Genomic DNA, 72,089 nt, shown 5'->3' with positions numbered 1-72,089 from the left:
AAGTATTCCAGATCCTAAAGCAAAATGATTTCCAACCTAGACTGATGTACCCTGCAAAACTATCATTCAAAATCAGTGGTGAAATACGATACTTGCATGACAAAGAACAGCTGAAGAACTTCATGAACACCAAGCCAACCCTGCAAAAATATTGAAAGACCGTTTAGATACACAAAGGGAAAAACCACTAAGCAAAGCAGATAATTAAACAGAACAGAAAGATAAAGATGCAACAGCAGAGAGATAACATGTCAACAATAAACCAGCATATAACATTTATAACTATTAATGTAAATTATCTCAATGCACCAATCAAAAGAAACAGACTGGCAGAATGGATCAAGAAACAAAATCCAACCATATGCTGTTTACAGGAAACCCATCTAACCCAGAAGGATACTCACGGACTGAAAGTCAAAGGATGGAAAACAATACTTCATGCAGCAGGAATCCAAAAAAAAAAAAAAAGCAGGAGTAGCCATTCTGTTTGCAGGCAACGTGAACTTTAAACCAACAATGACTATAAAGGACAAAGAAGGTCACTACATACTCGTTAGGGGAAAACTCCAAGAGGAAGAGATAACTATCTTGAATATATATGCACCAAACTCTAGAGCACCCAGCTATATAAGACAACTATTAGCATAAATGAAAACTCAAATTATCAGTAACACAATTGTAACAGGAGTCCTTAATATGCCACTGACACTGAGGGACAGATCAACGAGAAAGAAAATGAGCAAAGAAATAACAGAACTGAATCACACCTGCGAACAAATGGATTTGATAGACATAAACAGAATGTTCCACCCAACAACATCAGAATACACATTCTTTTCAGCAGTACATGGGTCGTTCTCTAAAATAGACCATATATTAGCTCACAGAACATATTTAAACAAATACAAAAGAGTTGAAACCATCCCTTGCATGTTATCAGATCATAGTGCTCTGAAATTAGAAATTAATGATAAAAGGTACTGCAAAAATCCCACAAACACATGGAAACTGAATAACACATTCTTGAGTAAACAGTGGGTCACAGAAGAAATTGAAGAAGAAATTAAACAATACCTACAAGTAAATGAAAATGCAGATGCAACTTACCAGAATCTGTGGGATGCAGTGAAAGCTGTCTTCAGAGGAAAATTTATTGCACTGAGTTCCCACATCAGGAAAACAGAACGAATACAAATAAATAACCTGATGCTACACCTCAAACAGCTAGAAAAAGAACAAGTCAAGCCCAAAGCCAAAAGAAGGGAGGAAATTATAAAAATCAGAGCAGAAATCAATGCAATAGAGACTAAGAAAACAATCCAAAGAATCAATGAATCAAAGAGTTGGTTCTTTGAAAGAATAAATAAAATCAATAAGCCCCTAGCCAACCTTATTAAAAAAAGGGAAGAAAAAGCTCAAATTCATGCAATAAGAAATGAAAAAGGAGAAATCACTACAGACTGTACAGAAATACAGAAGATCATCAGCACCTATTTTGAAAACCTCTACTCTGAAAGGTTTGATAACACAGAAGAAATGGACAGATTCTTAGAAATATATGAAGTGCCAAAGCTAGATCAAGAGGATGTAAAACTGCTGAATAACCCAATCTCTGTTAATGAAATTGAAAATGTAATTAAGTCCTTACCCACCAAGAAGAGCCCAGGCCCAGATGGATTCACTGCAGAATTCTACAAGAAATACAAAGAAGACCTAATGCCGACACTCCTCAAACTATTCAATGAAACTGAAAGGGAAGCAATCCTTCCTAAGTCATTCCTAGAAGCAAATATTACTCTAGTACCAAAACCTGAGAAAGACCCAACTATAAAAGAGAACTGTAGACCGATCTCCCTAATGAACACAGATGCAAAAATTCTCAATAAAATATTGGCAAATAGGATGCAGCAAATTATCAAGAAGATTATACACCATGATCAAGTGGGATTCATCCCAGGAATGCAAGGATGGTTCAACACATGTAAATCAATAAATGTAATCCACCATATCAATAAAGCCAAAAGTAAGAATCACATGATCATTTTTATAGATGCGGAAAAAGCCTTCAATAAGGTCCAACATTCATTCATGATAAGAACTTTACAGAAAATTGTAATAGATGGTCTTTACCTCAATATAATAAAGGCCATTTATGATAAACCAACAGCCAGCATCATACTAAATGGCCAAAAATTGAAAGCCTTTACTTTAAAATGAGGCACAAGACAAGGATGTCCTTTATCACCACTCCTATTTAATATAGTACTGGAAGTACTAGCCAAAGCAATTAGACAAGAGAGAGAAATAAAAGGGGTAAAGATAGGAAAAGACGAAGTTAAATTATCATTGTTTGCAGATGACATGATACTCTACATAGAAGACCCCCTAAACTCCATTGAAAGACTCTTAGATATAATAAATAAATTCAGTAATGTATCTGGATACAAAATCAATACTCAGAAATCAATAGCATTCCTATAGAGAGGGTAATAAGAGAAACCACACTCTTCACATTAGCAAGCAAAAATATGAAATATTTAGGAATTACTCTTCAAAAAGAAGTGAAAGACCTATCAGGGAAAATTATAATACACTGAAAAAAGAAACTGAAGATGATCTCAGAAAATGGAAAGACATCCCTTGCTCATGGATAGGAAGAACAAACATTGTGAAAATGGCCATTCTCCCAAAACTGTTATACAGATTCAATGCAATCCCAATAAAAATAACTTCAGTATACATTATAAATCTAGAGAAATCACTCCTAAAGTTCATCTGGGACCAGAAGAGACCTAGAATAGCAAAGGAAACTCGAAGCAGCAAAGGCAAGGCAGGAGGCATCACAATCTCTGACTTGAAGTTATACTACAAAGCAACAGTAGTAAAATCAACATGGTACTGGAATCAAAACAGAGCCAAAGATCAATGGAATAGATTAGAAGATACAACCACAACTATAGACACACTGAACCACCTTATCTTTGATAAAGGAGCCAAGCAGGTTCACTGGAAGAACAACAGTCTCTTTAATAAATGGTGTTGGAAAAACTGGCTCTCCCCTTGCTGAAAACTAAAGCTAGACCCATGCCTATTACCATGTACTAAATTAAAATCTAAATGGGTCAAAGATCTGAATATTAAAACAGAAACACTAAATCTGTTGGAAGACAAATTGGGTAGAAACCTTGAAGACATAGGAGTAGGTAGAAAATTCATGAATAGGACTCAAACCGCATGGGACATACTTCCCGGAATCAATAATTGGGACCACTTCTTATTAAAAAGTTTCTGCATGTCAAAAGAAATCTGCAGCATAGTGAAAAGAAAACCCACAAACTGGGAAAAGATTTTAGTGAACTCTCTCTCAGACAAGGGACTCTTGTCTAAAATATATAAAGAATTAAAGAAACTCAGACCCCCAAAATTCAAAGATCTAATCCAAAAATGGGCATCTGAGATGAATACGCACTTCTCAGATCAAGAAATACAAATGGCAAATAAATACATGAAAAAATGTTCATCATCATTGGTCATTAGAGAAATGAAAATTAAAACCACACTGAGATTCCATCTCACTCCTGAATGAATGGCCAGGATCAAGAAAACCAACAACCAAAATGCTGGAGAGGCTGTGGGGAAAAGGAACTCTCCTACACTGTTGGTGGGAGTGTAGACTGGTACAACCTTTGTGGAGTTCAGTCTGGAGATTTCTCAAAAAGCTGGGATTGGAAGTCCTATTTGTTCCAGCTATTCCACTTCTAGGCATATTCCCAGAAGAACTGAAAGCATCGTACCACAATGATATATGTGCACCTATGTTTATAGCAGCACAATTTGTAATCGCCAGATCTTGGAAACAACCCGTGTCCGTCAACTGAAGAATGGATATTCTTGTGGTATTTCTATATAATGGATTATTACTCAGCTATAAAGAATGATCACATTGAGATATTTATCAATAAATGGGCACAGCTTGAGACCATACTCATAAGTGAAATAAATCAATCTCGCATGTGTGAATACCGAATAGTTTCCCTAATGTAAGTAATGATTCAAATACATAAAAGTATGTGGTAATCATGATTCCTCATTATGTGGCCTTACAGCCTTATAATGTTTTCACTTATTAATTGGAATGGCTTCATTCTGGGTTTCTTGATATGGAAATATTTGAAGCTATAGTATATGAAGTTATATTCAAATATTTCAAGGAAAAAGACAGACACTATGGTAACTACTATTAAGTCGGGTTATTTGGTGGTGAAGCACTAGGTTGCTGAAACAGTCATGCTTTGACCTGTATTGTTTTGTTGTTATGTCCTCTTTTATCTCAATCTCTCCCTTATTCATTAAAAAATTATTTATTTTTTATGGTTTTTTTAATTAAAGGGAAAAATTTTAAAAAATTAGCAGGATATATTATAGTAACTTTTTTTGATTTCCTATTAACTTGATTTGAAGTCCTGTAATACTCCCACTATCTTGTTTTGACTGACTAGACTCTGTTCCGTTCTGTATGATAGTATCAAGTTTGAGCTTATAGGCAACTACTTTGAAGGCAATAAGATTCACTAAGATGCCCGTTCTGGTTTTACTACTATCTCCTTTGGAAGTCCTGTAATGTTTACAATGTTTAAGTTTTATTAGTCTTGTTCTCAACTGTTTTGTTCAACTTTATAATATCTAATGAGATAGACAATTCTTTTTAAGGAAGCAAGAGGCATTATGGTAACCATTGTTGATAACCTTGTACTTTGTTTTTACATCATGTACTATGTCTATCCTTGGTTTTGACTTACAGCTTTGTTTTGCCATATTTGACTTTATTCTCTTCAAAAAAAAAGTAATAAGAACTAAGGAGTAATAAAACCCAAAATGTGTAAATTTTGTTGTAAAAAAGAGAGGGAAAAAAGTGCTCTAAAAGATTCAACTGCAAGTGTGTTTAGGGGTGTTAAATAGCTTACCATATTAATGTTTTTCAGTGGATCATTGAACACAATTCTGCAGTCTCTCTGTTTGAATGTCCACTTTGTATGCGTTGATACTGTGACTTGAGCAACTATCTCTAAGATGATAATGTGTAATCTATTAACTGGTGATTTCTTACTGTTTTTTTTTTTTGTAGTTCTGTATTACTTGTACCCTTACACCACTTTGTTTTGTTTTTTCTCTTTTTCCTTTTAAATAAAATTAAAAAAAGAAATTAGAATGGAAATACCATCTCAAGTAAAAGAAGAAATGAAAAATATAATAAAAGAATTGCTTACCATATCTAAAGAAGACATAGATAAAAAATGGAGAAGGACTGGAGGGGGTCGGTCAGAGAGAAGGGGTAGGGGAAGAATGGAGGAGCTTAGGAAAATGAGGGAAACCTTAAATGAACAGTATAAAAAGAGATTCGAAATACATGAAATTGATTCACAGAGATATCCAGAAAACTAAAAACTCCATTGAAAGCTGGCAAAACCACTTGAAAGACACTGAAGATAGACTTTCAGACATTGAAGACACATTTACACCTTGTGATTGGGAAAGGAAAGATCCCTTAAAAATAATAAGGAACCAGTTTTCAACCTGGAGAGCTGAGACTGTGAGTGGTGTGTTCCAGTGCACTGGCACTGGCTCAGGGAGAGTTAAAGACCATCACTCACAGCAGGTAAGTGCCCGCCCAGCTTCCTGAAACACTGGACTAGGCTTGAGAGGTTTTGCTGGCCTGACTAGGCTGTGCCCAGCTACCTTTGTTCAATCTGGGGAGCTGAGGCCAGGTGAGGTGAGTTCCAGAAAATTGGTGCTAGCCTGGGGAGAGCTTTGGACCATCAGCCCCAGTGGTTGGGACCATGTTCAGCTTTGTGGAACCCTGGAGTTGGCACAGGAGATCCTGCGGGCCTGCCTGGGCCATGCTCAGCAACCTTCATTCAATCCTAGGAGCTGAGGGCATAGGAGGTGCTTTGCAGTACACCTGGGGGAAGCTTTGGAACATTGCCTGAAACATGGAAATACAGGAAAATGACAAGACAAAAGATCAAAATGCAATCTCAAATTTCCAGCCCATCCCAAGAAAGCCTAGGTGTCATGTAGATTGAAGAAAATATAAGCTATACATCTGAAATGCCTGAAATGATAGCGACTGAAATAAAGAAGCAACTCCGGGAAGCTATAAAGAAGCTCAAATTAGAAATAATCTCCCTGATAAAAGAAGAAATGATAAAAGTAATGAAAGAAATGCTGAACATATCTAAAGAAGACATAGTTAAAAAAAATTAGAGGAACAATGTAAAAAGATAGAATCCCTGGATTGAACAATATAAGAAACAAACAATATATGCAGCAGATTGAAAGAGATATACAGGAAATCAAAAATTCCATTGAAAGTTGTCAAAACCAGCTCAACAAAAGTGAAGATGGAATTTCAGACTCAGAGACAAGATTGCACCTAGTGAATAGGAAAGGAAAGATCTTTTAAAAATAACAAGGAATTAGGAAATAATAATTGAACAACTGAAAGATAATGCAAAGAAAAACAACATAAGATTGATCGGGATAAATGAAAAAGAAGGGGACAATACAAATGACATCAAAAGCCTATTTACAGAAGTAATAGCTCACAATTTCCTAAACATGACGTTGGAAACTGATATATGGATTAGTGAAGCATATAGAACTCCAAATAGCCATAACCAGTATAAAACTACACCTGGACATATCATAATCACCATCCCAATAATCCAACATAAGAAGAGAATATTAAAAGCTGTTAGAGAGAAAAGACAGATAACCTATAAAAGAAAGCTTATCAGAATTACAGCAGACTTCTCAACACAAACAGTGAAGTCAAGAAGAGCATGGAGTGAAGTATTTCAGATAATAAAGGAAAACCTAGACTGATGTACCCTGCAAAACTGTCCTTCAAAATGGATGGAGAAATAAGATACTTCCATGACAAAGAACAGCTGAAGAACTTCATGATCACCAAACCAACCCTACAAAGAATACTGAAAGACAACGTAGGTAGGTAGAGGAAAAAAAAAAACAGTAAGCAAGGCAGACAATTACACAGAGTGGAAAGGTAAAAAAGCAAAAGCATAATAAGATGTCATCAATAAACTGATATATAACAGTTATAACCATTAATGTAAATGGTCTCAATTCATCAATTAAAAGAAACAGACTGGACAATGGATCAAGAAACAACATCTAACCATATGCTGTCTAAAGAAGCCCATATAACCCAAAAGGAAACTCAGACTGAAAGTCAAAGAATGGAAAACAATACTTCATGCAACAGGAACCCCACAAAAAGTGGGAGTAGCTATTCTGTGTGCTGACTATGTGAATTTCAAACCAAGAATGTTCTAAGAGATAAAGAAGGTCACTACATGCTAGTTAGTGGAAAATTTCCAGAGGAAGAGATAACAGTCTTAAAATATATATGCACCAAATTCCAGAGCACCAAGCTATACAAAGCCAGTATTAACAGAAATGAAAAATCAAATAAGCAATAACACAATTATAATAGGAGACCTTAACACACGATTGACACAGAGGAACAGATCAAACAGTCAGAAAATCAGCAAAGAAATAACAGAACTGAATCACACCCATGAACAAATGGACTTGATAGACGTGTACAGTGTTAATCTAACAATGTCAGAATATACATTATTCTCAACAGTGCATGGGACATTCTCTAAAATATTAGCCCACAGAACGTATTTCGGTACATGCAGAAGAATTGAAATTATCCCATGCATGTTATTAGATCATAGCACCATGAAACTAGAAACTAATGATAAAAGAAACTGCAAAAACTCCACAAACACATGGAAATTGAATAAAACACTCGAGCAATCAGTGGGTCACAGAGGAAATTAAAGAAGAAATTAATATCTACATGTAAATGAAAATACAAATACAACTTATCAGAATCTGTGGGATGCAATGAAAGTGGTTCTCAGAGGAAAATTTAATGCACTGAGTTCCCACATCAGGAAAACAGAACGAATACAAATAAACAACCTGAAGCTACACCTTAAATATCTAGAAAAAGAAGAGAAAGTCAAGCCCAAAGCCAAAAGAAGGGAAGAAATTACAAAAATCAGAGCAGAAATTAATGCAATAGAGACTAAGAAAACAATCCAGAGAATCAATGAATCAAAGAGTTGGTTCTTTGAAAGAATAAATAAAATTGATAAGACCCTAGCTAACATTATTAAAAAAAGGAAAGAAAAAACTTAAATTCACGCAATAAGGAATGAAAAAGGTGAAATCACTACAGACTCTGTGGAAACACAGAGGATCATCAACACCTATTTCAAAAACTTCTACTCATAGGTTCAATAACACAGAAAAAATGGATAGATTTCTAGAAACATATGAATTACCAAAGCTGGGTCAAGAAGATGTAGAACTGCTGAATAACCCAATCTCTGTTAATGAAATTGAAAATGTAATTAAGTCCTTACCAACACAGAAGATCCCATACCCAGATGGATTCACTGTGGAATTCTACAAGAAATACAAAGAAGACTTAATGCCCACCCTCCTCAAACTCTTCAATGAAACTGAAAGGGAAGCAATACTTCCTAAGTCATTCCTAGAAGCAAATATTATTCTAGTACTAAAACATGAGAAAGACCCAACTAAAAAAGAGAACTACAGGCCAATCTCCATAATGAACACAGATGCAAAAATCCTCAATAAACTATTGGCAATTAGGATGTAGCAAATCATCAAGAAGATTATACACCATGATCAAGTAGGATTCATCCCAGGCATGCAGGGATGGTTCAAAATACATAAGTCAATAAATGTAATCCACCATATCAATAGAGCCAAAAGTAAGAATCACATGATCATTTCTATAGATGCAGAAAATGCTTTTGATAAGGTCCAATACTCATTCATGATAAAACCTCAGAGAAAATTGGCATAGATGGTCTTTACCTCAATATGATAAAGGCCATCTATGGGAAACCAACAACCAGCATCATATTAAATGGCCAAAAACTGAAAGCCTTTACCTTAAAGTCAGTCACAAGACAAGGATGTCCTTTATCACTGCTCCTTTTCAACATAGTACTGGAAACACTAGCCAGAGCAATTAGATAATAGAAAGAAATTAATGGGTTAAAGTAGGAAATGAGGAAGTTAAACTATCATTAAACTATCATTACTCTACATAGAAGACCCCCCCCCAAAGCTCCATTGAAAGACTCCTAGATATAATATATAAATTCAGCAGTGTAGCTGGATACAAAGTCAGTACTCAAAAATTAATACCATTCATATACAATAACAACAGAATCACTGAGACAGAAATGAGAAGCCACACCCTTCACAGTAATGTCTAAAAAAAGAGAAATACTTAAGAATTAATCTAAAGAAAGAAGTAAAAGACTTATACAGCAGAAATTATAATACCCTGAAAAAGAAATCAAAGGGGACCTCAGAAAATGGAAAGACATCCCTTTTTCATGAATAGGAAAATAAATATTGTGAAAATGGTCTTTCTCCCAAAACTGTTAAACAGATTCAAAGTAATCCCATTTGAAATACCACTAACATACCTCATAGATCTAGAGAAATCCCTTTTTAAAAAAAATTTTTATTTAAAGAAAGACTAAACAAAACAGAAAATAGGTAGAAATAATACATATGTTCAGAGGAAAAAAAACAGTAAGAAATCATTAGTTGGTTTTTATATATTGTCATTTTACAAATAGTTGTTCAAGATACAAAAATGGAACATGTAAAGTGGGAATTTAAACAGTAAGACTGCAAGCAGTTCTGTTCAACTGTCCAACAAAAACTTAGTAACATGATTGTCTATCTTATACACTTAAACATACATGCAGTTATCCATGTCTTCATTTATGTTTAGATTAAACAAACTAAATCAGATTAAAATCATTCTGAACATAACATAATAGTGTTGTTGGCTTTCACATCATGACACTCTGTGATCAGCACTGGGTGCTGTAGAGCCTTTTAAAAAAATTTAACGAAAGACTAAACAAAACAGAAAACGGGTAGAAATAATACATAATTTTAAAGAAAAAATAAACAGTAAGGAATCATTAGTTGATGATTACAGATTGTCTTCTTACAAATAGTTATTTAAGATACTAAACTGGGACTTCCGGGAGAACATGGCGGACAGATAACAGCAGCTACGGAGGCTCTCTGAGAGACTCAGCTCAGAAGTCAGGAATGGTGCGGAGTAAGGAGACATAAGCCGGTGGAGGTATGCTCTGCTGACCCAGGAATGAACTGGGCTGAGAGAAACCAACTTGGAATGCAGTCCTGGTGCTAGAAGAGGAACAGAAGGACCTCAGTGTGGAGGCTGGAGCCCGCACCATTGGAAGCCGTGATTTGGGTTTCCCGCCGCACGGCGGCTGCGTCGACATCGGCTCGGCAAGGAGAGAGATGCGCGGAAGCTCTGCAGGACGGGCTGGGAGCCGTGCACTGACTTGTGAAGTGAGTGAGAGAAACTGACACTCTACCACAGTTTGTCTCCAACAGAGGACATTCTGGGACTGGGCAGACTTGTGGGAGCAGGGCGCTGTGGCGACTTCAGCCACATATCTCCCTCTCAAGTGGGATTGGTGAGAAGTGCCTTGCCTATGTGACGCTGCTGGCGGACCCAGTAGGCTAGCCCAATCCAGATCCCAGAGTCTGAGGGTGACCTGGAGGGGCAGGCCCCATGTAGGCTGCCTGGTCTGGAACTTCCTGGTGTGCTGCGGTGGGCGGGAACACCTAGCCGGCGCAATTCGATCAGGCTGGGGCTGACAGGGAGGGAAGCTGGGCCTCCTATATAAGCTTGCATATATAAGGAACAAAGAATATGGGAAGAGGCAGCAACAAGAAAGGCTCCTCGGCCCCTAATCCTGAGAAACAGGTAATAGCGGATACTGCACCAATAGACATAAAACGCCATCTAGAGAGCCTCATAGATTAGTTCAGGAATGAAGTTATTAATGACCTGAAGCTAGAAGTAAGCAGAATAGTTAGAGAAATGCTAAGCACCACCCAAGAAAAAATGGATGGTGGAATGGAAGAACAGAAAAAGAGGGGAGAATTGTTTGATGGAGAAAATAGAGAAAGCATAGAATACGTGAAGCAGGTTCAAAGGGACTGACTACCAGGAAACTAAAAACTCTATCAAAAACTGGCATAACAGCTTGAAAGAAACTAAGGACAGACTATCTGAACTGGAGGGCAGATTTGTAATATGGGAGAATGAAATGAAAAACTTCTTAAAAATAACAAAGAAACAAACAGCAATAATACAAAGACAAGAAGATGATAAGAGGATCCATAACTTAAGAATTAAGAACATAAAAGAAGAAGTAGGGATACAAACAAATGAACTACAAAAGCTACTCACAGAAATAATCCAGGAGAATTTTCCTAATTTAGCAAAAGGTAAAGATACACAGATGTATGAGGCATACAGGACCCCAGCCACCTACAACCCAAACAGAGCAACATCCAGGCATATAATAATAAAAATTCCAGAAATTCAATACAAGAACAGAATATTAAAAGCTTTCAGAGACAAGAAACAGACCACTTACAAGGGAACACCCATCAGAATTATAGCAGATTTCTCTGCACAAACCATCAAATCATGAAGAGCGTGGGGGGGGGAATAATTCAAGCATGAAAAATAATAATCTCCAGCCAAGATTGAGATATCCTGCACAACTGTCCCTGGAAATTGATGGAAAAACAAGGTGCTTCCAGGATAAGGAGGAACTGGGGGAATTTGCAACCACCAATTCAACTCTATAGAGAGTATTGCAGGATATTCTAAAAAAAGAAAAATACAAAGAATCCAGAAATAGCGGCAGGGAGGCCACAATGAATGGAGCAGAGAACAAAATGAAGAAGACAAATTGACAACTAATGACAGAAAAAAGAGCTCAACAGAAATGAGGCAGAGAAGATTGGATGATAGGAACAGCTATTTTGGAGAAAATGTCGTCTGAATAGGTAATACTGATTTAGTATCATCTTGTTTTGAAGTCTCATCAAGCTTTTGTTCTTCTGTCTCCATTGGTCTAAACAGGTTGTATCTTATTGGATTTTATTATGTATGATAGTATAAGCAAAAACTTTTAAAGACAAGGAGATTATACAGAAACCATTGTTCATTTTCTGTTAGTTGATTCTAAATACCTTGTAATGCTATCATTCTCTTAAATGGTTTTACATTGTTTTGATATATTTAATGCTACAGTATACGAAGTTGTAGTCAAGGATTTCAAGGAAAGAGACCATATGGTAACTACTTTTATGTCAGGATTATCTTGTGGTAAAACACTGTTCTGCTTAAATGGTTATGTTTTGATCTGTGCTGTTTTGCTGTTATGCCCTCTTTTATCTCAATTTCCACTCCATTATGTACTTTTTATTTTTATCTTTTTTAACTAAGGGAAAAATAAATAAAAATAGCAGGATATATTATAGTAACCCACTTTGACTTTCTATTATCTTGATTTAAAGCCCTGTATTACTCTCACCATCTTGTTTTTGACTGATGTCCCCCTATTTTGTTTTGCTGGATAGTACCAGGTTCAAAAGTTTAGGCAACAGCTGTGAAGATAGTGAGATTCATTATGATGCCCATTCTCGATGACTTTTATCTACTTTTGAAGACCTACAATGTCTCCAATGTTTTGGTTTTGTCAGTTTTGTTCTTTACTGTTTTGTTCAATTTTATTATAACTGATGATATAGGCAATTCTATTAGAGATAGCGGAAGGCATTATGGTAACCATTGTTGATCACCTTGTATTATGTTTTTACATTATCTATTATGTACACCCTTTTGATTTGACCGACTCTGTTCTGTTGTGTCACATTTGGTTTTACTCTCTTCCAAAAAAATAATAAGAAGCGTGGGAGCAATAAAACCCAAAATGTGTAATAGTCATTGTACAAAAGAGAGGAAAAGAAAGTGCTCTAAATGATATAACTGCATGTATATTTAAGTGTATAAGATAGAAAATGATATCACTGTGTTTTATTGGATCATTGTACAGAGTTGTTTGCAGCATCATTGTTGGAATGTCCACTTTACAGGCTTTAATTTTGTGACTTGAACAATTATTTCTAAGATGACAATATGTAATCCATTAACTAGTGATTTCCTACTGTTCATTTTTTTCTGTAAATCTGTATAACTTGTACCCTTTCTCTGCTTTTTTTCTCCTTAAATAAAATTTAAAAAAAGATACTAAACTGGAGCATATAAAGTGGAGATTCAAACAGTGAGATTGCAACCAGTTGTGTTCAACTATCCAACAAAACTTAGAAATATGGTTATTGTATGCACTGAAACATATATGCAGTTATCCATATCTTCAATTATGTTGAGATTGAATAAACCCAAGCAGACTAGTATCACTCTGAACAAAGAATATTACTATTGCTGGGTTTCACATTATGACACTTTAGGATCAGCACTGCATATTTTAGTGTCTCCTTTTCTTCAGATTATCTGTTTATTTCATCATGTGTCATATAATCAGTTCTCATAAACTGTTTATAGATTCTACATATGCATGAGTCTTAACGTGTATTTCTATCTTTTCTATATTCGAGGGAGATACAAAACAAAGCAAGGCAAAACCAAACATATAAACACATGAAACAAAATAAACATGTAAGGCCATTGTACATGGTTCCTGTGTTGTCTGTTGTTATCTCCAATAGGATGGGCTATATCATCAGACATAGTATAATTGAATATATCAGTGCATAACAGTATTAATAAAAATACAACTTTGTATATAGAATTCAACTTCCAAAACTGGCAGTTATCAAACCAGAATGTGTATCATAGAGTCTTGTCATCTTCAGTGTAGTTGCCTGTACTCTCTCATCAATCATATCAGTTTTGAATAAAATCTTCTCTGCTTCATTTCTCTTATGATCTTTTTTTGCCATCAGTTGTCTGCTTATCTTCTTCATTCTGCTTTCTACTCCATGCATTGAGGCCTCTCTGCCATTGTTCCTGGAATCCTAGTACTTTTCTCTCTCTCTCTAGAATGCCCTGCAGTATTCTCTGTAGAGTTGCATTCGTGGTTGCAAATTTCCTCTTTGTCTTGGAAGCATATTGTTTCTCCATTAATTTCTAGAAACAGTTTAGCAGGGTATATCAATCTGGGATGGAGTTTATTTTCTTTCAGGGCTTGGAATATTTCACTCCAGGGTCTTCTTGACTTGATAGTTTGTATCAATAAGTCTGCCATTATTCTGATGGGCCTTTTTCTATAGGTTATCTGTTTCTTTTCTCTAACAGCTTTTAATATTCTGTTCTTATATTGAAGTTCTTGGATCTTGATTATTATATGCCTGGGTGTAGCTCTGTTTTGGTTGTAGGTGGCTAGAGTTCCGTATGCCTCATATATCAGAATATCATTTCCTTTTCCTATGTTTGGGAAGTTTTCCTTAATTATTTCTGTGAATATCCTTTGTAGTTCCATTGTTTGTACCCCAGCTTCTTTATTTACATTCTTTATTCTCAAGTTATAGATCCTTTTGTCATATTCTAGCCTTTTTATTGTTACTGCTTGTTTCCTTGTTATTTTTAAAAAGTTTTCCCTTTCATACTCCCACATTGCAAAATTGTCATCCAGTTTGGATAATCTATCCTGAGTTTCTTTCAATCTGATTTCCATAGAGTTTTTAAATTTCTGGTGATCTCTTTGAATCTCCTTCATACATTTTATTTGTTTTAATATCCTTCATCAAATGTTTTCTCCTTTGAGTTCCTCCCTTCTTCTGTCTGTGTCTGCTTGAGCGGTGTTTAGTATCTTTTATTCATCTTCTTTATATCTTGCTTTGTTTGGCTAAATATTTAGTTTTGAACTCATCTATGAGGTCCTGAAGATATCTCTTTATGTCCACTGGCACTGTGTCTGATATTGCATGTTTGCTGTTCACACATTCCTTTGTGTTTACTTGTTTTGAGTCCATGTTCTCAGGGTTGGGACCTGGAGACTTTTTGTTGTTGCTTCCTCTTTCTTTCTTTTTTGCTTCTTCCAGGAGGCCCCAGTTCTTTCTTCGTTGTTTATAATTTTTCTGAAGTGCACTGGCTAGATTATCCTTCCCACTGCTGTGTGCTAGTGAGTTGCAGACAGGGACAGTGTATGCTTGCCCTTCCCTTTGGGATCAGTCAAGCTGCTGTGGCCTGCACTGTATTTTTTTGTGCTGCCTCCCCTCCCAGTCTGTCATGCTGCCTTGGCCTGCACTGTCAGTCAAACTTCTAAGGTTTCACTGGGTTAGTGTGGCTAGTGTGTGCCACCGCTGTATGGACTTGATTTCCAATAACTTATTGGGTCTCAGTCAGGTCACGTGATCCAGGCCTAGCTCACTCCACCAATCCTGTTCGGGAAAGAAACAACTGACTGAAGTCACTGTTGCCCCTTGTACTTGCCAGTCCTTCCCAGTACCAGAATGTTGTCCACCGGAGACCCCCTATTTATGGAATGGCTCCACTTCCCTCACTCACCGCAGGTCAATGTAGGCACCCTGACAACTCCACTCTCCTTTTAGCTCGCAGACCTCCAAACTCAAAGTTGAAGTGGCAGAACCTTTGATGGCTTGACAAATTGCAGTGGGACTTCGGCAAGTCGTGGTGGGACCTCGGATGGTCAGCAAGTTGCCTTAATTTCTTCTTGGGATGAGAGAATTCATCTTCTGTTTCGGGCTCCCCACTCTGTATTATGTTGAATTCTAAGTTGACTATCTCAGGCAGCTTCTGTAGCCAGTTGTTATCTATCTGCCACCTTTGCTCCTCGAGAAATCACTCTTAAAATTCATCTGGAACCAGAAGAGACCTAGAATAGCAAAGGCAATCCTAAGAATCAAAGGCAGGAGGCATTACAATCGCTGACTTGAAGTTATACTACAAAGCTACTATAATAAAATCATCATGATACTGGAATAAAAACAGATCTGAACATCAGTGGCATAGATTAGAAGATACAACCACAATTACAAACATACTCAACCACCTTATCTTGGATAAAGGGGCCAAACATGTTCACTGAAAGAGCAACAGTCTCCTTAATAAATGGTCCTGGGAAAACTGGCTCTCCATTTGCCAAAAACTAAAACTAGACCCATGCCTATCACCATGTGCTAAACTAAAATCTAAATGGGCCAAAGATCTAAATATTAATACAGAAACACTAATTTGTTGAAAGATAAATTAGGTAAAAATCTTGAAGAGATAGGCATAGGTAGAGAATTCATGAACAGGAATCAAACTGCATGGGAAATACTTCCCAGAATCAATAACTGGGATCACATCTTATTAAAGAGTTTCTGCATGTTGAAAGAAATCCCTAGCATAGTGAAAAGAAAACCTACAAACTGGGAAAAAATCTTAGTTAACTGTCTCTCAGGCATAGGACTTCTGTCTAGAACATATAAAGAATTAAAAGAATCAGACCCCCAAAATTCAAAGACCCAATCCAAACATGGACATCTGAGATGAATACACATTTCTCAGATCAAGAAGTACAAATAGCAAATAAAGAAATGAAAAAATATTCATCATCATTTGCCATTAGAGAAATGCAAATTAAAATCACAGTGAGATTCTATCTCACTTTTGAAAGAATGGCCAGCATCAAGAAAACTTACAATAACAAATGCTGGAGATGCTGTGGGGAAAAAGGAACTCTCTTGCACTGTTGGGGGGAGTGTAGACTGATGCAGCAACTGTGAAGTTCAGTCTGGAAATTCTGCAGAAATTTGGGATTGGAAGTCCCATTTGACCTAGCATTTCCACTTCTAGGCATATTCCCAGAAGAACTGAAAGCATCATACCACAGTAAATATGTGCACCCATGTTTATAGCAGCACAAGCTGTAATAGCCAGATCTTGAAACAACCTCAATGTCCATCAGCTGAGGATTGGATAAAAAAGTTGTGGTATTTTTATATAATGGAGTACTACTCATGTATAAAGAATGATCACATTGAGATATTTATCAATAAATAGGTGAAACTTGAGACCATACTCATAAGCAAAATAAATCAAATTCACATGTATAAATACCATATAGTCTCCCTAGTGTAAGAAATGGTCAGAGTACATAAGGTTTTATGGGAATCATGATTATTCCCTATTACATTGCTTTGAAACCTTACAATGTTTTCATTCATTAGTTAGAATAGTTTATTCTTTTTTGTGTGATTTTATTATGTGTGATGGAATGAACAGCTATTTTGAAGAAAACAAGACATTATGGCAGTCATTGCTATTTTAATATCATCTTGATTTGAAATCGTACCATTCTTTTGTTCTTCTGTTTCTGTTGGTTGTGTCATGTTGTGTCTTACTGGATTTTAATATGTGTGATAGTATCAACAATTTTTTTATGGAAAATGAGATAGTAGCCATTGTTCGTTTTCTGTTATTTGTTTCTGAATGCCCTGTAATACTTTGATTCTCTTGAAAGGTTTTAAACTATTTTGTTATGTTTGATATTATTGTATGCGAAGGTATGCTCAACTATTTCAAAGAAAGTGCCATTATGTTAGCTACTGTTAATATCTGGTTGTTTTGTTCTGAAGTGGTATGTTGCTTACATTTTTCTGTTCTCTTCTGCTTGTTTGTCCTCTTTTGTCTTAATCTCTTTAAAATAAAATTTAAAAAAACCAAGGAAACAGGAAGTAATTCAAGGGCTGCAAGATGATTCAAAGCAAAATAACTTAAGAATAATAGGTGTCAATGAAAAAGCAGGGGTCAACACAAATGACATAAAAGTCTATTTGCAGAAGCAATAGCAGAGAACTTCCCATGCATGGGAAAAAGACATGACATACAGATAAGTGAGGCATGTAGAACTCCAGCTAGCCATAATCAAAATAAATCTACACCCAGACATACAATTATCAAGATCCCGGGAATTTAACACAAGAACAGAATATTAAAAGCTGTTAGAGAAAGAAACAGATTACCTGCAAAGGAAAATCCATCAGGATCACAACAGACCTCTTAACACAAACCATCAAGGCAAGAAGAGGCTGGAGTTTCAGTATTTCAACTCCTGAAAGAAAACAACTTTCAAGCAAGATTGATGTGCCCTCCAAAAACTACCTTTAAAATTTAATGGAGAGAAAACCTACTTCCTTGACAAACAACAACTGAAGGAATTCATGACCACCAACACTACAAAGAATACTGAAGGACATTCTAGAGAGAGATAAAAATGACCACAGTTCCAGGAACAGTGGCAGAGGGGGTCACTGAGCAGGGCAGACAACTGAATGGAGAGGAAAATTAGCTAGCCAGTGGCAGGGAAACAGCGTGCAGAGATGGGCCGGTACATTAACCCTTAATGTAGATGGCCTCAATTCACCAATAAAAAGAAACGGGCAGAATGGATCAGGAGACAGGACCCATCAATATGCTGTAGTCAAGAAACACATTTCACTTGAAAGAAAATTCATAGACTGAAAGTCAAAGGAGAGAGAACCATGCTGTATGTGACAGGGAACCAGAAAAAATGGATACAACTTAAGATCATGCTCACGGGTGTAATGGCTTGGAGTCACAAGGATGAACATTGTGTTGTCTCTCTACTATGAAAAGCTGGAGGAGTCAGTGATATCCAGAATGCACAGTGGATAGGGGGAAAGTGAAAGGGGAGGAAGTGTCTAGAAAGAGAAGGCAGTGGCCATAGTTAATCTATTTATAGTGTTTTGAAACCCTGTATTATTTTCATTGTTCTCTTTGGTTTTATTCTGCTTTGATTTTATTATATTTGATGGCATGGATAGCTATTTCAAAAATAACAAAATATATCATGGTAGCCATTGTTGGTTTTTTTATTATCTTGTTTTCAAGCCCTGTATTGTTTTCATTGTTTTGTTTTGATTGATTTTATTCTATTTTTTTGTTCGATTTTGTCATGTCTGATGGTATGGCAGCTACTTTGAAGATGGCAGGAAGCACTATGGTATTCTCTCTTGTTTTCCTATTGTCTTGTTTTTAAGTTCTGTATTACTTTCATTGTTTTGTGTTGATTATTTTACTCTATTCTGTTTGATTTTATTATGCCTGATGGTATGGGCAGTTATTTTGAAGATAACAAGAGGCATTATGGTAGACATTATTTATTTCCTTTTATCTTGTTTGGAAGTCCTGTACCACATTAATTGTTTAGTTTTGACCAACTCTATTCTGTATTATTTAGTTTGGGTCTATTCTCTTCCAAAAAATGCTAAAATTTGTCAGACAAATTTTCTAACTATGCAAAAACATTAAAAGATGTTCATATTATTTCTTCAGAATTGTATAAATATGTCAGATAAAGGTTACTTAAGAACATAATTTATTAAATGAAAAGAAAGTAATTTACAAACAAAATCAGTTTAGATACACACATAATTATGAATTAGTGGTATATTTTCAAAATCAGTAAATCATAAAGGCAAAACTTTTACAAATCTAAAAGTGTAAGTGTAGTTATAATCTCTTCATGAATTATGATTTAATTCATTAAAAAAAGAATAAAAATGATGAAAACCTTAATTACTTCATATATTAAGAAGCATAGTCTCTGGTAATTATAAAATTAAAAACAAGGGGGATAACTGTGGCCCAATCAGAAGGTAATATGCAAGAGACTGATCACTTAATGTCCGATCTTGAGAGAATATCACATCAGTTTCTTGGTACTATTATGACAAATTATCTCGAACAGAAAGGCTTAAAAGAACAGATTTCTTCTCTCACAGGTTTATAGACTAGAAGTCCAATAGCAAGATGGTTGCAAGACCCTGAAAAGAAAAAAATATGATGGTCATCTTTATATTCATAAAAAGGGAAATGAACTGAACCAAAGGACTTGGGAAAAGGAATGATTAAAGATAAAAGTTGAGAACAATTAAATATGAAATAAAAAAGATACATTTAAAAACTGGTAATGTAAAAATTATCAGATAAATGAATCAAATAAATCCTTAGTTTAGGAGACACAGAACAAGAACAATGAATTTGTATAATAGCCACAGATACAGATGGTGAAGAGATTGACACATATTATCGGATATTGAATTATGAGATTAAGAATTATGACAACATCTTGAAAATCTAGAGTGAGAGTTGTCAACCAAAAGCCTGTACGAAAATCTGGCTTACTTCTTGCTTTTGTATGACTCAGAAGTGAAGATGATATTTACATTTGTGAAACATTAAAAATAATTTAAAAAGTAATATTTTGAAGGGATAGAGCTCAGTGTACTTGCCTAGCACAAGCAAGCTTGGATTTATTCCTCAGTACCACCTCCCCAAACATTTACACAATTTGTGATAAGTAAAAAGTATTTAAAATTTAAAACTATGTATCCATAAATAAATAAAAAATTCAGCCATGCCCATTCATTTATGCACCATGTGTTTCTGTTTCTGCAATATGATGGTAAAATTAAGCAATTGCAATTGTCTCTGTCCAATAAAACCTAAATTATCTGTCCTGTTATATAAAAATTTACTAGCCCTAATCAACAGGAAGCAGAAACTTTTCTAGCAGAATATAACTGAGTTTTAGAAAACTAGAAAACTTGAAAAGACCAATTACCATAGAAAGATGATTAAAAATCTATATTTGAGAAACACACAGAATAGTAGGATTTATGAATTTATTTTATTTAATGTACCATGTTACAGATATGTAGAAAATTTTATTGCAGCAATTCTGGACCATTGAAAAAAGCTAAAGACAAAGCTCTCTTACCCATTTTATATAGATCATAGAGTTTTGATAGCAAACTCTAGTAAAATAGTAAAAAAGAAAATTATGGTAATATTACTTACAAAGATAAACGCAAAATTTTAAATAAAATATTAGCAAATAGAGTACTGATACATCTCTAAAATATATCAATTATCAAGGATGATTTCTAAGAATATAAAGATTATTAGAGGAAAAGTATGATGTTCTGTTACATTTAAACAGAATTTGATAAGAGCCATTAAGATTTCTATTAATAGCAGGAATAGATAATGTAGTCCATTATTATTATTGTTCAGTATTGTCTAGGAGTATTGAATAATTTCAGTGCAATTAGTGAATACAATGAGAGTAGAATATCAAATAACTTTTAAAATGTTAGAACATGGATACTATCTCATACTCTTACTATATAATGTATTCCTAGATAACCAGAGATACCATAAAACTATTAAAATCGGTAAAAAAAAGTTTGATCAGTAGTTGGATGAATATGAAAATATAAATAACTGCATTGTATTTTATCAAAAATCGTCTCAAGGAGGAAAAGCAAGATCCATTCACAAATGTACAAAAACTATGAAATGTTTATAAACACAAAACTAAAAATTCCAGAAGAAATTTAGGTAGTATAACTTAGAGTCAGTGCAATGTTAAGCTTTTGACTTCATATAATAACAATAGTAAATAGTTTAAACAAAATAATAGTTGAAATCTTTTAAAAATAATTTCAACACTGATGAAATACAAAAGCTTAATATTCTAATATACTTGGAGTTCTTAGAATGTTAGAAAACACTAAAGATAACAAACAAAAAAAGAGCAGGCATGAGCCCAGAATACAAACCCTGATTTACAACCCAACATGAAAGGAAAGGCCAAATCTAATAGTAGTTAGGAAAATTTAAACTAAAATAATAATCAGATATCACTTCTCAGTGTTCAGACAAATAAAATTTAAAATAACCCTTTTTACTATTGTTTGAGATGCGAAATATGGGTACTCCCACACATTATGCTGGACATGTAAATGTTATGGTTTTTCTAAGGAGCCTTGTAACAACATCTATTATATTAATCATGCACAGAGCCTTTGAGCTCCAAAATCCACCATAGGAAGTCTATACTGTCCATTAACACTGCCACCATGCAAGTACATATGAACAAAGTTATATATCGCCACATTTTAGATGCTGAAAAATTTGGAAACTGGCCGTATATTTTGGTAGAGTCACATAACAGACTTACTAAGCTCTTGCAAAGCATGGATTAAAGCTGTGCTTTCTTTTAATGTGGAAGACTTTAGGAAGTGGGACTTTTGGGGAAGGCTTTTGATCATGCAGTTCCTACTCTTCAAGGAGATTGTGGAACTACAGTCCTTTCTTGTCTTGTTCTGTTTCTTGGCTCTTGACATGAGCACTTTGCTCTGCCATATGCACCCCTACATTTTCGTCAGCACCCAATGAGTACACCCAGTGCTGAACTGGAACCCACAGAATCATCAACTAAGCAAATCTTTTATTAGTCAGTTATCTCAGGTATTTTGTTACAGTAATATACAGCTGACGAGCACAATGACATGTTTTTATTGGGGGAGCATATGAGATAACATAGATGAAAAGGGTGCCATTAGGCCTTTATAAAGATCAAATTGATTGTTACATTTATTGAGTCCTAACAGTTGATGTAGGGGGTTTTCGAAGGGATATAGTAAATATCATCCCTATTTTGTGGGTGTGATCTAAAATCATTAGTAACTAACATCAAACAGATTCTGGATGAAAATACTTCATTTTTGACAAAGATAACAGGAAGCAGGTGAAGCTTTTATGTATTGATTGACTTCTGAATGTTAAATTCAAGAATAGGATGGCAAATAAAGGTTTTTCCTTAATGCTTTTACTGTCAGGCATTGTGGTTGCATGCATGACCAAATCTCACCTCATGTGGAGTACCATGAAAGAGATTATACTATCACCATTTTACAGCTCAGGAAATTGAGCAAAAAAACCAAATGATATGTCTAAGGTGGAGCTTGGGATACAATCCAAAGTGTGTACTCTTGGTAACTGTACTCCTACATTATGCTAGCATTTTCTTCTGTGAGCATTCCCTTGTGTGCTAGGGCCTCCGTGAATTATATGCAATCACAGTTGATTACAGGGATTATGGTGGGAGCCAGAAGCAGCCATTGGGAGAATGTTGTCACTGTTGCTGGTGGTGGCCTGAAGTCACTGTAAGACAGTAGGGTACACAGTTGGGAAAAACTGGCTATACAGTATGAGAGAAGGAGGATGAACTGGAATGTTGCCTGTCTTTGAGTTCCTGCAGAAGGTCAGCTCAAACTCTGCCCTTGAACTTGAAACTCAAGAGCCTTTCCAGTTAAAACAGCAGAGTGCTAACAGATCATCAGCTACATGGGTGAACTGCCTTAATGACTGATGCCCTGTCTAGGTCCTCTGCAATTGCTCTAGATCCTCTAGATCCTCTGCAGTTGCTGTTGTTCCCTTTTGCTTTGCAAACCTCAGAAACATTTCTTTGTGACCGACCCTATCCCAAGATCCCACAGAGCAGGTGATGCTGCAAAATGTGGTTCTGGTTTGGCTAAATTGTACAAAAATACCATATGATAGAAATTGTTCTTTTTCAACCCTGTATTTTAGAGGTATAATTTATAAATATAAACTACATAATGGTATATAATACGATTTTTTCATTTGTGAATACATTATCAAATGAAATCATAAGCTAATATGCCTTCAGATAGTTATTTTATAAGGCTATTTAAGATCTACTTTACTAGAAAATTCAAAGTATGTAATACAATATTATTAACTGTAGTCATTACCTTCTATATTAGAGCTTCTGAACTTATTCATCGTGCATAAACAGAATACATGTCTCCACTTTGACCAACATTTTCTATTTTCTCCATCATTCAGCCCCTGGGAATAGTCATTGTACTCTCTGTTTTTTGGAAATTGTTTTACATTTCTCATTGTATTCATCTTCAAAGCAACCTTCTAAGAAAGGAGCTGTATTTTACAGAGAATGAAATCAAGGCTTGTGAAGTTGTATAACTTGTATAAGGTACAAGTTTGCCTAAAGTAGAACTCCAGAAAAGGGTTTAGAATTTAGATATCTGTTTAGATCTGGGTGTGCTGCTGTGTGACCCCTGTCATCAGTTTTTCTCTGAGTATCCTGTTGTGCTACTTTTAAGGACCCTGGTATCACTGACATAAAGGTCAGGTCATCATACAGAATTGCTTCAGGAATATCTAGACAGCCTCCAAAGTGCTTTTCTCAACTTTTTTCCATTCCCTAGACCACAGCTTTCCATCCAGGGCACTATGGTTTGATTATAGGCCTGGTGATCTATGGATCCACTTTTCCCTCTTGTGCTCTTTGGGGTGGGCCTGAGACATCAGGGCTCCTGGGGAATGTCCTCTACCCTTAGCAATCCCATGTGTTTCCCTTGGTGTGCCATGACTGAAAGGCTAGGAACAACACTGTAGTCTCTGGCACACGACTCGCCTCACAGAGATGGGCTCTGCTGGCCTCTAGAGAAGAACCTAAAGAGGAGCCGGATGAACTGACTTGCATCTTGTTAGCGTAAGAGGTACTGGCTGGAGCCAGTGGAGGGAAAAGTTTTCACTGACACCGTCAGGCTCCCAGGTGACAGCCAGGTGTCTTAGCTTTGATTTGTGCTTTATAAACATTTTTCCTGCCTGTCAGTTCTCCAAATGGAGCTCAACTCATCTCTGTGGCAGCTGAGGCGTAAGTACCCCAGTGAATATGTTAGAGTGGAGACGAAAGCTCTACTCCAATACAGGCATCAAAGGGAGAAAAAAAAGGGCTTTGCTTTTATCACAATGCCTGGAAAGTACTGAGAGGGGAAAAATAACACATAAAGGAGCATTAAATGGAAAATCTTCCCTTTTTCCTGGAGCTTCACCTAAGTCCTGCAGCTGAGGAGATGGGTTGATAATTACTCATGCTCTCTAAAATTTTGTCAATCACATCTATGCAAGACTTGCTAAGAGATTGCTTCCAGTGTCCATCCCTCTTGATGTGTATATTGAAGAAGAGCCTAGACATGCATTATGACAAAAGAAAAAAAAACTTTCTTAGGTTCTCATAATCCTGGAAGCAGGCCCCCACTTCCAATCATAATAATTTCAAGTAATTGATTATGGAAGTGTTCATAGGGGTTACCAGCAGGAAGAGGGAACCTTAACAAGGAAGAGGAAGACTGAAGTGAGGGTCCTATTTTGGGTGTAGTCCCTAGGCCTGACTGGTCCCTGCAGAACTGGACATGTGAATGATACCTTAGAATTTGTTCTGTCTCCAGGTAAGGGAGCTGGGAGTATGTGCTTACTTCCACAGGGGACCTGCTTTTAAGTGTCGGTGTACAGTGTGAGACTCTGATGGCTGCAGGTTTGAGCATTAGCAGCAAAGTGTTGCAGAAATGGGGGATGAGCTGATACAAGGAACTCCAAGGGACTTAAGCAAGGTAATAGCAACAGTACTTCTACAGAAAGGAGTTTAAGCAGTAGAATAATATGATTTCTCTCCCTCCCTCAGTGCCTAAGCTACAGAGGGTTTTATGAGAACGATTCATAGAGGCAGGGGCTGTCTCCATATGCAGAAGCTGACTTGCTTCATGTTGCTCCAGTCTACTGGGGCACTGGCTGAGCTGAACAAGGTTTTAGGGACACTTGATGAGTGGAGCTTGGTGAGAGTTCTGGGGACAGCTTGATTTGTGCCTCCTTGACTTTGGTGGACATCTAGGCTGCAGAAACCATGAGTAGCAGATTATGAGAGCATAACAAGGGACAAGGTCAGACTTGGGAATGTTGAATAACTATAATATATATAGTGGTCAAGAATGTGGACTGTATTATAGTTTGCCTAAGTTTGAATCTTGATCTGTTATTCAGTACCTGTGTAATTTTAAAGGACAGACTAGTGAGCTTGGGCGGGGTCATCAGTCGGCTTGGCTTTAAATCCCAACTGTGCTATTAAAATTTACTGTGTGACACTGGCATATGGTTGAACCTCTTCAAGATTGGAATTTGATCTCCCTCATTGAACTGTTAGGAATAAATGAGGTAGCAGCAAAGTATACAGTACGTACGTGCTCAACAAACTGGTATGTGTTACTTCCCCAGTCCTGATTCTTGCTCTGTGTCCTGCCTGTTTATTTGTTCCTTAGTTGTAACTTTCTGTCCCTGTGGATTAGCTGCAGACTTGGGGTGGAGAGAAGGAGGAAAAGAGAGAGGCAGAAAAGTCAGGATAAGGGACATCCCTCTTTGAGTGGTTGCCAATCTAAAACAGAATGAAACAGAACCAAACCAAACTAATCATAGAAATCTTCCCCAGGATACTGGGAATAACATTGCAATGGGAATGGCAGAGCACATCAGTGAGAATATGCATAGCAGTGTAAACCATGGGCATACTTGAGAAGTTTCAAAGGACAAAAATGAAGAAGATTACATCAGAGATTTTGAAACAATAGTTCCTGCTCACGGTGATTAATAGCAAGAGTGGCGACAGTCCAAGGTTGAACAGACTGTTGCTGGGCAGTTGTCCTTGTGGAAGCACTTTTCATGTAAGGTTGCAGTCGCTTTTGTGCGAGGTTGTGGTCTGAGGAAAGTCTTTTGTGATAGTTGCTGTCAGCCAATCATGTCTAAGAGCCCTTCCTCTTAATCTCTCCAGTTTGTTTCTTCTTTTGGATAGGATTGACCTAGAAGGCTCCATTTTGATACTTTTATGTTTCTATCATGAGGTCAAGGACAAAGCAGAGAAAGAGGAGAGGAATTAGCAGTGGTGAAAATGTCACAAACTATAGATTATGCTTTAGAACGTTAAGTATTAGTCATCTGACTTTCCCCTTTTGCATTTGTTTATTTTCTACCCAGCAATACCACATTCTGATTTAGGTTTCTAAATTGAATGAATCATCCCATTATCCTTGAGAATTGCTTCAGGGACCAAAAGTATTACCCTCATTTCACTAGTGCGAATCTGATAAATAGAGAGGCAAAGTAGTAATTGATACACGGTCACAAAGCCAGACACAGTATTTATGTTCAGGATGGCAGCATCCAGATATTGCCACATTCCCCAGAGACAGAATGTACATTATGTTAAGAGAAGAGCAACAAAGATAGCTTTATGAATGTAGAAGACCTGGGGGTAAATCATGCTGGTTGACTGCCCCCCATATGCCAAGTACTATGGCAAGCATTTAATGTTAGTATTTTGTCAAACTCCCACAAACGAATATGAACCAACATATGAGTCATGCTAGTATTATATGTTTGATTTAGAGATGAGCAAACTGAGACTTAGAGGGACTTCCTGATAATTTCTATTGTTCTCATTAAATCATGGAGCTCCTGGCTATTTGATTCTAGTTTCTGTTTCATGGACTTAAAGGAAGATGGGGCTTCCTCAAGGGTGACTGTCTATTCAAAAATGCCCTGTCTCTAGGAACCCCTGAACCTATATTTTAGCAATCAGATGCTCCCATTTTTGACTGCTTACTGCTACTTGTTCTCTTGTCCCATCTTGCCCCCAAAGCTGAGAACTAGAGGGGCATTGTTGAAGTTTTCCAGGGATGATAAGTTCTACAATCATAGTCTTAGACAGTGATTATTTGTTAGTGAATGCAATTCATGCCTGTAGGTATTTATTGAATCCTTGCTCAAGCCAATACCTTGTTAGATTTATTTCTGTCTGGAACTTGGTACACCTAGTACATAGTTTCTAGTAAGTAATTCTAGTACATAGAAATTCTAGTACATAGTTTGGGTCAAAGCAACAAATGTTCCATTAATAACAAAGATGATGCTAAATAATAAGGCTGATAATGATAGTAATAAAATAGCTGCTGTAGAAATACAATAGTTAATACCTGATCTGTTCTTCAAAATAAAAACCAAGCAATAACTATGCTTATTTTCCTAATTGTACAGGTGAAAGAACTGGGAGTTTTAGTTGTATAGAGCCACACATCTAGTAAAAGCAAAAGCTGGAATTTGAAACTCTGCATGTTAGAATATAAAGCCCCTTTTAAAAATAAGTTGTCTTCTAAGTTTGTCATGCAACAAACCACTCTAAAACTCAGAGCCTTAAAACACCTTATTTGGCTCACAATTTTGTGTGCCCTTGGGAGGTTTCAGCGGATCTCTGGGGCAACGTCTCATGTCTGTGGTCTGAGTCACTGGCAATTGGACAATTTATGCTGATTTGCTTACCTGTCTCAACGCTGATTGGCCACTGGCTGCAGTGTCCTGGTTCTTCTCTATCAGCTTCTCTGCAGTTACCCTGGACTTGTTCACGTGATGGTCTCAGAATTCTAAACCTGGAAAGCAAACTTCATTGTCCCATCAATTTTTAAGTCTGTCCTTGCCCCTCTTCTTCTCTCCCTGCTTACCACTGGCCTCCTGACTTAAGTAGGTCACATGGTCGACTCAGATGCAAGGTGGAGGACTAGACTCCACATCTCCTTGGGAGAGGAGGTCTTTGAAGCCATTTTTGTAGTCCACTATACTTGAGCTCTGCTAGTGAAGCTGGTGAGAAAGAGAGCTTTGGAAACTGAAAAATGACAGAACATTTTGAGAACTGCTTGTAAATGGAGGAGCAGCCTATTTCATTGGCCTCTAGAATGCTCTGGGAAGCAGAGTTTTGGATTTCCCTCACAGGCATGAGATTTCCCTGGAAAGGAGCTGGCACAGATCCTGTACCTGCTTGAGCATGGAGTAGGCTAGGTGGTCAGAAGTTCTGACTACTGTAACTAACTGTACCCTAGCCCTCCAGACTCCTCATCTTTTTCTGAGAAAGATTTCGTATCATCTCTGCATCACTGCCCCACACCTTGCCTCCAAGGATTCTGGCAGAGCTAGAAGCCCCCCTCCCCCGGGTCATCTGAGCCAGAAATAAACAAACAAAAATTAATTTTATGGCCAGAAAGTTCCAAGCGTAGCTCACTGTGGTTTCTATCTGCTGTGGACATTGTATAACCTTGGATCACAGAATAGTTCATTTTGTCACATTTGTAAAAAAGTTTCCTGCAGAGTTATGTTTTTCGTGAGTGGGTTTATTCCAGCCTTTAATGGTGTGTCTTAGAGCTTCTATAAGTGAGCATGGGGAGGACACAGGAGGAGAATTTTTGGGACTTCAGGCTCTGATGGAACCCTGGCTTCCCTTCTATGGATTCTGGGTCCATTTTTTACTTTCTCTCTACATAAAGGCAGAGTAGTGTGGTTAGTGTGTGCAGTCAGTGTAAGATTAGGTTTAAACCCAATTTACTATTTCCTCTGTGATTGGGGTAAATTATTTAAGTATTTATGTATGTGATTTCTTAATCAGCAAAATGAAAATGGTAACAGTAGCAAGTCGTAGGGCTAATGTGAGGATTAAGTAAGTTAATGTGTACAAAGTACTCAGATCAGTGCCAGGCACATAGTAAGGCTAAATAAATGTAGCTGTCATTATTAACAACAATTAAAAACTCTTCTTATTGCTCAGGAGAGGTTTCAGCAGTAAGTAGGTAACCAGTATTATCTCAGAGAACTTGTTAAATATACATATATTTGTGTTATTTTCCTAAGAAATGCTGACCAAGGATGTTCAGAAATTCATAAATTTTATCAGGGATACTGTTAAAGCAGGCAATGTCCAGAGTAGCATATATGTCCAGAAAGACATATATATATATATATATATATATATATATATATATATATATATAAAACACCTTTTTTTGCTCCTACAGTGTCTCATGCAAAACACACATCCCTTGTCCAAGAGGAAATTCAAGACACTATCGTTGCCCTCAAGCATTTTGTGTCTGTGTTAATCCACCTTTCTATATGATAATGAACTGCCTGAAACAGATAACTTTATAAGAGAGAAGAGATTTATTTAGCTCACAGCTCTGAGGTTTCAAGGCATGCAGTGTTCATCAGTATGAAGGAACCACCACAGTTACCTAAGGGCTTCCCACTAAGCACCCCTCTAAAAGAGCACACCATCTTCTGATACTGCCTCCAATGGGGCAGTCACATTGGGCCCTTTGGGAGACATTTAAACCATATCCATACCTCCAGTAATCTTCCTAGAACAATGCTCTAATGAGGAAACTGATGTATCTAGTTACTACTATTAATAAGTTACTTTAATGACTACTTAGTGGTCACAAAGACTTATGCTAACAAATTTAATTAGTGTATTACTTTCCCACTGATGTTACAAAATACCCAATACCCATAACTTGGAAGAGTTTATTTTGACTCATGGTTTCTGAGCCATGAGCTGGCTCCAGTGCAGATGTGGAATGGTGGAAGGCCATGGTGAAGGAGAGGTGCTCATCTTATGTCAGCCAGAAAATAAATAGAAAAAGGATGAGTCAGAGAAAAGAATGGACTCTTGGGTCACATCCTCGGTCAGCTGCCCCCAACCAGCATCCCCCTTCCTAACAGCACATTCAACTCTGATCTCTTCCATGGATTAATGCACTGATGTGTATCAAAGCCCTGTGATCCATTCATCTTCTACAAAGCTCCACCTCTGAGCACATGCGATATTTGGAAACATTTTGGTCTAAATCACAACACTTGGATTAATGCTTTTAATTTTTAAATCATCCAATGACATTAATAATTAATACCTATCTTAGTCACCTTTTTATTAATAAGATACAATTTTGGACACTCACAACCTAAAGGATGAAGGCTAATTCAAGCTCATGTTTTAGTCCACAGTCAGGTGGCTCCAAGGCATAGCCCAGGGCTCTGGCAGAGAAGGGCTGCTCATGACATGGCACACAGGAGTCAGAAAGAGTCTGGGCAGGCAGACAGAACCTTTTATGGTGACCCAAATCTTTTAATCAGACCCCACCTCATAAGAGCAAGTCAGTTATAAGGCCCATAATCTAATTACTTCCCCAAAACCGCACGTACAAGCTCATAAAGCTTTGGGAGAGCATCTAGGCAAAAACTATAGTAACAATATTATGAGGAAACAGAAATTCAGTGAGTTGGTTATCTGTCTTATTCAGATAACTGATAGTGATCTAGCCACTGACTTATTTAAGAACTCAAATTCAAGCTCTCAGCCCCACAGGCTTGTGTCCTTTAACTACCAGACTAAATTGACTTCTTGGCAGAGAATGCTACTTGCTTCCTATCAGTCCTCAATTAACTTCCTCAGTACAAGAATTCTAAAATTGCGTGGGGGCATCCTGCAACCCACAAGAATACAGCCTTTTCCAGCCTCTCTGCAGAAGATGTTCTTATAGCTGAATTCTAGGCAATGAAATATGAGTAAAAATGACATATATAAATTCTAGGTCATGCCCTTTGAGGAAATGGACATGTCCCTCCTTTCCTTTACCTCCTGTGCTAGATGGAGTCCATTATAATGTGCCATCTTAAAATTTAAAGTTGTTGGTGATAAATTAAGAAAGTGGAAAAATACAGAGAGAACTTGGGTCCCTGACATTGGCAAATACTGCAGACTGCTTATGTAAGTGCTTATTAATGAATGAGAGGGAAATAACTTTTGAGACCAAATTTTGTGACATGAAAGGGACTTAAATAAGTTTCTATTAGTTTATTATTTTAAAAGCAGTGATTTTTATTGGCCTGTGCATATTCTAGATCTCAAATGAAGCTATAGAAAGTGTCTTTTTATCCTTGCTAATCTAACTTGATAGGTCGTAAGGTTCTTACCTGCTGGAAACCCATAATTCTGGGACCACTTGCATATGCAATAGTTTACACAGGTCATCTCAGGGAGGTGAATAAAATATCAACTCCAGAAGTTGCAGTTTCATAGTTTGAGTCTACTAAGCAGGTTCCTGGACTCGTCCACCTCTGAAATCTCCATTCTTTGTCTGGTTGGAAGATAAAAAAATGAGTAATATTATGCAAATTGTGTTCTTGGCTGTCAAGTGCTGGTCCTTCTACTTGCCTGTCCTGTTTCTGTAGTTAAGAGATTCTGAGATGGCATGAAAAATACATTTGAAACCAATAAAAGATTCTTTAGGCATTATATACAGTGCAGTGATAGCATTTTTAGTTAAAGACCAGATTTGGGCTTGATCTACTTTGATTTTAGTTCTTGAGATGAAAGGTATTAGGAACTATAAGTTGATGAGTATTTGAATAAAACTACTCTCTGATTCACATTTAATCAGAATGAATAATAATAATAATAATAATCATAATAGGTAGTCACTAGTTTCCTTGTCTGTAAATGATACTAATTCTTATTCTGTATGGTTGCATAAAGTTCTCTATGTGTGCCAGACACAATGTCTGATGCTTATATATGTTATGTTATTTAGTACAAGATAGAGAATAATACTGTCTTGTTTGCCAGATAAAAAGTTTGAAGACTCTATGATTGTGCTAAAACCAACACAAACCTTCTGATATATCCTACTACAGAGTTTCAAAGTAATTTCCTGAAGGCGAGGAATCTGGAATAATGTCAGTGATAATAATTGTGATTTTAAAAGTGCTTCCTATTTAAGTACAGATTGAGCACTTTATATATTACTTTACTTAACTATGTGCAATAAATATTAATAGCATTTACATAGCAAAGAAATTATGAACGAGAAAGGTCCAATACTTTGTAAACACATAGGCTAAAAGAGCCATGGCCAGAATTCAACTTCAAGTCTGTCTGATTGCACATCCTAGATGTATTGAACTAGCTGTGCTACACTTTTATTTTATGGAGGGAACTCTGACCACCAGTATACAGTTTGCTGTGGTTATGACCTTAAATGTACCTTTAAAACTCTTGTGTTGTCGGTGTAGATTCCAGACGATAGCACTGTTTGAGGCAGTGGAAACTTTGGGAGGTGGGGTTTAGTTGGAGCAGATAGATCATTGAGCAGCGTGCCTTCAAAAGGTGTATTTGGACCTCTGCCCCTTCAGCTTTTTCTTTGTTTCCCAGCCTCCAAGGTGTGAGTGCTTCTGTTCTCTATTGCGATGTTCTTTTTCACCACAATGAACAAAGCCAATCAGGCTAAAGACCATGACCTGAGACCTCTGAAATCATGAGCGAAAATCAATCTGCCTGCCTTTTAAATTGTTCATTGTAGGTGTTTTGTCAGACATGGAAAGGTGACCAACACACAGTTCTGTAGAACATGAGATATGAATGGTAGTTTTGTTTTCAGAGTTTTACAATCTCGGCTTTTTTAAAAAATGAAAATTCTGTAGAGTTAAAGATGCTTTTTTATATAGCCATTATATCGTTAGTCTATTACTGTATAGAAGGTTATACTAAACTAAGTATGGGGAAATATTAAATAGGAACTAATTTGCTTAATGTATCCATTTAATGCTCATGGGATGCAAAACACATACATATGCAATCTAGCAAGAGGCAGGAATCCTCCAAAGGGATAAATTATGAGAGTCATATGTGGAATTCTATAGATGTGATAAACATTTATTAGAAAAAATTAAACTCAGACAGATGTGCCCTTAGATTAATTGGAAAAAAATCCTTGAAAAGCTCAGCTGTACATAACTGGAAAGACAACTGAAAGACTAAGAAGGATACACATAAGGGACTGTCACCAATGTTTTGTATACAGAATGCATTGCTTTCATTAAATTCTTAGGGATAATTTGATACACATGGGGAAATACCCTCAGATAAAAATCCTTCATCATTAAACAGAAGGAAAAAGAAACCTGAGAGATAGGAACTTTCTCAAAGTGGGCTGGAACTGTCAAATCAGTTTTGGAATGCTTCCTTGATATTAAGAGTTTGAGGTGAAGGTATCATACAAGAATTGTCTTCAAGTGAATTTGTTCTCTTTCCTGTGGTTTCTCGATCTCTCAAATTTGTTCTCAAATTTTTCCCTACTCACATTGACAGCGCTATATTAAAATGCTTATTATCCCTGCAATAGCAGGCCAAATGTAGTTTCCTCATCCCTTGACTTCTTCCTCATTATAAGGAGTGAATTTTGAAGCATAAGGTTGATAGGATCCTGCTTTTCCTAAGCGCTTGTAGTGGTTTCTCATTATTTTACTGATGAATTCTGCCTTCTTAGCTCAGGATAGAAAGCCTTTGTGACTTGATTCTCACCTCTTTTCCATTCTCTTGCCTGCTTTTTTCCTTTATGTAACTTTAGTATAACCATAATGGACTATTATGGACTTCTACTTTCTTGAAAAGATATAATACATACTAAAGATGAATTTAAGATATGTCAGCTCCTGGATAAATTATTGCAACTATATTGTAAATGCATTGCAGAACTCTTCAAGAGTTTTAAAAAATGTGACCCCAAACCTGAACAATGCATAGTTATTGTGGTATTAATAATTATTAATATTAACTGTGATTCATTTTAATAGGCTAGACCATAACCAACTATTTGATAATCAGCGAACAAGAATCCTCAAATTTCCAGCTTAAAATCATTAAGGTGAAGGATCATCACTGTCCTTCACCTTAAGTTCGCTATCTGATCAGTTCTAAAGTTATAGGTTGGTTACTTTCATCCCTCCATTTCTGTTACAAAATCTTTCATCAGTTTAGAAACAAATCAGAACTCACACGAGCTTAAATAATAATGACATAATTCTTGCTGTGCATTTTTTGAGATGCACACAGGAATCCCAGGCACGTTTTGTAAGTGCAGCAATTTAGTGCCGTCTTGGAGGATCCACATTCTCTTTATTTCTTTTTTTTCCACTCTATTTTTTGTTGTATCAGCTCCATCCAATACTGGACTATTTGATGGTAAAAAAGCTGCAACAGTTCTAAGCTTTGCATTTATCTGCATCATGGCCCATATTAGTGTTTCTAGCAAGAACCTAGAAATCTACTTTTACAGACTTGAGTCTCACACCCTCCATAATTCAGTCAATTTGGTAGGATAATGACATGCTGATTGGCTTAAACAAGTTAGGACTTAGTCCTGTAGCTGGGACAAAGTCATTCTTTGTCAAACTAAATGGGCGGCTTGGAGGGAAAACCAAGGAAAAGGAAGAAGCAGCAAGTTTGCAGCCCACACTTGCAGCCTTCAACAGACTGAACTAAGAACCAAATTTTTAGAGCCTCAAACTTGAGTTCTATTTGTGCCCACACGTTTGTGTGTGTGTGTGTGTGTGTGTGTGTGTGTGTGTGTGTGTGTGTGTGTGAGTGTGTGTGTGGGTGTGTGTGTCTCTGTGTGGGTGTGTGCATGCCTGTGTGTGCTCCTACTAAAGAACTTTTGATTGTGTCTTTTTGGGTGAGAGAGAGGGTTTTGGAAATTAATGTAGGTGTTAAGTGGAGATAGCTTTCATTCTCTTCTTTAAGCCAAATAGATCTGAGTCTTGAATCTGAGCATGAACCTCCTAATTGGCTTTGAACCTTGGTCAGGGTAATTTCAGTTTCTTCTTGATTTTTCATGTTATGGTGTCTTGGTAAACCCACTACACATTGGAAATATTGTGCGTAGAAATGCATTTAATATTCCTAACCTATGAGCAAAATAACTGCTGATATAGGACCTCATAGAGTATTGATTGTTTACTTGTTATGATCACGTGACTGGGAGCTGTGGCTCACTGCTGTTGCCAGGTGTCACAGGAGTATAGACTACAAATCATTAGCCCAGGAAGAGATAAAAATTCAAAACCTGAAATATTGCTATCACTAAATCCACGTTGCTTTCAGGTCCATGTAAATCAGAGGCTGTGTGCCTTCGTGCACCTTTCTCTTTATCTGCAACTTGGGAAGTTTCCCTTATCTTAATCAGTTTTGTGAGAAATGTAGATTATATATACACAAAGTGCCCAGCATAGTACCTGGCACAGAGTTCAATATTAATGTAAGTTTTCCCTTAGTTTATAGTCACTAAATTGACTTTGAGCTCATGAGCATAGTGATTTTTCTTTGGGTCACTCACTCAACTTTCAAAGCTGGGGCATTTTCTTTGATCCTCCTTATAGAGTGAAGAAGATACCTTATGAAATAACTTTATCCTGCATTCTCAGCTTCTCTTTGGGAAGCAGGGAAAATCTGATTTATTGAAATTTCCAACAAACATAAATACATTTTTACATGAATTACAGATAAAGAAGACTGAGGGACCTCTAAATCCTGCTGACTTGGAATCATTTTCCTCTTACTCGGGGAAGCTTCTACTGTTGTGTCTGACCAAAGTGCTGATCCTGATGTCTTTGGAAACTGTAGTTATCCATTCATTTCTCACCATGACCGAAAGCTGTTTTGCTCCAATGGAGCCCATTAGCTCATTTGAATTAAATTTTCAGACTTTCAGCCAAGAATATCAAGGTCACAAGTCCATGGAGTTTCAGCAAGATATTTGACTTCAGCAGATATTTGGTTCCTGCTCTCAACATCCAACCTCGATAACAATATGTTTGTTGCTACCCTTTACTCCCAACCTTACATCAACTGATTGGTCAGCTTAGACCTGTAGGAAATAGCAGCACAACAGCATTTCAGTGGACTCTTCCAAGCAGTTAAAACATGAATAATTCATTAGTGTGGAGCAGTCCTCCTTGCACCTGATGGTCTCACCATGGGTTACATTACGACTAAACTCAGGGGAAACCCTCTCCCAAGAATAATTAGTCTTCCTTCAGCTCCACTGAATTAGCACATCTATTTTATTGTGCCCTTGGGTGGTAGGGGCTATTAAGTTATAAAATAAGAAAATTATTACCGCAGCTTTGGGGCAGATTATTTTGAAGGCTCTGCCACTATATGCACAGGGCTGAAGTCATTAGGGAAGTTTAGTTTGTGGCTTCATCATTGGGGAGATATTTATTATTTTTTAATTTTCAAAGGTGAAAATAGATTTATAGTTCTTCCTGATCATAAAGGTTAGAAACGTGAATGTTCACATATCAGACAAAACAGAAAATCATACTGAGGAAAAGCAATAATCCTAAATGCCAACATCTAGAGACAATCACTGGTTAACATTTTGCTGTATTTGGTTCAGACCTTTATTTCCCTTTCTCTCTTTCATTTTTTACATAATGGAATCTTACAGACACAATTTAACAATCATGGAGTGCATCACGTATGCACATAAATATAGATCTAAGTAATCATTTTTATGACTACTTAGCACTATGTTGCATTTGTATAACAGACTTTATCCAGTCCTTTTGTTGTTAGGAAATTGTCTCGGTTAGCAAGAATACTGCAGTGGACAACCCAAAAAAATTGGCAACCTCCTTCAAAATCAACTTTAAAAAACTTATAGAAGTGAGAATTCTGAATGGTGGAAGCAGGAACCGACAAAGTAAAGGATCAGAAGTGATGGGGTGCAGAAGATTATCTTGGACGGCATATCTTGAAAGATTATCTTTATGGCTGTGAGCACAGGGAAGTCAGCTGCAAGAGAAAATCTTTAGGTGTTCAGCTTTCCCTGACTGCATTTGGATAATCAATGACTAATTTTACTAGTGCTGGGCTACAGGAGTTAGTGATCAGTCTGTTGGGGTGAGGAGTTGATGGAATTAGTTGTGGACCAAGTATTTTTGAGCATTCCCTTTGCTGTTCCATTCAGATCCTTGGGCTGGTATTTGCTTCCTCCCCGTACCAGTTCTCTCCAAATAAGTGTTTAGTTGTGAAACCAAATCCAGAGGGGTTTTCTGGTGATGTGGGAACAAATAGGAGTTGTACTTCTGTTGGTGTTGGGGTCCTGCTCTAGGACTCGTCATTTTCCCTCTTCTTAACTTCTCTGGTAATGACAAAAAAAGGCTGAACTATAGGACCTTTTTCAGCTCACATGACCAGAAATGCTGGCTGAACCACCAGGAAAACAGAAGCTTTCTCGCCAAAAATAACTGGACCATAGAGGAGTACAATTTTCCATAAAGAGAGAGCACACAAACCTTGTTCATACGTATCATCTGAACCCAAAGTGTTGAAACAACTGTAAAGATAATTTAATATAAATATGTATTATGAATATACTTAAAAATGAGGAAATATTAGGAGTCATAAAACTGAACTGCATAAAATAGTAAATTTGAAAAATATTCTATTTGGCAAAGGGAATCCAGCACTTCCTTTCACAGCAGAACATGAGTATGAATATACTCGAAAGATTTTAAGGAAAAGGGTGAGCGTGATTCCCAAGGTAAAAACTGTTTTGCCGTATCTTTATCTAGCATGTTATGTACCTCCTACTAGAAATATGTTTTAGTGAGTCAAAACTATCACTTAAGTCTCAAATATATTCGTGGCTAAGTTTAGAGACAATTTGGTTTGTCTTTCTTTTGTTGAATGTATTCTTGATATCATACAGTTTCACCTTGATTAGGGATACCTCATATTTGTTTTTTTATATGCTTATTTTCACTAATTCGTTTGTTAGCAGGCTAGTGCCTATCTTATCTATTGCAGGTGATGTTAACATATTCCATCCAGCTACTCACCATTTATTTGGTTTTATAGTAGGAAATGGTAGAGATGAGAAGGAGATAAAGCATAGCTTCTGACTTAAGGGATATAATGTAGTGATAGAGTTAAACACATACATGAATATGTCATGGTGATGTAGTCAAGATCACACAGATGACACTGGTAAAATTAGTACTCTAATATGGAGAGTTAGACTATTTAGTGCACCATGTGGGGCAGGCATGAGTGCTTCATGAAATATATACATTTATGTATTTCTAGTAACATGCAACTTAGTAGCAAAAGTTTCATCATGTTTATTGCTTATCTTAACAACTGCAGCTTTCTGTGAAGGCTCATAAAACCTTGTGTTACAGTCCTTCAAAGCTATGTGCACAGAGAAAGTTATTCTGCAGCAGGAGTTTCAAAACTAATGGAGTGATCTTTAAATTCCTGGAAGAGATTTAGTTTTTCACGTAGAGCAAAAATAAATTCAGTCCAAGGTCATTCACAGTTTAGTTTCAGAAATTATAGCATAGAGTTACTTAATTCACACAGTATATGTGATAGCTGAATTCCTTTGGATTGGTGAATTCTACTCTTTGCCCTCCTGGAGATTGGACTTTTGTTTGAGGAAGACAATTTCTTAGTTTGAGACTTGAGGAAAATAACAGATTGTTGGTTCCTGCCATTTTCTTGTTGGTTATCTCCAATTAATCTTTTGAAAACTTTTCCTATGTTTTTTAATGACATCTGAATTTGAGATTTCTGGCCCCTATTTACTTTATTCCTGTACTTGAATCATAAATGCAGTAAAACTTCATTTGTTGAGATTAATTGGAAGAAAGAGGCTGGAATATAATTTAATAAAACTTATCAGCCATTTAAAGATAATTATAGTTTTATTATTATTAAAGTCTTATAGTAACTTAAATTAAACTAACTGTTGGGAAGCCAAAGTCTTTTGGGATCTCTTCTGATGTGTGTACAGACATTTAAGGGAATATCTTAATTGTTTGTAAATGAACACTTGTAAAGTGTTTTACTTAAATTGGGAGGCTGTTTTCCTTATAAATTTATGCTGTAGGGAAACATTGAATTTCATATTGTCAGTGCAGAGCTAATGGTAGGTTAGCAGTTTAATAAACTACCATCTATTTAGTTTCTACCACGTGTTAGGGCTTAATGTAACCTTATTTCATTAAAAGTATTCATGATTTTCTGGGGCACTGTCTTGACTTTTATGATGAGGTAACTGAAACTTATCGAGGTTAAGTAATTTGCCTAAGCTTATTCTCGTTAACGCCAAAGCCCATATCCTTTCCTGTTTGCCTTGCTTCAACCTAATAGTAGAAGAAAACTCAAGGTGACTGCTGGTTATCTAGTGTAAGGAGAGCTCCAGAAGTAAGTATATAGTGCTGTGGGATAACAGAGAAAGGCAAGGCACCGACTGAATCCAGTGATGCTGGTGAAGGCTCCCTAAAGAGAAGGTTGATGGGCCTTGAAGGATGATTAGAAAAAGTAGAACGAAGCCTGCTATGTGAAAAGTGGCCATGTCTTTTTGTAGAATTAGAGGTGCTCTAGAAAAAATTGCATAGATTAGAGTGGATAGAGCATGGGCCTCTGGAGCTAGTGTCCAGCTCTGTCACACAAATGTCATACACATTGTGGAGTGCTTTAATTCCCCTGAGTTAAGTTTCTTCATGTGTAAAAAGAACACAACTCACACATATTAGAAATGTTGGTTGCATAGGAAATCTTACAAAGAATGAACACCTGGGATCTGATCTTTTAAAAAAGCCTTTGTAAAGTAAGAGAAACCACCACAGAATAAAGAGACAACTTATGGAATGGCAAACATTTTTGCTTCTTGTTTCTCAGATAAAGGACTAATATCTAAAATATGTAAAGAACTGAAAAAAAAATGGACCCTTCAGGTTTAAAGACCCTATCAAGAATAGGCATCTGGAATGAATACACACTTCACAGAAGAAGTGCAAATTGCAAATACATATATGAAAAAAATGTTCAACATCCCTAGTCATTTGAGAGATGCTTTTTCCACTTTTCATGGTAATCATTTTCACCTGAGTGAGAAGTAATCTCAGTGAGTTTTGATTTGCCTTTCCTTAGTGACTAAACTTAGAATTTTTTGTGTATAATGGTTGGTTGTTTCTTTTCTTCTTTTTCCTGTCCCTCTTCTTCTTCTTTGTCTCCTTTCTCCTCCCTCTTCCGTCTTTTTTGGTATATTCTCCTCCACCTTATTCACTGTATCTGGCATCCTGCAATTTCTGGCTGTTCATTAAAGTCAAAACGACCGTGAAAACTAAGCATTTTAAATCAATTCAGGGTATCAAGGCTGCTATGAAAATGCAATTAAAGGCACTTGTGAAACAAGACTTCTAGGTCTGTTTCAGAAGATGGTAAGAACAATGGGATAAGTATGTTCAAAAATCAGGGTGTAGTGCATGCCTCTAATCCTATTTGGGAGGCTGAGGTAGGAGGATCTTTGTGAGTTCAAGGCTAGCCTGGGCAACATAATTAGTTGAAGGCCAGCCTGAGCTACATAATAAGGTCCTGTGCCAAAACAAATGAATAAACAAATAAATAGGCAAATCACCCAACCAAACAAAGAAAATGAGCAAGATAGAAAAAGAAGGAAAGAAAGAAGAGAGAAAGAAAGAAGGGAAGCAAAGAATATTTTGAAGGCGTAAGTCACAAATTTTTTTAGTATAAAAATTTAACTTTTATTAGTACATGTTTGTAGTATATGATTACATTAACTCTAGAGGATTAGAACATAAACATAACACATTTCAATTCCTTTCTTTTTCACCCTTTTTCCATCCCCCTTTTTCCTGTGTCAGATTCATTTATTCATCTTACAAGACCTTATAAAGTTACTTATCATATATACAGATTGAAAAGTAGACTAGGACAAAGAACGTAAAACATACAAGATGATTATAGTAAGTCAAGGTACACTTTTAGATACAATGTTCAAGGTAGATCACAATACTTTTTATATATCTTTTATTTAAATACATATATATACATATAAGTTTTCATATAAGAGAAACTATGAGATATTTAAGCTTGCATGTCTGAGTTACTTCATTTACCATTATGGTCTCAAGGTACATCCTTTTTTTAATGTCATGCTGGCGATCAAACCTCAAGCCTTGTGCATGCAAGGCAAGAGCTTTGCTACTGAGCCATAACCCCAGCCCTCATGGGGTATTCAATATCCTACATATGGTTCAAGTTTATCCTAGTGGCAGAATAATACCCTCCTATGTATAAATACTGTGCTTTTTTTAATCCATTAATCTCTGATGGACATATAAACTATTTCCAAGATTTAGCTTTTTGAATAGTAGGTTATAAAGATGAGTATATATTCATCATGATGCCTTTACTTCTTTTAGAAAATACCTAGAAAGGGAATAGCTGGCTCAAGCTACTTTTATTTTTTTGAAGAATCTTCATACTGATTTCAGTAGAAGTTGTATCAGTTTATGTTCCTACTAACAATGGAGAAAGATTCTTTTCTCTCTACATCCCCTCCAGCATTTGTACAGCCATTATTTCTGGAATAAGATGGAATCTCAATGTTATTTTAATTTCTAATTTCTCAAGTGGCCAGTGATGCTGAGCATTTTTTCATGTCTTTATTGACCATTTGTATTTCTATCTAGAAATGTCTACTCCCTTTGGATTTGGTCTTTAAATTTGTCAGAGGTCTAATGTTTTGAGTTCTTTACATATTCTAGATTTTAGTCTTTTGAGGAGTAGTTGGACAAAAGTTTTTCTGTCCTACAGATAGTGTCTTCACTCTGTTAGTGGTTTCCTTTGATGTGCAGATGTTTTTAAATTTTACATGATCCCATTTGTTGATTCTTGATATTATTTCTTTTGCAACCGGGGTTTGATTCAGAAAGTATTTGTCTATACCTATGTCTTGGAGAGCTTTATCTACTTTGTCTTCCAGTAGATTGCTTTTGTTCTACCTATTTTCTGTTTTGTTTAGTCTTTTCTTTAAATAAATTTTTAAAAAAAGACCACGTCATTAGACAATGAAATGAAGTCTTAGTTACTTGACTAAGCTGTTGAAATCTATGATCCATTTTGATTAAAATAAACATTTTAAGCAGCTGTTGTGGTTTATTTAAATGTCCCTCCAAAGCCTTATTCAGTCATGGAGGCAAATGAATCTAGCATTTGTGACTGGTTTATTGTCTAGTGCAGACTGGTGGTGTGAATGTTCCACCTACATAGGGGTAGGTGAACTGCAGAAAGTGTAACTGTGGAAAGAAGATGGGTCTTTCTCTTTTGCTTTAAATTTTGCTTTCGCTTTTGCTGTTTGCAGCAGCCATAAATGGTTGCCCTACCCTGCTGCCTTAGAGCCAAATGAGTATGGACTGAAACCTTCAAGAACTGTAAGAAATAAACCTTTCCTTCCTAACATTGGGTCCTAGGTATTTTGTTTCCACAACAAGTTAAAAGTAACTAAGACTTCATTTCATTGTCTAATGATGTGGTCTTTTTAAAAAAATTTATTTAAAGAAAGACTAAACAAAACAGAAAATAGGTAGAAATAATACATACATTCAGAGAAAAAATAAACAGTATGAAATCACTAGTTGATGTTTACATATTGTCGTTTTACAAGTAGTTGTTCAAGATTCAAAAATGGGATCCGCCTCCCCATTCCAACTGTGCTCCTAGAACTGTGGAGTTACCAGCAAACAGGTGCACACTATCCCTGGGGCCCAGCCTATTTGGGACTCTTGCACCCTCTGGGTGCAGAGTGAGGGCTGGGCGAGTTTGGGGTGCCTGCATCCATCTGCCCATGTGTCTAGAGGACTGTGGATTTCTCAGCAAGCAAGCGAGCATAATCACTTCCAGAGGCCCTGCGGCCTACGGTAAGTGCCCAGTGCACTCTGCCCCAAGCCCAGACTGTTCGGGACCCTCGAGCCTTCCGGGTGCAGTTAAGTGGCTAAGTGGGCCCCAGGCGCCTACATCCGCCTCCTCATTTCGACTGCACTTGGAGAACTGTGGAGTTTTGAGCAAGGAGGCTGGCACACAGTGTCCTTGGAGCCCAGCTTATCTGGAACTACGGAGCTCTAAACAGGCAGGAGAGGGCCACTTGTTTCAGAGGCCCAGCAGCCTGGGGGAACTGGGTGCCAGAGTTCCAGGAGCTGTGAACATAGAAGTGGATTTCCAACAGACCCTGAGGAAGCTTTCGAATAACACTTGAAACACAGAAATATAGGAAAATGGCAAAAGGAAAGACCAAATTACAACCTCGAACCTCCAGCCCATCTCAAGAAACTCTAGGAGCGATGTATATAGAAGAAAATGTATGCCATACACCTCAAATATTGGACATAATAGTTACTGAAATAAACAAGCAGCTCCAGGAAGCTTTACAGGAATTCAAACTCGAAATAACATCCCAGGTAAAAGAAGAAATGATAAAAGAAATGAGATTCTGAATATATCTAAAGAAAACAGTTAAAAATTGGAGGAAATAAACAAAAAGATAGAATGCCTGGATGAGCAATATAAGAAACAAACAGAATACATAAAGCAGATGCACAGAGATATACAGGAAATAAAAAATTCCATCGAAAGCTGTAAAAACCACCTCAGTGAGAGTGAAGATAGAATTTCAGACCTTGAAGACAGGATTGCAGCTAGTGAACAGGAAAGGAAAGATCTTTTAAAAATAACAAGGAATCAGGAAATAACAATTCAACAACTGCAAGATGATGCAAAGTAAAACAACATAACATTGATAGGGATTAATGAAAAAGAAGGGGACAACATAAAGGATGTCAAGAGGATATTTAGAGAAGTAATAGCTGAAAATTTCCCAAGCAGGAGATCAGAAACCGACATCAGGTTCAGTGACGCCTATACAACTCCAAATAGTCATAACCAAAATAAAACTACACCCGGACATATAATAATCACCATCCCAGAAATCCAACACAAGAATAGATTATTAAAAGCTGTCAGAGAGAAAAGACAGATCACTTATAAAGGAAAACCTATCAGAATCACAGCAGACTTCTCAGCACAAACAATAACGTCAAGAAGAGCATGGAGTGAAGTATTTCAGATCCTAAAGCAAAGTGATTTCTAACCTAGACTGATGTACCCTGCAAAGCTATCATTCAAAATTGATGGTGAAATACGATACTTGCATGACAAAGAACAGCTGAAGAACTTCATGAACACCAAACCAACCCTGCAAAAAATATTGAAAGACAGTTTAGATACACAAAGGAAAAAACCACTAAGCAAAGCAGATAATTAAACAGAACAGAAAGATAAAGATGCAACAGCAGAGAGATAACATGTCAACAATAAACCAGCATATAACAGTTATAACTATTAATGTAAATGGTCTCAATGCACGAATCAAAAGAAACAGACTAGCAGAATGAATGAAGAAACAAAATCCAACCATATGCTGTTTACAGGAAACCCATCTAACCCAGAAGGATACTCACAGACTGAAAGTCAAAGGATGGAAAACAATTTACGCAACAGGAATCCAAAAAAAAGCAGGAGTAGCCATTCTGTTTGCAGACAATGTGAACTTTAAACCAACAGTAAGCATAAAGGACAAAGAAGGTCACTACATACTCGTTAGGGGAAAACTCCAAGAGGAAGAGATAATTATCTTAAATATATATGCACCAAACTTCAGAGCACCCAGTTATATAAAGTGAAAAAGACACACCCCCCCCCAAAAAAAAAACAACTATTAACAGAAATGAAAACTCAAATTATCAGTAACACAATTGTAACAGGAGACCTTAACACACCTTTGACACCAAGGGACAGATCAACCAGACAGAAAATGAGCCAAGAAATAACAGAACTGAATCACACCTGTAAACAAATGGACTTGATAGGTATACACAGAATGTTCCACCCAACAACATCGGAATGCACATTCTTCTCAGCAGTAAATGGGTCATTCTGTAAAATAGACCATATATTAGCTCACAGAACATATTTAAACAAATGCAAAGGAGTTAAAATCATCCCTTGCATGTTATCAGATCATAGCACTTTGAAATTAGAAATTAATGATAAAAGATACTGCAAAAATCCCACAAACACATGGAAACTGAATAATACACTATTGCATAATCAGTGGGTCACAGAGGAAATTAAAGAAGAAATTAAACAATACCTACAAGAAAATGAAAATACAGACACAACTTACCGGAATCTGTGGGATGCAATGAAAGCTGTCCTCAGAGGAAAATTTATTGTACTGAGTTCCCACATCAGGAAAACAGAACAAATACAAAAACCTGATGATACACCTGAAACATCTAGAAAAAGAAGAGCAAGTCAAGCCCAAAGCCAAAAGAAGGGAGGAAATTATAAAAATCAGAGCAGAAATCAACACAATAGAGACTAAGAAAACAATCCAAACAATCAACGAATCAAATAGTTGGTTCTTTGAAAGAATAAATAAAATCAATAAGCCCCTAGCCAACCTTATTTAAAAAAGGGAAGAAAAAACTCAAATTCATGCAATAAGAAATGAAAAAGGTGAAATCACTACAGACTCTACAGAAATACAGAAGATCATCAACACCTATTTCGAAAAGCACTACTCTCAAAGGTTTGATAACACAGAAGAAATAGACAGATTCTTAGAAACATGAAGTACCAAGGCTAGATCAAGAGGATGTAAAACTGCTGAATACCCCAATCTCTGTTAATGAAATTGAAAATGTAATGAAGTCCTTACCTACAAAAAGAGCCCACGCCCAGATGGATTCACTGCAGAATTCTACAAGAAATACAACGAAGAATTAATGCCGACACTCCTCAAACTATTCAATGCAATTGAAAGGGAAGCAAGCCTTCCTAAGGATTATTTAAGATACTAAGGTGGAGCCTATAAAGTGGGGATTCAAACAGTGTGATTGCAACCAGTTCTGTTCAACTATCCAACAAAAACTTAGAAATATGGTTATCAATCCTATACACTTAAACATATATGCAGTTATCCATATCTTAAATTATGTTGAGATTGAATAAACCCAAACAGGCTAATATCACTCTGAACAAAGAATAATACTATTGCTGGGTTTCACATTATGACACTCTAGGACCAGCACTGGGTATTTTAGTGTCTCTTTTTCTTCAAAGTATCTGTTCATTTCAAATGTCATAAAATCAGTTCTCATAAACTGTTTATAGATTCTACACATGCATGAGTCTTAACATGTATTTCTATCCTTTCTATATTAGAGGGAGAAACAAAACAAAGCAAGGCAAGACAAAACATATTCCTATAAACACATGAAATGAAATAAACATATAAGACTATAGTACAAAGAGTCATACCGTTCCTGTGTTGTCTCTTGTTATCTCCAGCACAATTGGCTATATCATCAGACCTAGTGTAATTCAATATATCAGTACATAACAGTGTTAATAAAAACACAACTTGTATGTAGTATAGAACTTTAAAAACTGGCAATTATTAAACCAGAATGTGTATCGTTGAGTGTTATTCTCTTCAGTGTAGTTGCCTATATTCTCAGACTTGATACTATCAATCATATCAGTTTTGAATAAAATCTTCTCTGCCTCATTTCTGTTATGCTCTTTTTTTGCTATCAGTTGTCTGCTTATTTCCTTCATTCTGTTTTCTGCTCCATTCATTGAGGCCTCTCTGCCACTGTTCCTGCAATCCTAGTACTTTTCTCTCTTTCTAAAATGCTCTGCAGTTTCTCTGTAGAGTTGGAATGGTGGTTGTGAATTTCCCAAGTTCCTCTTTGTCTTGGAAGCTTCTTGATTTTCCATTATTTTCTTTTTAAGTCTTTTTTTATTTAAAAAAATTAAAGAAGGAGATTAAGATAAAAGAGGACATAACAACATAACAACACAGATCAGAGCAGAAAAATTTAAGCAACATAGTATTTCACCACAAGATAACCTGAAATAACAATAGCTACCATAGTGTCTCTTTCCTTGAAATATTTGAGTATAATTTCAAATATTATAGCATCAAACCAACATGACAGTGTAAAACCATTCAAGAGAATGAAAGTATTACAGAGTATTTAGAACCAACTAACAGAAAAGAACATTGGTTTCTATATTATCTCCTTGTCTATAAAAATTTTTGTTTGTACTATCACATACAATAAAATGCAGGATACAACATGATATCCCGATGGAGACAGAAGAACAAAAGCTTCATGGAACTTCAAAATAAGATGATATTATATCAGCACTAGCTATTATATTGTCTTGTTTTCCTCAAAATAACTGTTCATACCATCATAGACAATAAAATCAAACAAAACAGAATAGAACCATTGCAATTAATGAAAACATTAAGGCTTCAAAGCAATATAATGGGGAATCATGTTTACCACATACTTTTATGTATTCTTACCATTTCTTACACTAGGGAAACTATTTGGTATTTATACGTGTGAGTTTGATTTATTTCACTTATGAGTATGTTCTCAAGCTGCACCCATTTATTTGTAAATATTTTAATGTGATCATTCTTTATAGCTGAGTAGTAATCCATTGTATAAAAATACCACAACTTTTTTATCCATTCCTCAGTTGATGTACATTAGGTTATTTTCAAGATCTGGCAATTACAAATTATGCTGCTATAAACATAGGTGTGCACATATCACTGGTGGTATGATGCTTTCAGTTCTTCTGGGAATATGCCTAGAAGTGGGATAGCTGGAACAAATGGGACTTCCAATTCCAGCTTTTTGAGAAATCTCCAGACTGACCTCCACAATGGTTGCACCTGTCTACACTCCCATCAACAGTGCAGGAGAGTTCCTTTCCCCCACAGCCTCTCCAGCATTTGTTGTTGGTAGTTTTCTTGATCCTGGCCATTCTTTCAGGAGTGAGATGGAATGCCAGTGTGGTTTAAATTTGCATTTCTCTAATGAGTAATGTTGATGAACAATTTTTCATGTATTTATTTGGCACTTGTATTTCCTTGTCTGAGAAGTGTGTATTCATCTCAGATGCCCATTTTTGGATTGAATCTTTGAATTTTGGGGGTCTGATTTTTTAAATTCTTTATATGTTTTGGACAGAAGTCCTTTGTCTGAGGGACAGCTCACTAAGATTTTTTCCCAGTTTGTGGGTTTTCTTTTCACTATGCTGGAGATATCTTTTGACGTGCAGAAACTTTTTAATAAGAGATGATCCCAGTTATTGATTCTGGGAAGTATTTCCTGTGTAATTTGATTCCTGTTCATGAATTCTTTACCTACCCCTATGTCTTCAAGGTTTTTACCCAATTTGTCTTCCAATAGATTTAGTGTTTCTGTTTTAATATTCAGATCTTTGATCCATGTAGATTTTAATTTAGTACATGGTGATAGGCATGGGTCTAGTTTGTTTTCAGCATGTGGAGAGCCAGGTTTTCCAACACCATTTTTTAAATATGCTGTCGTTCTTCCAATGAACATATTTGGCCCCTTTATCAAAAATAAGGTGGTTGAGTGTGCTTGTAGTTGTGGTTGTATCTTCTAATCTATTCCATTGATCTTTGGCTCTGTTTGATTCCAGTACCATGTTGATTTTACTACTGTTCCTTTGTAGTATAACTTCAAGTCAGGGATTGTGAAGCATCCTGCCTTGCCTTTGCTGCTTAGAACAGTCTTTGCTATTCTAGGTGTCTTCTGGTTCCAGATGAATTTTAGAAGTGATTTCTCTAGATCCATAAGGTACATTGGTAGTATTTTTTTATTGGGATTGAATTGAATCTATATAGCTGTTTTGGGAAAATGGCCATTTTCACAATATTTATTCTTCCTATCCATGAGCAAGGGATATCGTTCCATTTTCTGAGATCATCTTCAATTTCTTTCTTCAGTGTATTGTAAATTTCCTTGAATAGGTCTTTCACTTCTTTTGTGAGAATAATTCCTAAATATTTCATTTTTTGGGTGCTAGCTTGAAAAGTGTGGCTTATTTCTCTCTCTGTGATTTTGTTGTCAGTATATAGAAATGCTATTGATTTTTGAGTATTAATTTTGTATCCAGCTACATTGCTGGATTTATTTATTATATCTAAGAATCCTTCAATGGAATTTGGGGTCTTCTATGTAAAGTATCATGTCATTTGCAAATAATGATAATTTAACTTCTTTTCCTAAATTTATCCCTTTTATTTCTCTCTCTTATCTAATTGCTCTAGCTAGTATTTCCAGTACTATATTAAACAGGAGTGATGACAACGTACATCCTTGTCTTGTGCCTGGTTTTAAGGTAAAGGCCTTCAGTTTTTGGCCATTTAGTATGATATTGGATGTTGGCTGTCATCGATGGCCTTTATTATATTGAGGTAAAGACTATGTATTCCAATTTTCTGTAAGGTTCTTATCATAAATGAGTGTTGGACCTTATCAAAAGCATTTTCTGCATCTATAGAAATGATCATGTGATTCTTACTTTTCGCTTTATTGATATGGTGGATTACATTTATTGATTTACGTATGTTGAACCATCCCTGCATGCCTGGGATGAATCCCACTTGGTCTTCGTGTATAATCTTCTTGATGATTTGCTGCATCCTGTTTGCCAATATTTTATTGAGGATTTTTGCATCTACGTTCATTAGGGAGATGTTGAACCATCCCTGCATGCCTGGGATGAATCCCACTTGGTCTTCGTGTATAATCTTCTTGATGATTTGCTGCATCCTGTTTGCCAATATTTTATTGAGGATTTTTGCATCTACGTTCATTAGGGAGATTGGTCTGTAGTTCTCTTTTTTAGTTGGGTCTTTCTCAGGTTTTGGTACTAGAGTAATATTTGCTTCCAGGAATGAATTAGGAAGGATTGCTTCCCTTTCAGTTGCATTAAAGAGTTTGAGGAGTGTTGGCATTGAGTCTTCTTTGTATTTCTTGTAGAATTCCGCAGTGAATACCTCTGAGCCTGGGTGCTTCTTTGTAGGTAAGGACTTAATTACATTATCAATTTCATTAATAGAAATTGGGTTATTCATCAGTTTTACATCTTCTTGATCTAGCTTTGGTATTTCATATGTTTTTCTAGGAATCTATCTATTTCTTCTGTGTTATCAAACCTATGAGAGTGTAGGTTTTCAAAATAGGTGCTGATTATCTTCTGTATTTCTACAGAGTTTGTAGTGATTTCACCTTTTTCATTCCTATTGTATGAATTTGAGCTTTTTCTTCCCTTTTTAAAATAAGGTTGGATAGCGGCTTATGAATTTTATTTATTGTTTCAAAGAACCAACTCTTTGATTCATTGATTCTTTGAATTGTTTTCTTAGTCTCTATTCCGTTGATTTCTGCTCTGATTTTTCTGATTTCCTCCCTTCTTTTGGCTTTGCGCTTGACTTGCTCTTCTTTTTCTAGATGTTTCAGGTGTAGCATCAGGTTATTTGTATTTGTTGTGTTTTCCTGATGTGGGAACTCAGTGCAATAAATTTACCTCTGAGGACAGCTTTCATTGCATCCCACAGATTCCGGTAAGTTGTGTCTGTATTTTCATTTTCTTGTAGGTATTGTTTAATTTCTTCTTTAATTTCCTCTGTGACCCACTGATTATGCAATAGTGTATTATTCAGTTTCCATGTGTTTGTGGGATTTTTGCAGTATCTTTTATCATTAATTTCTAATTTCAAAGTGCTATGATCTGATAACATGCAAGGGATGATTTTAACTCCTTTGCATTTGTTTAAATATGTTCTGTGAGCTAATATATGGTCTATTTTACAGAATGACCCATTTACTGCTGAGAAGAATGTGCATTCCGATGTTGTTGGGTGGAACATTCTGTGTATACCTATCAAGTCCATTTGTTTACAGGTGTGATTCAGTTCTGTTATTTCTTGGCTCATTTTCTGTCTGGTTGATCTGTCCCTTGGTGTCAATGGTGTGTTAAATTCTCCTGTTATAATTGTGTTGCTTCTAATGTGGTTTTTCATTTCTGTTAATACTTGCTTTATATAACTGGGTGCTCTGGAATTTGGTGCATGTATATTTAAGATTGTTATCTCTTCCTCTTGAAGTTTTCTCCTAACCAGTATTTAATGACCTTCTTTATCTCTTCTGATCATTATTGGCTTGAAGTTCACATTGTGTGCAAACAGAATAGGCTATCCCCGCTTTTTTTGGGGGGGGTGTTCCTGTTGCATCAAGTATTGTTTTCCATCCTTTGACTTTCAGTCTGTGAGTATCCTTTTGGGTTCAATGGGTTTCTTGTAGACAGGATATGTTTGGTGTTGTTTCCTGATCCATTCTCTGGTCTGTTTCTTTTAATTGGTGCATTGAGACCATTTACATTAATGGTTATAACTGGTTATAAACATTGGTTATATGGTTATATATTGGTTTATTATTGACATATTATCTTTTTGCTGTTGCATCTTTTTGGTTGTTCTGTTTAATTGTCTGTTTTGCTTAGTGGTTTTTTTCCTAAGTGTATCTAAACTGTCTTTCAGTATTCTTTGCAAGGTTGGCTTGGTGATCATGAAGTTTGTCAGCTATTCTTTGTCATGGGAGTATCTTGTTTCTCCCTCGATTTTGAAGGACAGTTTGGCAGGGTATATCAGTCTTTGTTGGAAATCAGTTTTCTTTAGGATTTGAAATACTTCACTCCATGCTCTTCTTGACTTTATTGTTTGTGCTGAGAAATCTGCTGTGATTCTGACAGGTTTTCCTTTGTAGGTGATTTGCCTTTTCTCTCTGATAGCTTTTAGTAATCTATTCTTGTGTTGGATTTCTGGTATGGTGATTATTATATGTCTGGAGGTGGTTTTATTTTGGTTACGAGTAATTGGAGTTCTGTATCCTTCACTGATCCTGATGTCAGTTTCCGTTCTCATTTTTGGGAAATTTTCAGCTATTACTTCTCTAAATATCATCTTGATATCTTTTATATTGTCCCCTTCTTTTTCATTTATCCTTATCAATCATGTGTTTTCTTTGAATCATCTTGCAGCTGTTGAATTATTATTTCCTGATTCCTGTTATTTTTAAAAGATCTTGCCTTTTGTGTTCACTCGCTCCCATCCTGTCTTTGAGGTCTGAAATTCTATCTTCACTTTCATTGAGGCAGTTTTTACAACTTTCAATGGAATTTTTGATTTCCTGTGTATCTCTTTGAATCTGCTTTATGTATTCTGTTTGTTTCTTACATTGCTCATCCAGGGATTCTTTTTGTTTAGTTCCTCCATTTTTTAAACTGTGTTTTCTTTAGATATGTTCAGCATCTCTTTCATTACTTTCATCATTTCTTCTTTTACCTGGGAGATTATTTCTAGTTTGGATTCCTTTAAAGCTTCCTGGAGTTGCTTCTTTATTTCAGTTGCTATTATTTCAGATATTTCATCTGTATGGCATATATTTTCTTCTATGTACATAGCTCCTAAGGTTTCTTGGGGTGGGCTGGAGGTTTGAAATTTCATTTTGGCCTTTCGCTTTGTCTTTTTTCTATATTTCTATGCTTCAAGTGTTGTTCCAAGGCTTCCCCTAGATGTGTTGGATATCATCTCCCATGCCCTAGGCTCCTGGGACTGAATGTAAGTTGCTGAGCCTGGTCCACTTAGGCCCTCAGGCCCTCCCATGTCACCTTCAGTGTTTCAGGTAGCTGGGCAGGCACCTAACCACTGTTGATGATGGGTTGAAGCTCTCCCTGGGCAAAGACCAATGCCCTGGAACTCACTTCACCTTCTGTCAAATCCTGTAATTGAAGAAGGTCACTGGGCGTTATATAGTTGGTCCACAAAACCTTCCAAGGCTAGTCTAGTGTGCCTGGGCTCTGGACAGGTCTTGAGCTCCGGAAGAGATGATCTTATAGTCTCCTGGGCTCGGGGTTGCGCAAATTTACCTCCGCTGCCACTGAGTTTTCCGGTTTGGGAGAAGGTCACTGAGTGTGTCCTTGGCAGGCCTGAAACCTGCCAAGTGCAGCCTAGTGTGCCTGGGCTCTGGGCTGATCCTTGAGCTCCAGAAGAGATGTTCCTAAAGTCTCTGGAGCCCCAGGGGGCTCCAGATGGCATGTGGACTTACCCCAGGCAGCTGTTTCCCATTTAGTGAGGTCACTGGGCATGTCCTGGGCAGGCCTGTGCCAAGCGCAGCCCAGTGTGGCTGTGCTCTGGTCAGGTCCTTGAGCTCCGGAGGAGATGATCTTAAAGTCTCCCCAGGGCTTGGGATAGCCCTCCATTAATTTCTAGAGACTGTTTAGCAGGGTATATCAATCTGGGGTGGTGGTTATTTTCTTTCAGGGCTTGGAATATTTTACTCCAGGCTCTTCTTTACTTGACGGTTTGTGTCAAGAAGTCTGCCGTTATTCTGATGGGCCTTCCTCTGTAGGTTATCTGTTTCTTTAACCTATCTCCTCTATAGGCTATGTGTTATCTATTGTCTCTAACAGCTTTTAATATTCTGTTCTTATATTGAATTTCTGGGATCTTGATTATTATATGCCTGGGTGTAGCCTTGTTTTGGTTGTAGGTGGCTAGAGTATACCTCATATCAGAATATCATTTCCTTTTCCTATGTTTGGGATGTTTTCCTTAATTATTTCTGTGAATAACCTTTGTAGTTCCATTGTTTGTATCCCAGCTTCTTCACTCACATTCTTTATTCTCAAGTTATAAATCCTTTTGTCATCTTCTAGCCTTTTTATTGTTACTGATTGTTTTCTTGTTATTTTTAAAAGTTTTCCCTTTCTTATCCTTGCATTGAAAAATTGTCCTCCAGTTTGGATAATCTGTCTTTAGTTTCTTTCAAGCTTATTTGCCATCTTTCCATAGAGTTTTTAATTTCCTGGTGATCTCTTTGAATCTCCTTCATGTATTCTATATATTTTTTATATTCTTCATCAAACAGTTCTCTCCTTTGTTTGAATTCCTCCTTTCTTCCGTCTATGTCTGCTGGAGGGGTGATTAGTTTCTCTTTTATTAATCTTCTTATATCTTGCTTTATTTGGCTAAATATTTCACTTTTGAACTTGTCTATGAGGTCTTGAATATATCTCTTTATGTCCACTGGTGCTGTGTCTGATATTGCATGTTTGCTGTTCTCATTCTCCTTTCTATTTACCTGTCCAGGGTCAATGTTCTCAGGGTTGGGGCCTGGGGAATTTATGTTGTTGCTTCCTCTTCCCATCTTTTTTGCTTCTTCCAGGAGGTCTCAGTTTCTTTCTTTATTGGTTACAATTCTTCTGAAGCATGCTGGCTAGATGACCCTTCCCACTGCCCTATGCTAGTGAGTTGCAGACAGGGACAGTGTATGATGGCCCCTTCCCTCTGGGTCAGTCAAGCTGCTGTGGCCTGCACTGCATTTCTTTGTGCCACCTTCTCCCTGGGTCAGTCAAGCTGTGGCTTGCACGGTATTACTTTGTGCCACCTCTTCTCCAGATCAGTCAAACTTCTGATGTGGTCTTTTTCAATCTTCAACAAATATTATATGATACAAAAGGATCTCCCCTATCCATCTGTAAGTAATTTTTTAAAAAGAACTAGACCAAGTCCAATACAGGTAGCAGTATGACAACTTAAAATCATGATGTATTCCTGGATTGAACATTGTGTATAATTTTTATTTTCTAAAGGTCATTGATTAGCAAGCCCCTTGCCTCAGGTCAGAGATAGTCACCTTTTAACTTTAAGTTACTGTGAACCAGACAAGTTCCAAATCTGAGCTGGAGATAAGTGCAAGAGGACACCTTGCAGGACCAGATGCTGAAGTCAATTCAGGACAAGAACAGATTGGCTTTGAATTCATTCTCACACATTTCTTTAGGTGATATTCAAATTGCTTCCTAAATAATCATTCTTTACTCCCTAAACCAGGACCACCATGAGAATGAAGGGAAAATAAATTCAGTACATTTATGATTTGTAAAAAATTTCTGATTCATGGGGGAACAACAAAATAAAACAATACCAACCACACAAAATCCTGCCAAAGAGCCTGATTTGTGTTTCCATTTAGCTTCTTTGAGGGAAGGCTGTACTGCTGTTGGGAGAAGAGAGATGCTTATAGCTGGTGACAGCTGGGGACTTTGGTGAGGGAGGCTAATGTGATGAAAGACAGGGGCAGACTACATACTCCCTATGAAAGGATATGGCTCATGTTAAATTTGTTCAGCTTGGGATTTAAAAGGATATTAAGGAAAAAATAATCAGTTGCAGTTCCAGTGACACATGCCTGTGTCATTCTCACTATTAATTGAGTTACTGTGCTGTACCCAATAAAGATTTAACAGAGCAAAGCATGGCAAATTTGTAGACCCAGCAGGTTGCTTATTGGGGTTACACAGCCTGGCCTCTGAGAGGAGCATAGAGTGATGGGCTATCAACTTTACACTTACCCTCCAGCTGGGCTCTTGGCTGTTTGAATGAGCTAAGGTGAGTGACTCTAGACATTAAATAAAAGGAGCAACTGCAACCCTATACAGATTAACAGTGGAAAGAGATGTAAGAGAGCTTTTGGTGAGCGTAGAACTATCACAGGTCAATGGGGAGGCATTGTAGGATGATAAATAAGAGCTCAGCTTCTAGAGTTTGAGTTATTGTTCTGTGAAGTTCTTCCCTCTTTCCACCGTAGACAGTGATGATTCCTCCCAAACTGACTTGTAGCCAGTCACATGACCTCCTTTGGGATATTAACAGATGTGGTCAGGCTTAACATGTGCTTGAGTGGATGAATTTCCTTCATGGTGCATTGATATCCATCACAGGAAGGGCAAAATCACCCAGTTGAGAAAAGCCAACATCGACTGAATTACAACTGAGTATAGGCATGGCTTGTTAGGTAGCTGGTAAAACCATCTGAATAAACATACTTTCTTTGCTATCATCTGGTTGTATAATTCTGATAATATACCATTTTCTTAATTGTTTTTTTCTTAAAACTAAGCATTGTAAGTACTATCACATAGACAAGCATAAAATAAAGTAATACAGGTCAGTGTGCTTCATTGTACCTTGGACTCAATGAGCATATTAGCTGTATTTCAGAGCTTACTGTGGTTTGAATGTTCGTGTGCTCACCAAAGACCATGTGGAAACTGTATCATCAGTGTTGTAGTATTAAGAAGCAGGGTCTTTCGGTTATTCCATCATGTGGGTGCAGACTTTATAGATGGAATTCCTGACCTTGTAAAAGAGGTTTGGGTGAGGGTTTACTCTTTCTGACAGGTGAGAACATAGGAAAAATACAGTCGCCAGACACTGAATCTTTTGGTGCCTTGATCTTGGGCTTACTCGTCTTTTAAACTGGAGAAATGCATTCTTAATTATTCATAAATTACACACTCACTTTGTTATAGCAGCAGAAACAGACTAAGGCAGAGCAATAAGCACAGTAATGATAGTGACAATTTATTAAACACTTATCACTTTGTGTTTGAAGCCAAGGTACATATTTTTCCTGTGATATCTTGATTGATACTTCCCACAGTGTACACAATTCTTATCAGTATTGTGTATACCTGTATATAATATTTAATCTTATATATGGGTTTAAGAGAAAAGTAGTATGTACAAACTGCACAGAAAGTAATTGGCAGAGCTAGATTAGTTTCCTAGACTGCTTTGGCCTATTGTTTATGTTCTTTGCATGATGCTTGACTATTTCATCCATCTTTCTAAACTACAGCTAATGTTGATATAGTATGGGGTGATTAATTAAATACTTTCACATTATGGCATGTAACTTTTTCCAATAATAAAACTAGGTATTCAGGTATGGGCTCTATAAGAGATTATTATTTTTCCCTTGGGTGCCAGGAAAATTGCATTGGAATCACAGAAAATCAGTCCTCTTCTTTGAGGAAAGTTGTGGAGTCTCTATCAATGATTAAAGAATGTCTCCTTAGTAGAGTAAACATATGTAAGTAATGGGGTTATTTCTTCTCAGAATTGTGTTATTTTTCCTTTTTACATCTTTGGATGATCATCAATAGATATTGTGAAAATAATGACTCAAAGAAATGACTCAAAAGGAAATAACAACTGGGATGGGGAAAGGAGAAAAGAAAGAAGGGAAGAGATAACTATACTATTAATCTATGTTAGTTCATCTAAAGGATGGTTTGTGTTTTCATTGTTTGATCAATTTTTCGTACCGATATCTTTTATTAACTAATTTGAAGATAGCAATATGCATATTAACCATTGCTAATCTCCTGTTATTTTGTTTTCAAATTCTGTATCACTGTTTTTATTATTTTTTGTTTTAAAATAAAATAAGACCAGCAATCTTATGTTCCGATGACAGAGACTATAATTCGACTTTTTTTTTTTTTTTAAAGTTTTGAGACCGTCAAAAGGAAAGCACCTTGTTTACTAAGTGTAGAAAGACTGTGAATGAGAAATTCTGGGTCTGAGAGGCAAAGGACAAAGGCAAAGCTGAATGTGACTCATCTTGGGGTCAGATGGTTTCCTGAAAAGTGGACGTATATGAGAAGTACAAGGATGGGTTATATGTTGATTACTTTTGTCTTATTTCTAGGACAAAATACCCAGTACCCAACATTAAGGAGGGAAAGGTTTATTTAGCTCACAGTTTGTGGAGGACTCAGTCTATACTTAACTGGCTCCAAGGCAGGGTGGCGTGGCACAAGGCAACTGTTCAGGTAGCAGGAGACAGCAAAAGCAGCAAGAGCAAATGGGGGAGAATAAGCCTCTTTTCTTCCCTTATGTTTCAAGAAGGCTATTCACCCAGACCATCTCTGTGCCCTCCTCTTGCACAGGCTCAGGAGGTTTACAAAGTGAGGACCCTGGCTCCCTGCTGAGTCACTTAGTTAAGCTTCTAAAATTCTTAATCCTTAAGATGAAACAAGGTATCAATCATTGCAGGTCATTAGATCTATAATTCTCAGAAGCTCAGTTTGGGGGTATATTTGACTGAGCCCAACTCTGAAGAGATTGAGATTCACTTTTCTCAAAATAGCACTGCAGCAGTGCTGGGAATTGAAGCCCTGAAATCACAATGGTGACCTACAACTTGGGTAAGACTCCAATCCAACAGAGAGACTATTGGTCTGTAGACTGATCAGACTCCAGTTTCTATAGCCCTGGGTAAGAAAAGACCATTTTGTGTGTTTCCAAAGTCCTTGCATTTCTAGTTCCCCAGTTTTCTACATCTAGTTTTGTTTATCTATCTGTTTCTCTATCAAGACTTTAAAGAATTGGTTCATGTGATTGTGGAGCTGGCAAGTTTGTACTTTAGAAGGGTGAGCAGCATTTATTCATGGACTGTGTGGGGAGAGAAGTAGGCCTCACCAGGAGGTGATCCCCACCTGGGAAATAGTGCCATGTGTGGGCCACTGCTGGAGTGAGGACAGCCAGACCCAGAGACAGAGGACAGCTGCCTCTGTCTGTGAGACAGCACCATGTGAGGACTGCGGAGGGAGAGAATAAGGCCTCACCAGGAAGTGATCCCCGCCTGGAAACCGTATCATCATTGTTTTGTTGGGTTGGATTTTATTCTCTTTTGTTTTGTTTGATTATGTTAAACCTGATGGCACGAGCAGCTATTTAAAGGATAGCAAGAGGCATTATGATAGCCATTTTGGATTTACTGTTGGCTTGTTTGGAAGTCCTTTATTGCATTCATTGTTGTGTTTTTATTGTTTCTATTCTATTCTGCTCTGTTTGATTTTTACTGTGTCTGAAGTTATCTGCAGCTATTTTGAAGACAAAAAAGGCATTAGGGTAACTATTGGTTTTGTAAGGTTTTGAAGTCCTATATCACTTATACTGGTTTATTTGATTGGTTTTATTTTCCTTGGTTTTATCCTCTTTTAAAAAAAAAGCATGGGCAGCATTTCAGAAATTCAGGCAAGAGCTGGTATTCTAATCTTGAATCTGATATCAGTAGGTCAGTATAGTTAGGTAGACTATTCAGTTTTCAATATTGTAGTCCAGAGGCAGTCCAAACTTACTTTCTTTTTTGTTTTCTTTCTTTCTTTTTGTTTTTGTAATCTCAGTGTTTGCTTTTAAGACTTCAGCTCATTGGAGGAGGCACACCTACACAATGGAGATTAATAACTTTGCTCAAATCTACTGATTGCAAATGTTAATCCAACTTGATAAATACCTTTATTATAATGTCTACATTACTATTTGATCAAAATATTATCTTAATTATCAAACACTTGAAAATTGGAAACCATCCTTAGATGTGTGTTTGTTTTAGAGACAAAAGTAAACATTATATTGGATTATATAGTTTTAATTTCAGGGAAATGGAATAAACTTTATTAATGACTGGCTTGTTATTAAATACCACTCCCCCAAAAGGATTAAAATAAAGCATTCTAAGACTGAAGTCATCACTCTTGAAAATGATCTCTCCGCATAAAATTGAACCCTATATAGCTGAGAATTTCATTCAGTTAGGCACATTTTGCAACTTAGAAGGGTTGAAGTGAGGGGCTGAAAGGGATGAAGAATTGCAGATAACATCACCAAGTCACCTTGCTCAAAATGAAATATTTTATGGCTGCATTATTTAAAAAATAATAGCTTAAGTGTCCCTTTGGCTATTGTAATTAAAAGTTATAGATTGTCTCATAATCTATGGTTCCTAATCTTTTCAAACAACAGGATCACATTTTAACACAGGAAAAAAAACTCCATAGATCCTTATAAAATAATGGTTGTATTTTTATTTAAAAATTTATTAATAGAAGATCAGATCACACTTATTGTGAGGAGTTTATACATGCACATATTTCATCTTATTTCTTTTTTTGCCCCCCTTTTCCTTCTATCCCTCCCTGCTTCCTCCAAGTCTTGTTTTACCTCTTTTATTGATTGAGACAATGCACAATGTCAAAAAATTGCCACAAATTCTAGAGTATTTTAAAAAAGTATTCACATTTTATTTTCCCCACCCATATATACACAAAGTCCAGATGCCAGCTCTGGATTTCCTTCCCCTTTAGGTCTAGATAAAATTGGTTAAATTTTGAATTCATTGTAGTATTTCCCATGCAGTTGCGATTGTATTTATGAAGTCTTTGCTTATACCTATGTCTTCAAGAGTTCAACCTATTTTATCTTCCAGCAGTTGTAGTGTGATTTAGTGTTCCTGTTATATGTTTAGATCTTTGGGATATTATCAAGAAATCAACCAATAACAAATACTTCCAGGAATGTGGAACTTTTCTATTATTGACAGGAGTGCAGATTGGTGCAGCCTCTGTGGAAATTAGTGTGTATATTCCTCAACTTAAACTAGAGGTTCCATTTGACCCAGCTATTCCCTTTCTTGAAATCTTCCCCAAAGAATTAAATACAGCATACGATAGCAATATATGTGCATACCTTTTTATAGCAGCACAGTTTGTTGTAGCTAAATCTTGTAAACAATCCAAATGTCCATTGACAGATGTATGGATAAAAAGGATTTTTTTAACATACACTAGTGTATACTTGGTCATACTGAAGGATAAACTCAAAAGACATTGATAGTGAAATGGATGGAACTTGAGACATATTCTTAAGTGAAATAAATTGGGCACATATGTGTAAATATCACATTGTGAGTCTGGTGTGAGAAACTGAAAGTGTAAATAAGAACTAAAATGTATAATAGATATTGTGAAATAGGAAGAAATTTTTTTCAAAAAGAAAGGGGAACAATGGAGAGGGGAGTGAGAAAGGAAGGAAAGGAAAAGAAAAACAATGAGAAAAGAAGGACAAAATGGAAGCATTTGTAAATGAGGGGAAGAGGAGTTGAAGGGTGGGGAGGGAAATGGGAAAAGAGGAATCAAAATTTATCATGTACAGGTATGAATTCTCTATAATGAATGAGATAATTATGTGTATCTAAATATTACCAATAAACTTTATGATAGTTATAATAATAATAATAATAAAAATAAAAATAAAAATAAAAATGGGTCCAAATTTCTGCAACAATCCAATTCCATTCTAGGGTGTGTTTGAATATTTTGAGTCTGAATGTGAAAGGGTGCGTTTATCTATGTGGGCTTATCTGGCTTTTAACTTCCTGCTGTTTTTAGTTTCTGGGTTATTTTGGGCCCGTCATGTGCCTCCTTTCTGCACTGTAAGGATAGAAGTGTTAGCCCTTTCTCTTCTGCATAAAGTTATTCACAGAAGGCTATCTTGAACAGACTTATATCCTATGGACATGTGGGAGGTTTAATTGAACAACCATAAAGAGAATATTGGGCCCTCTATTTTGAACAGACTTCCATTTTTCACGTCATACCTTATCCTCCCCCCACTGTCCACTTTGTGTCACTTGGTCCCTGGGTTAACACTATTTTCCTGGCTCCTCTATACCTAATCTGTCCCTTTGGCCACTCAGGAGCAAAATATCTCTTATTACATCACAATTTTCTTCTCTTTTTCCTTGGTTCTTGCTTATTCCCATGACTCTGAGACTTCATCTTCTACCTGAAAAACTTACTGAACATCGCATGCATATCACTCCATTAATATGTACAGGTTTTTGGTTTTTGGATATCATTTAAAACACACTTAACGTCACTAACAAGAATATTTATCAAGGGTATGGGACCAACTGAGTTAGCTTTGTCCCTAAGTGAAATTTGGTTACTACCTCTCAAAACTATTTACTCACAAACAAGGCCACATGCACTTTCCTCACTGAGGAAATTGCTATATGCCAGAGACTGTTCTAGTATTTGTATATACCCACAAATTAAATAAAATTTATGCTATTATGGAGATAAACAAAATTATCTTAGTATGTAAGATCGAAATTGACACACAAGAAAAAAATGTAGTACAATAAAAGAATAAAGAGTCTTGGATGGGAGTAGGTGTTATGTATAAAACGAAATGTCGCCGGGAAGAGAACCATATTGAAAACTTAGGAGAGAATGTTCCAGGAAGAGAAACAAGTGCAACAACCCTGAGATAGAAGTCTGCTTATCTGTTTCCAGGAAGAGCAGAGTCCAGTGTGGTTGTACTGAAGACAGTGTTCAGGATTGAGGTAGGCCATGGCTGGATGTAGTTTATATCATGAAAAGCCTTTGAGGCCATTGGTAAGAATTTTGGCTTATTTTGGTCATATAAGAAGACATTTGCTGGTTTGGAACAGAGATGGGGACAGGTTCTATGTTTTTAGAGGATCTTTGGTGGTTGCCTGGAGAATAGATGCGAAAGAGCCAAGGGCAGAAGCAGAGAGACAAATTGGGAGGTAATATAATTGCAATGATCCAGGTATGGATTGAAGGTGACTTGGTCCAGGAAGGTTGTCATGATGACAGTGGTATTGTATACTGAATGTTCTGCTACCGAAATTTTCTGCCTGGTTGCTTGTGGTTTGCTAAGAGAAAAGTGATAAAGATGACTCAAGTTTTGCAAGGAACATCTTGAAGGATAGGATGGCCATTATTAAATGACAAAGTTTATGGGAACATTACACTTGGAAAAAGATCAGAAACTTATTTAGCTTATCGATATCATCATATAGATGTCAGTCCGTGAATAGAAAATTTAAGCTCGTGTTCAGTGAGGAGGTTGTAGCTAGAGATGCACATTTGGAATCTATCTGAAACAGATGGCTTCTTAAACCAGGAGATTAGGTTTTTAAACTGCAAATATTAATTCATATAATATTAATTCACTGTAACAATTCCATAAATGCATCTATGCTTTGATCATATCTTTCCTACATACCACCATCTTGTCTTTTCTTTTCTCCTCCTTTCCTCTTCCTTCTTTCCTTGGTCATCTTGACCTTCTCTAATAGTCCCTCTTCTACTTTCATGTTAATGAGATTAGATTTTGCATCAACTAGGGCAGTGATGGTGAATCTTTGAGATATTGAGAGCCCCAACTGCAAACCAAAACTCATTTATTTTTGCCAAAGTGCCAACACTGCAATTAAATCTGAATGCTTGGTAGTTCAGGTAATGCCAGACTTGGCCTGTGAGCTGATAGAGGGCTCTGTGTTCCCGCTGTGGCATATGTGCCTTAGGTTCTCCACCACTGACCTAGGGAATGGCTCTGTGTTAGAAAAGATGTCTGAATGGAGGAGCATTTCAACTGAAAAAAGTGTGGTAAAGAGGCTATCATCTATCTATCTATCTATCTATCTATCTATCATCTGTCTATGGTATATATTATTCAGTTTACAAATATAGTAATACCTTCGTTCATGGATGCTCTTGTTTTCAAACAATTTGGTTCACAAATAATAGCCTTTGGCAAAATTTGCCTCTGTTTGCAAACTCTGCATCAAGTGACAAATACAACCATAGTCATCTTCCCCATAAAAACACAAACATAGCCATCTTCCCCCAAATCGTAAAGCAAATTAAATTTGTAAAATGATGCACCACTCATTCTTGGAGTAGACAAGGCTTAAGATAGCTTTATAGACTTAATTATAGACAGAGCACATAGGCAGAAGATCATGTACTGTACTGACCTGCCAAGGGTCATTCTGCAGGTCCAGCAGAACATCTTCTTAGTGCTTTTCCATCAGTTAGCTATGTTCAGTCCTTGTTTTCTTTTGATTGATACCTTTTGGTGTTGAAATTCACCTGAATTCCAGCTGCCTTGTTTTATAGAGTTCAATTTAGGAGCCAAGCAAAAATACAGTGGAATTCTTACAATATAGGGTTTAAATGCCACAGAGCAAACTTCTTGCTTTATCTGCCTGGCTCTGCTTTGATGATTTTTAGAAGACAAGAGTTTTGTTTCTCTGTGAGTGCTAGCAGCTCATGGAAACCAAGGCCAGGACCCTTTTCCCTCTGCAGTCTATGATGACTCAGTAGAGAGGAGTCTTCTTCAAACCCGGTGTTTGTATCTCCTCTAACAGAGGAGGGAATGGATGCCTATATGTTCACTTCTCCTGAAGCATAAGAGAAGAATCTTTTTTCATTTCCTTTTCTGTTGTACTTGACCTTTTCCTAAGAAGATTGTTTCAAGTTACCAAGAGGACCTTCAAGAATTTTCTAGAACCTGACTTTGTCCTGTTTCCCTCTCTTGGAGACATTGCCCTCATTGGGTTGGGCTGGTCTTTCCATTGTGGTCCATGGGGTAAGTTGAACAAAAAGAACTTGATTATTGCAAAGGGTAAGAACCCTTTTGAACTTGGTGAAGTAAAAAGGTAGTTGGAGGTAAAACATTCCACAGTATCTAATGTGTAGCTAGGAAAAGCTGAGTGAGCGTAACTTAGTAGTAGCCAAAATTAAAGTAACTAGGGAGCAGAGGCTTTATATACATCATTCTTTGAAGTTCTAACTCCCTATTTCTCTCATTTTTTGTTTATTTTCCAATCACAGTCTCCCAAATATATTTTTTCAGTGTTCAGTATATGCATATGTCCCAACAATTCAGAAAGCAATCATCCCAATTCAGTGATGATTAAGCTCCTTGTAATGAGTTCAGTAAGTCAGAGTTTTCAAAGAGTGGTTTGGTTTTCTAGAATCTCAAGAACTGGGCCATAAGCTGCAGGGCCTCAGTATCAGCCACATAATGCATTCAGCCAGAAATGAGAAACTAAGGGGTTGGGGGATCTTTGTCATCGGCAATGACTTATATATGTAAAGGACTTTTAAAACTGAAAGGATGCAGAAGAGTTTCCTCTCTGGAAACATGAACGAGGGGTGGGAGAGACGTACCAGTAACAATTGTACTTAATGCTCACATGGTATCTGGGTTTGGATAGCCATTGTGGGGACATATGCATGAAGAAAGGGAGCACCTGTTATGTTAGGCCCAAGGAGAGTTTGGTTACTAAAAATGTTAAATTAAAAATGAAACCAAGTACTTTGCATCAGGACAAATAGAAAAAAAAAATGGCTGAACGGCATCTCAAGAATTTTCCAGATCCCACCTATCATAGGCTCAAGAATTTAAAAGGGAGTTGTTGAATAACTTTGCTTTGGGAAGAGAGCCTGAGGACACCTTGCTCATTCAGAGATGCCTAGGCAAATGTTTTCCCAAGGTCAGCCACTAAGGCATCCAATAGCTACTACAAAATGGTCCCAGGGCCTAGGTTACTGCTCAAGTTGGTGGTAAACTTTGATGCCAACCTTGTGGTATTGGTTTTTCAGGCATCCAGAATGCCTGACCAGTGGGATTTTGAAGGATTCCACCAAGATTTTAAAGGAGAGGGTATGGGTCACCAAAAAATCTGTCTATGAGAGGACAGTGCATGAAGCTGTGAGAATAAAGGTGAAGATACCATGGAGATCCCAGGATGCAGAGATGCCAGGATCTTAGAATGTTTTGAGGAAAATCATACACAGTGGGCAGAGATAGCCTATGAGAGACATCATTTAGGCTGCAATTACCAAGGCCAAAGAGCAGGACTATCCATGTCCTTTGGAGTTAAAAATCTCTTCACTGTTTGCCCAGGTGCCGGACATGGAGCTACCTGGAGATTTGAAGTCTTTCCTACTTGCTTTCCATTTTGCTTTGATCTAATTTGTTCCTGTTCTTCTATTTGTTCCTTTTGGAATGGTAATATTTACCCTGTGCCATGTGTATTGAAAGCACTTAACTTTTAGGGTTTGCCTTGAGACCTTGGACCTAGACTTTTCAGCAGGGATGTGACTATTAAGAATTTGGCAAGTCTTGTTTGCAGTTTCTCTTTTATCTCCCTGTTTGCTGTCTTCCATGAATTGAGCAACTTTCTTCCAGTACTGTCTTCCACTGTGCTATCTGAGCCACCCAATCATGGACTGAACCGTCTAAAACCATGAGCCAAAATATACTTCACTTCCTTTAAGTTGTGTCAGATGTTGCATCTCAGTGATGGGAAATCTGAGTAATCAACCCTACTTTTATGAATGACTCTTTATTATTTCGTCCCTAATTTATAGCTGAATTGAGAGGATCCCAAGGATTTAGGGACCAGTGAAACTACAAGGTGGAAGAAAGTTGAGTCTCTGAATGACCTATTTCTTTCAAGTAACCCATCTTAGACTGCGACTGAGAAATTGCTTATTGTTGGCTTAAGCCACTGATATTTTTCAGTTGTAATAACATTTAATATGGTCTGACTGACACTTGCATGTTACAGGTAATGATTATCATTAATGAAGTATTTTTCTACTGAGCAGTCCTCATTATAAACACACATGGTAATGTCACCTGGGAAAAATTGGTGACGGAAAATGAGATTTTTTTTAATCTCCTACAATACCACCTTTCCAATTTTAATAGAGAAGACTGCTATAAACAGTTGATGGGGAAAGTTGATGAAAACTGTTTTCATGGGTATAAGGGAATGTTTATTATCATTGCAAAAGATAAATGGACAACTCTGTATGTGTGTGTATTAAATGCTGAAGCAAAAATTTTCAAATATTATAAAGCCTTAATGTCTTCCTTTTTCCCTCATTCCTTCTTTCCTCTATGCCTTGTTTTATTTCCTTTTTTGTCTATCCTCTTTCCTTTCTCTCACTTCCTCTACTCCTTGAATGTTTGTTTGTGTTCAATGTATACTATCAGGAGCGTGTACAGTAAAATTATACATTCTTCAGAACCAGTACTCACCACTGCTGCAATTATAATCCATTGTAATAATAAGGTAAATAATTATTTTGATAACTAGAATCTTAGGGTATCACATTGCTATAATTTCTAAGTCGAAGCCTGATTTAAAGAATAAGGACTTAATGAGATCATACAAATTTTAAAGTTACAATAGCTTTTTGATTTCTCACCACAACACCAGACTTCTCTTCTACATTTTCATATGTCAACATATGAGTGGAAGGGACATTATTTTTATCTTGTAAGAATAGCATCATACATTGTGATATTCAAAAAGACTATGACCAGATACCCTCAGCTTTTTGTTAGTCATAATGAGTCTTAACTCTGTTTTTGGAGAAATAAATTCATTTTTACATTGATAATAGGTACTTTACCCATAGGTACTATTTAGATAGTTAAAAGTAAAGATTTGGAGCAAGGATATACCATTTTACAATCAAAGAAGCAAACCATCAGGCAAAATCACAAGTTATATAATGAGCAAGTTGCTGTTCTGACTGTAAAATTCTGATCTTTGAACAAGGTATTAATGAGTTAACATTGTTATATTCTGTCCTTTTATTGGTAAAAACAGCAACTCAGACTACACCATATTTTCCCATTATGATCACTGAGTTTTTTAAAAAAAAATTCACACAAAACCACTAGAAGGCCTGTGGCCACCAGGGATTGCACTAGAGATACACACAACTCCAGGTATTTGATGAAAGTGAGGTGAGAAGAATCATGACTTGAGTCAATCCTATGATTATGGAGCAAGGGTTTCCAATGGATTCCAGGTGATCAAATTGGCCTCTAAAAATTCTAATGAAGTAGTGAGGACCTTAGAGTGGTAGGAGAGAGTATCTGACTATATCTGAGGCCTCTGTAATTATGGTTGGAGCCCTGGAATTACCCAAGCTGACTTTAAGGGCCAGACAGTGATTAAAGGTCTCAGGACTTGCCTGCCCACAGCTTACTTGGCCAGGGGATTTCTGAAGTTCTTGATAGCAGAACTAACTTTGCTGCCCACTTCCTGTTCAATTCAGAGGAGCTAGTCGTACTTGATCAACATTCAGATCAGCAAGGTGTGCCAGTCTTGATCTGCTTGGGCATAATTTGAGCAATGGAAATATCTCCTGTCTTCCCAGGACAATAAGATTGTCCACGTGGCCTCAATCATTGGATTGGGCCAGCTGTATACCTGGTTATGCAGCCCATCGGGCTCACTTTGAGCAGTTGCATAATTTCTTGACCACTTCCCTGAAAATCTACTTTGGGTTGGTCACCATTAGGTCATTTTCCACCACTTGTATTTCCTTGCTCAATAAAGCACCTACCTGAACTCAAAATGATTGCATAAAGGAGAACTGTCCTCTGACAATTGGGAACATTAATGCTTGGTCAAGAAATAAACTTCTCATGTTTAATTTAGACATTAATGTTGATACAATAAAAAATTTGTTAATAGTAGAGATGGGCTTGTTAAACTCTTTTTAACTATGATGCTTGACCCAAGAAGTGGTCATCTGTCTTAAGTATAATTAGTCTTTGCACTTCCATGAAATTCAGTTTGTGACACTAACAGAAGACATATTATATTTTCTTGTGAGAAGGATCGTTGGTTATAAAGGTTAAACAAACTGGAAATTATTGTGGTCATTATGAACTCCTTAGGAAGAAATTCTGAGAATGAATGTAACCCAGAAGAATACAGAGCTAAGCAATGGCAACAGTGACTCAGGAAGACATTATTTGAACACTTAGAATTATTTATATCTGAATTTTTAGGCATTATAGATATGTGGGTTTTTTTTTATTCAAGGTAGTTTGAGTTTAGTTTCTGTTGCAGCTAAAAGAGCCCTGGCTCAGATACCCATGAGCTGAATGTAACAAAATTGCTTTAGGAGATTTGAGAGTTCTCTGATTGTCACCCTGTAAACATTTGAATTCAATTTGTTGCCATGTGAAAAAGTGGGTAGCTGATCATAGGTAACCCTGATTTGGTGACCTCAGGTTTTATTTCATGAATCTCTTTCAATTTCCAAGTCCTTGAAGGGCCTGCTTCAGTGGTAACTTGATATTGTGTCTTAATAGTTTGAAGAGAGCAGAACACTTTTGTGCTTCCTTAAAATGATCTGAGCCATATTACCCCACTTGCCATTTTCCTCTAAGCTTGGTTTCTCTTTCTGTCAAAGCCCTAGAAGCAGCAATAAATTAAACTAAGCATCAATAAACACATTTTCCCCCAACTTACGTTTCTAGTTGCCAGAAGTCATTTCTCTATGGTTGACAGAAAGCAGGCATGATTCCAGCATGAAATACACTGTAGAGTTATTGATTTTCCTATGATAATAGAAATAGAAATTTATTAAAATATCACCGTACATTGGGACTTAAGCCTTATTTGCAAAGGTTACCTTCCCTTCAGGAGAATTGCTAGGTTTCTTGGGAATGCCCATGACAATTAAAATTAAAATCCTGTACCTAAGTTGGAGTTCACAATTTTTCACCATCTGACCTGCACCTTTCTTTCCAACTTCATTTCTGTCTCTTTCAGTTAGATTGAATTGCTTGTGTTTCTAGAACATTCAACTAACAGTCCCATTTCTTTGTTTTTATTCATGGTATTTCTCTTGTCTGTGATGCCTTTTCTCTAGTTCAGATATCCATGGCTGTACATCCTCCTAAGCAGAGCTGGAATGCCACCTTTTGTACAAGGATTATATTGATAATTTCACTTGGAATGAATCTCTCCTTGATTAGAACTTGGCAGTACTTTCCATATATTCCTATTTTGCCAGTCACCACACTCACACAACATTCACCTCAACGACTCCCGCAGTCACCATCCTGATCCAGTTCTGTCCAGAGATACCAACTGTGACCACGTTGCTTTTCTTCCTTCTCAGTAAAAACGCTGTCAGGAACCAGAGCCAGAATTCAACTCTAAAATATTTCCAAAGCTGAAAGTTTTAACCTTTGTGCTTTACTTTTTTTTAAATGTCATATAGCTTGGTAATGTTTAATATATTGCTTTTTTTTTAAAGTTTGGGCTACAAATTCTCAAAAGGCAGGAAATTAATTTAGTTCGTCTTTGTAAGCATTATAAATACCCAGTGTAAGACTAGGCAACCAGTTTACCCTTAGTAAGTATTTGAATGAATGAATTAATGAATAATGGTATGTATTCAGCAATGAAATTGTTTTCAGGAATTGCAAAATTATTAATCATTTGCTTTAAAATGCCTGAAGCATTTGAAGATTTTTCTTTCTAATTGCATGTGATCCAAGATTGAAAATCAAATGATCTTTAAGTGGTGATTGGAAAAAAATTCAGAAGCATAATGGGTAAAAGAGAAAAGTGTGAGAAATATATATGAAACTGAATCTTCAATCTCAATATGTAGATAATTGAATTATTATGCCATAATTAGAATTAATGTATAGGAAGAGAATGTTTTGATTTAGTAGACTGTCACAGATATATATATCTTGATGTTCTGGCTCAAGACAAACAGATCTTTCACTTTTTCCTCAAAACTGCTGACCTAATAGATCGGTAATTCTTAAGGTAATTTTATGGCATGACAAGTATGTTAACTGACCCCATGTGAACAATGTTCAGTGGAAAGATTTTGAGTCCAGCTTTATTCTGCTCAGCAAAGTATATCAGCAAGTTAGCTGAAAGAGTGATAATATTTTAATAGTTTTAATTGTGTTTAAATTCAGGGCAACATCATTGGATGATTTTGCATTTAACCATATGGATAATGAGCAGGCTATAACCTTTTTTCAGTGAGTGGAGATACACTGTATTTTGAAACTTTTCCTTTTGGAGATGGTAAATTTAGTTGTTTGTCAGCTGCACTGAGAAATGTGATAAGTAACCCTGAAAAATGTGATAAACAGCACTGCAAAATGGGGGGGGTTAGAAGTATTTATTTAAAAACAGGATTATCCATTTGCATATTACTTTAGAGTTTCTTTACATCTAGGATGATACCCAGTTTGCTCTACTGCCTCATTTTATAATTGAGTAAATGGAGGCAGAGAAAAGTCTCATGCTTTCAATCCTCTATGGTCATATTATACATGGAGTGCTTAATATGACTCTCCAGTAAGAATTGACAACTTTATCCCGGTATCGGCTGAAACTGTTTGAAAGCTTCAGCAAATCTGCTGTGTTATGGTAAACTGGCCAGCAAAGTTGATGTTACCTGAAAGCTGAGTGCATTTCTGTTGGTTGACACTAGCTCTTAGATTTTGGAGGATTTTTTCCCTCCAGAGTTGGAGGTTAATCATGGGAGAGTAACACATAAGCTAAAGATCTAATGACATACGAAATATTGTGTTGTACTAAATTAGTATGTCATTTTGCCTAGAGTGTTGTCCTAACATAGATGTGAAGGTGCGGCTAATAAATTAAAAATACTTGCTCTCTATTAGGGGTGAAATAAAATAGATTCTAAACACTCTATGGTTGATGGCTGGGCTGTATAATTCTTGGTTTTTAATATTACTACCTAGAATAGTTCAATACAGTGAGAGCTAACACTTGTTAAAAATTCCACTGTAATATAAGTTTTCCATTGGGGCATGAGTTATGTAATTCTTTCAACCATACCTGGAGACAAGTGTTTCTATCTATACTTTGGAGATGGAGAGGTTGAAGCTCTATAGTAATTTCCCGGATTCCTATATCTAATAATTACATTGGCTAAAAGTGAGGGACTGAATGGGGAGCATAAAAAGGAAAGAATTCAGCTTTTCTGGAATTGCTGAGGGGTCCCAGGTGTCAGTAAGAAAGTACTTATGGGGTAGAGAATGGATGCTAAAGTCAGATGGACCTATGTTAGAATCAGTGGGTGGCCTTTTTGAGAACATAACTCAAACACTTATTACAGTAAGTATTGGTATACATTACATAAAGGGTAGCAGTAATCATCACTGTAATTATTATTACTACCTGGAAGAGCTAAGACACAATTCTGGGACTGTGTTTGATCCCCAAACCTGCATATTTTTGAATTCTACGTATACTTCCACATATTTGCTTAATGAATAGGTTCTCCCTAATAACTTATCACAGGTCTATTGTCAAGGAATGTATCTAGGGCTGTAACTCCAGTAGAATGGAGTTCTAGAGCTCAGAGTTTGATTTCTATCACTACCAATGGCCTTTCATAATGTGGTGAAGAGTGAATCCTATTGATTCCTGTAAAGATTAGATTTTAGAAAGTGGATCTTTGCTTCTCAGTCAGGAACTTGAAAGATGTCTCTTTGTTTACCTTTCTGCCTCCATTAGTGTAGAGACATGCCAGTCAGCAGTAACACAAATTAATGAATGAATTTGAAGGAGCATGCTGTGCTGCTGATTCGCACTTGTCAGATTTCTGTTTGCT

Source organism: Cavia porcellus, unplaced genomic scaffold (genome assembly GCF_034190915.1).
Source record: "Cavia porcellus strain 051 isolate PalLab524CR breed Dunkin Hartley unplaced genomic scaffold, mCavPor4.1 scaffold_17, whole genome shotgun sequence".
Lineage (NCBI taxonomy): Eukaryota > Metazoa > Chordata > Mammalia > Rodentia > Caviidae > Cavia > Cavia porcellus.
Note: the sequence above shows the minus strand (reverse complement) of the source record.